Source organism: Cornus florida, unplaced genomic scaffold (genome assembly GCF_030987335.1).
Source record: "Cornus florida cultivar Cherokee Brave unplaced genomic scaffold, ASM3098733v1 CherokeeBrave_3.0.0_Hap2_Chr06, whole genome shotgun sequence".
Taxonomy (NCBI): Eukaryota; Viridiplantae; Streptophyta; class Magnoliopsida; order Cornales; family Cornaceae; genus Cornus; species Cornus florida.
The window spans coordinates 66,388,145-66,460,233 of NW_026775576.1; the positions used below are offsets into that span (position 1 = coordinate 66,388,145).

The 72,089-nt window shown below is 33.9% G+C and overlaps 2 protein-coding genes and 2 pseudogenes across 2 annotated transcripts; all 4 read right to left on the minus strand.

The window, feature by feature from the left end:
• Positions 1-16,563: 16,563 nt before the first annotated feature.
• LOC132314236 (germin-like protein 9-3) lies at positions 16,564-17,179 on the minus strand (annotated as a pseudogene).
• Positions 17,180-32,343: 15,164 nt separating this feature from the next.
• Positions 32,344-33,274, minus strand: LOC132314237 (germin-like protein 9-3). Its single transcript, XM_059813123.1, has one exon. It carries the CDS (start codon positions 33,272-33,274, stop codon positions 32,660-32,662), a length of 615 nt encoding a protein of 204 aa, XP_059669106.1. The 3' UTR covers positions 32,344-32,659.
• Positions 33,275-61,720: 28,446 nt separating this feature from the next.
• On the minus strand, positions 61,721-62,340 carry LOC132314238 (germin-like protein 9-3; annotated as a pseudogene).
• A 7,801-nt stretch (positions 62,341-70,141) lies between these two features.
• LOC132314239 (germin-like protein 9-3) lies at positions 70,142-70,862 on the minus strand. The gene has a single exon (XM_059813124.1). The coding sequence runs from the start codon at positions 70,860-70,862 to the stop codon at positions 70,251-70,253; it is 612 nt and encodes a 203-aa protein (XP_059669107.1). The 3' UTR covers positions 70,142-70,250.
• Between the last annotated feature and the right edge of the window lie 1,227 nt (positions 70,863-72,089).

Below are 72,089 nucleotides of genomic sequence, written 5' to 3' on the forward strand. Positions count from 1 at the left end.
TATATATATATATATATATATATATATTATATACTTATACAACTATCCATGGGTAATTATCCATACCTATTAAACCCCTTATCCAAGTAGTCCATGAGACCTAATTAGGTTGTCTATTACTACTATCCATATCTAATTCCTTAAATGTATATAAAAATAAAAATAAAATAAAACAATTAAATTTCTAAACAAATACATATCATCACACACAATTTTATTTAAACAAAGAAATCGAATACACATTTTAGCACACAATTTTATTTAAACAAATAATTCAATTAATACATAAATAATTAAATCAATTAAACAAGTAAACAATTAGCCAAGAAATCAAATAAATAATTAAAATGCAATTAAAATAATTAAAATAATACCGAGACTATCCTTTTAAAATTAGGGGTATTACAGACTCCCCGTCCAACTGCAACTTGACCTTAAACTTATGTTTATGCTTGATATTTATAGAAAAGTAGCAAGTAGATCAGACAACACTCCTCGAATGCTCTAACCCTTTCAAAGTGTGATCGCTTTTACTTCTGTTCTGTAATGTTACCGATTTTTCCTAATTTCTATTTTCTGAAATTTATTTGATTTTTCTGGATTATTTTAATCCTTGCTTCGTTTTGCGTGTCACGCGGGTCTCAAAGGGCTTTTTGGTCATTTTCTTGAGCCGAGAATTTTAAAAACGTAATTTTTAATTATTTTAAGTCATTTAGAGGCGACGGGACTATTTTTTAGAATTTTCGGAAGTCAAAACGATTTTTGGATTCGGGAAATTCTCCCGGTTTTCTCATTTTAAGTAAGGGGCATTATAGTCATTTCACATGCATATACATATAAGTGTATCATTGCATTAGAGGAGATATTTTAGGAACCTTACTAGTATTACAATGGATGTAGATGAACAAAAGAGTAATTAACTAAAAAGTGGCAAACAGACACATTTTGACAAGTGGCATGCTAGTGACCACAAGGTCAATTGTTGACTAACCCATTTTGTCTCCTTCTTCCTCCATTTTGGCAGAATGCTCCCTCTCTCTAGCCTTTCACGTTCTCACTCTATATCTATCTATATGCACTAAATGTCTTCAAAACTTTAAGCTTGTTTTGGAGAGATTAAAGTGGGATGTTGATGAAGCCACAGGGAAGAAGTTGATGAGCTTGAGGAGAGCTTTCATTTGAGACCAATGTTGCAAGGGGTTAAAGATTTTGAATATTGGAGGCCTTAGGGCTTGTTTGGCTTGGCTAGCTTCTTGAGGTAGGGGTTTCTAAATCGCAAGTACTCCTTGGATTTTTGTGAATTGTTCTCTTAATTGTGATTTAACATGCTTATTTTAATATTTTTGAGTATGGTCTCCATGTAATATGTAATGAAAAGTTTTGAATGTTGTGATTATGTCAGTTGTTGTGGAAATTAATATATTTTAATATATTGGTGTTCAATGTATGTGGTACCATGATCTTTTTGAGTAAAATGTTTTGAATGTTAAGTGACAATATTTTCTTACTTGTAGTGTTGAATTCTTCTCTAAGCTTGTTATGGTGTTAAGGTTCAAAAGCATGGAACTTCATAACATTGAATTGCATATACATTCATGCATTGGCATGGGTTGAGGAATGTGAAGATTGTTTTGGAAAAGAAGGAAAGTGATTTGGAAAGGAAGGATAACTTTTTTTGGGAAAAGGCTTGGAAATGGGGAGTGACATTTCATCTCTTCGATTTGCATAGCATTACATTCATTGTGTATGGATTGTATGGAAAAATGTGTGATGGCATATTTATTTTCCCCAAAATGAATATGATCCCTTTTCTATGTGCTGTTCTTTGTTTGGATTCACGGGATCGTTAAGGGGTGCATTTTAGGCACTCCTTACTGAGTTTTATGCTCACCCCATCATTTTAGCATTTTTCAGATCACGGAAAGAATGTGGCGGATGATAATCCACCACAAGCATAAAGGAATTAGAAGTATATTTTGTAATCGTTGTATTGAGAGCCATTCATTTGTAGAGTTTCATGGCAAAAATGTATTTAAGTTTGTTTAACAAGGCTTTGTAAAATAACTAAGTACTCTTGACTCTATTTTGATATAAATGGGGCATTTCTCATTTGAATGGGGAAAACAATGTTGCATTATATTTATTTTTTTATGTATATGATCATGGAATGTAGTATGTTATTTCTCAATGTGTTTATGATAGATTTGGATCAGTTTCCAGGGTTCCATTCAAAGCTCTTCTTCATTTTTACACTTGCAGTAATCCAATATCTGTTTCTGAGCTCAAAGGGCCATTTCGGCCGACCAAAATGGGCACTTCGGTCAGCCGATCATACCAGTAGCCTCAACTATTGTTTAGACCACAACCGGCCGACTGAAATGGCTATTTCGGTCCACCAGTTTATAGGGGGTCATTTTGGCTGACCGGTGCTCTATTTCGGTCGACGAAACCATGGCTGCTGGTAACCTTTTTGTTCTTTCCTTGGTTCATTTATACCTCAAGCCTTAGAAAGTTGTTCTAAAGCCTTCATGAAGCTTAATTAAAACGTAATGATGATGTGTTGACCCTAAATGTGATGGAGTTTGACTTAGGTGACCTCGGGTTTGGGTAAGGACCTAGTTAACGGTTCGGACCTACGGGTTTGGGTCCTTAGATATTCTTCAAGATCTGAACTCGATGTAGAAGAATTAAATCCTGCTTTTCATCTGGAATCTATAAATCTTCAATATAGCTCAAATTCCGATGAGATAGAGAACAACACTACTAAATCACTCATGAATATGTATGTGTGCTCTAAAAAATAAATTCAGAATAATCATATTTGATATTCTGAATTTTTTCTCTCTAAAAGGCTTTCTTAAAATATAGAATTGATTTTCCCTAAAGCTGTGAATAAACCTAAGACTAACAAGGTTTATATAGAGTTTATAATGTCCTAGTTCCTCTAAAAATATGAAAAATTACGTGCATAGGACTTGGAAAGAAATTGGGATAAAAAGGAAATAATTAGAATAGGAAACTGAAAGTTCTAATGCTGTTAGGACTATTAGTACTGGTTCCCAAACTTGGTACTGGTTCAAGAAGGTCAGAAGCCTTTTTTAATGCACTTTGGCTACTAGTTCCTAACTGTGGTACCAGTTCAAGGTTGGTAGTGACCAAACTTGTTGTGGACCAAGGTTTGCTATCGGTTCAAGGATCCTTTTACCGGTTCCCAATGGACAGAAATGAAATCTCTATTTCCTTCAACCTTCTAAACTCCCTAAGTATTCTCACTCACTCATATACCTTCCTAAAGCATTGTTTTCATCATCTTGGAGTGTAGTATACTATGAACACTTGAACTTCTTCAAATCCACATCCGATCTTCAAACTTGAAATTGTGAACCGAAAAATTATAACTCGATCGAACTTGTTTTGACAACGAAATTAGCCAATTATAAAATATATCTCACACTATCCCTACATGATGTTGGTAACACTCTTAATGATGGCCTTTTATAAACTGGCATTGCTACTATTCAGAAGATCAAGAAAAGTCTAGCAACCAAGACCTAAATTTAAGGCCACCCAATCCCTACCGACAATACCCTTCGCTTTTCATCTCATTGCTACTTGTTCGCTAGTCGGTTTTCCAATTTTATTTGGTTTTAGGCCCCCAAAGGGGCAATGATTTATTGTTACTTATGTGCATGCACTAGTGGAAGAGCAAAATAAGCATGACACCCGCAAATGCGAGAACAGAATGAACTTGAATCAAGATCAAATCATAGAAAAACCAGAAACAACTCTCATAAGTACCACAATATAGCATAGGTATGGCCATTATAGAGTGCGAAAAGGCATGTGTCAAGTTCTGAACAAGTGCCATAAAACCCTATACAATACCAACTCTTATTAGGAGTTATGCAGAGTCATATACATTTATTTCTCATAAGTACTTCTAAGAGCAAGAGTCCATTAGTAACAGCAAATGCCTAAATCTTATGAGCCTCACCTTCATACTTCTGCCAAAACGACAATGTTGAAGGCAAGGATGGATCCAGAAATGATATCACCAGGCAATCACATACCACTACTACTAAAACCCAATGTGGATTCCCATCTCTCCCTTCATCATAACATAAGACCAACTAGACCTTACGTCTGGCTCAAAACAAACATCAGCCTACTCGACACATTCACGAAAGGCTCCAAGGCTTGGGAAAAGAACAGTCATCAGACCACCGAATAAGACAACATCCAACCTCAACTCATTCTTCAAAGGATACATAAAATCCCAATTCTATACATCCCCATCAGACTAAGCACTCGGTATCTAACACGTAGCTATATCATCACATAATCGTACCAACAACTACTAATCGTACTGTACGACAACCATTACACCCACAACTTCAAGATGATTAAACAATGAATCCCCCAATAACTACGTAAACATTAGTCACCAAATCAGTAAAGCACGCTATGCTGCACCTAGGGCACAAATCCTCAAAATAAGATCTTTAATTATCAAACGGATTGGACACTTGGTCCCACCTAACACACCTCGTCACCCGAGATAAACCACCTGAATCCACTCCACCACACTGACACACGCCCAATACCATACTCTCACTATTCGTGACAATTTAAAGCAATCATTGACCTTTGACCCCACATCGTGCTAAAGAGGGATTGATTCAAGAGAAAAGGTTAGCCAGGCCATCCTTATCCTCGATCCGGTCTCAGCACAGACGTCGTTTTTATCATTAAGCCCATACCTCAAATACAATCTCACACAGTTCCCAAAACAATAATGAAATCCACTCGTTATTAATCCATTACTTTACATAACTTCAACAACTATACAGTTATATACCTATTATTATAATATCAATAATACCTCAACCATGTAACTATAACAAACAAAACGACAAGGAACCAAATGTCTCAATCATCGATCAGCATCAAAGCTTCCTAATCTTCTCATAATACCCATACCAGGTAAACAACTCCATAACATCATTCGATTCAATTCTGACCTCGTCAAAACAAACAATACAACTATCTCATGTCCAAAACCTCAAAACCAAAGTCAATCATTCCCATTATTCTTCAATAAAATCCCACATTAACTTTCAAATTGCATAACGTTCAAACAACACCAACACTTGTCCTCAAGACACTACTCAAATCAACATCAATAAAAATACCCTAGTACATGACTTATATTACATCACGTAATCATCCTCGAATGTACAGTTCGTGACATATCCTCTAGCCACCATTGTTAGTACTAAACATCGGAAACATAACTCTTATTCTGCGACCCATGCCTCACATTCTACCAGTCAAAATCACTCTCAGAACAAGCACTACAAGAACCCAAGACTCCACATCCCTCCGTGGAAGTGAGTCAACTTATTCAATCAGGACCTCCACCGATAAACTCTAACAATGCAACAAATCCCACACAGATCCGTCCAACCACGGATGTGCACAACTCTTAAATGGAGGACAAAACTCACGACAAACGACGTCCTTGTCAGAACCAGAACAAACGAAAAGGGTAACAAACCCAGCTCTCACAAGAGACTGACAACTCGCACCTAAATGCACCCGACAATCTGTTACACGCTACTCATCATTCGTCCAACCATGGACACCCAATCTAAGCGACCTCACCACCAACGGACAATCCTACTCAATCAACACAAAAACCTCGTGCACGTTTCTCCGCAACACTATGTTAACCAAAACCAATTAGATAAAACACCAACACCCTCAACATACTAACACTAGGAACCATTACTACACGTTGGACACCGCATCCTATCCTACCCAATAATCTCCCAAAAAGAAACTCTATGAAATATAAAGATACATGGTCACCCGTTCCACCTCTACCCTTTAAAAGCAACACTGCCTCGATCACCGTACACATAAGACCCGTGACCTCAATCACAATGACCCACTGACTCGCCAAAAGAAAAGGGTGCCTATTTAGCAACATCATCCTCACTGACTCTAATGATTACACCGCCCACAATCGCTTCAACTGGCACACCATCCATCACCTACTTAACTACACACAACAAACAACTTGTAATTTCCAAACCGCATTTGGATCATACCTTAAACCATTCTGCTCATCAGCACTAAGCATCACACTACAACACCATAACACCTCTACTGCCACTCATTCCAACCCCAGTTCTATCTTATCATACCACCGGACCGTCAAACCACTATTAAAGGATTTTTCCTTGAATATCCTTAAGACAATATCATTATTACAAAAGAACAAACATTACTCTCGATACTTGTGATACCCTTCGGATCCGAGACACGGGTTGATCAGGCCCAGGTCCAAACCCGAGGGAAATATCAAATAATTAATACTTTAATGAACATAGAATACAAGATGAGATAATAAGAAGTAAATAAAAGGGCTGAAAAGAACTCTAGCTGAAAATCCTTAAAATAATAATATAAAATCCAAACTCCAAAACCTCTAATTAATTAACAACTCGGGAATCCATATAGTGGACCCCTAATAAAATCCCAACTGTAAAATGAAATAACTGAAATAAGATCCAACGCTAATAAGTAAGCAGTCTTACGTAGTCGGAGGAATAGAAGTCTGTATCTGCTCTGCACAACCAAGCTCTAACCCTGGAACTGACGAGTACCTGAAAATAATAAAAGAGTGGGTCAGGCCCACATGTAAGTCCTGATCTACTACGATTCAAACAGGAATCCGATACGCAGATACATCTTAGATAGACTTAACAATATCTAGAATAATCCATATATGTATATATTACACACTATAGGACGCTCATTAGTCCAATAGGTCTGTCTCAGCTTGAGTAGAGATACCATGCAAATCGCACATAATGTGGTTATGTGTACCTAGACCTACCAGGGAACATCAACTACTGTCCAGCTATCCATCCTAGGCGATATACGCACCCTAACCATGGTCATGAGACTCAAGCTCATACCATGGCACATAACATAAATATATAAAGTCTGTATCCTCCTAATACAGAATTTCATCCAACTAATATAGTGGCTTGATATCTGTATAACAATTCATCCCAGAAATCCAATTAGGTCATTCAATTATTTACTGACCTGACACTAACAGAAGTCGGACTTAACCTTTATTGTTAATTCGAACCTCAATCCAGTTTAGGTAGGCTTAGTCTCTGAACTAATCCATACCTAGTATGCCACCGTCCTATTCCAGTGCATACTATCCTCCATTTACCACAGTTGACAAAATAGTTAAATAGTTATCAACCACATTCCAAAATAAGCACAAATACAATTTAATATGTGTAAAACTGAATCATGCATTCAATAACAGATTTATAAAACAAATCCCAGTCCTTTAACTTGACAGAATCTAACTATGAAATTACCTCCTCTAAACAGTGTCGTAACAGATGAGATTTATAACAGATTGAACTGTCAGTTAATCCTAACTAAGCATACATGTAATTAAATAATAGCATGCTTATAACAGAGCTGCAAACATGATTTAAATACCTAAGAATATGCAGAGAAATCAAATTTGCAAATCAATCTGCAATACAAGTCAGTTCCATAATCATCCACATATAGACCTTGTTCAAACTTTTGTTAATTCAGTTCTAAATTCTTAAATGTAAGCTTGTTTCCCAATTGTTTTATAAGTCTTAAAAAATGTATTAAATCACCCAGAAGGTGTTAAACAATTTTAGGAAACACAGTCCCAGCCAAACAAAACATAAAAACTCAGTTCTACGCCATTTTAAGAGAAAGAGAAGGCTCTGAGTTTCAGAGATCCTTCTCCAAACAAGGAGAGCCGGCTCCCCTTCCTTGGGAGCCGACTCTAGATGGTTGAGATCCGGCTCTCAACCTTAGAGAGCTGGCACTTGTGTTTTGGGAGCAAGCTCCCTCCATCTTTAGAGCCTGCTCTCACTTCTAAGAGCCGTGACTGTTTTTTGTTGCCGTCTCTGACTCCGATGGTTTCCAGTCTTTCAATTCAGTTCTATTACATGTTTTAAGGTCCTATCCTCCTCCCAGATTGATCACAAAGCAAAGTTATACATCTATGAATTTAATTACAGATCAATGTTTTAAGCAACGATAAACATATAAAAACTGAACTTGTAAAAACTGAGAAACAGATTATAATCCAATGATGTTAGAAACTAATTTAACATGTTTAAACAATGTAATTAACACTTAGTTTAATTCCTGGAGTCCAACTAAGCATGCACAGAACACAAATTCCTGGGAAAGAGAAGAATAGAACTTGCCTTTTCAGAGTTGAAACACAAATTCCAAGTCTCTGAGTTTTCCCTTGCTCTGCTTTGCTATGCCCCCTTGCTCACTCTCTGTTTCTTAGCAGTCCCTTGTGTTACAGACGTAAACTTATGTATTTCTAAAACCCTAAACCCCAGTAAGCGTATGTTTTTATAGGCTTAGACATTAACCCTAATCCATGCATAACTCGGCCCATAGAACAATCTAGGTTAAATTACAATGTTGGCTGAGCTTAAACCTAATATAACTCTATGTGCCACCTTCCATACAGTCACGTGGAAAACAAAATTAACTATAAATAAAACAATTCACGTTAAACCATTAAAGTAAACTCAATAAACCATTTAAGTTAAGTAAAGCAAACCAACTAAATAATTAATTTCAATTACAACAATTAAATAAATTAAACAAATTAAATAAATGAAATTAAAACAAGTAAGTAATCAAATTAAATAAATGCAACTAAAACAATTAAATTAAACCAAAGAAATAATCAAAAGCAATTTTAAACAATACATTAAATACTAGGACTATCCTTTTGAAATTAGGCGTATTACAATACTCCCTATAATGACCACTGCATACTACTAGAAAAGAGCCTCAATACGACAATACCATGCCGATAAATCCTCAAAACAAAAATGAGCATAATGCCCAGAATGCTCAACACCCAACTGTCACCTTAATACCATTAATGATGCCATCAATCATTAATGTTTAACCGACAACTTAATCAACTCCTTCTAAGACGATCTACGTGCCTAAATGAGAAAAGCTCATACTCCAGGTTCAACGTCACTACTTCCCTTCTTCATTGTTCCTTAGAACACTATTGGCCCCGACAAAAAAAAAAAAAAATCAAATGGGCTATCAACTAACCTACAAAATCAACCTCATCCCAATCACTCCAATCATTAGTCTATCTTTTCGAATCCTCAAACAACTGTATAATACAATACTCACTAGCTATCACTTCATCCATAAACAACCAAGCACTCCAATGACCCCATACTACCTGCTTTATCGTACAACCCTACATTACACAGTTAAAACTGACCACTATACCTCACCTCACCTTATAAACAGTCGTGCCAACCCAAAACCCCACTCATCGACTAAGCCATGCAACCGACTCACCGAGAGTCAATTACCCGTAACACACTCCTGTAACTATCCTAAATGAGAATCACTCCTCGACAAACCAGCCCCTAAAACAGATTCCTTCAAGACCATGAAATGATCTACATCCGACAACCAATCCTAAATCACCATAGACCTACAGGATCCAACAAGTTCCTATGATAATCAAAACCAACACACTTCCTTAAGCCGTTCCAAAATGCTCGAAATACACATTTACAATCCATAGACTACATTTGTGACTCACACACCCTCGTCACACCTACCAGGACCGGTACGAAAAGAACCTCCACACCAAACAATGACTTGAGCCGCAAACAACGACCTCTTAAAGTTATACCGAAACCCTCACTCGTACACTTGACCTCTACAGTCACCAGAACCATACACCAATACATGAAACTCACACACAACAAGGGTACCTTGCCATGAAATATGAACCCGTTCTAAAGTCGTGCTCTAAGCACCGCACAAAATGCAACTAAAAAAATCAGGATAATTATATGCCAAATAGCTCAATCCACGAGCTAGGAACCCACGCCATTAGTTCGACAAGAACAGGCACCCAAATAACCCTGGAGTAACCGAGCTCCTCACCTACTCAAGTCAAAACTTACATAACCCCCAATGCCGTGATAAGTACCCCACCGTACTAGCAACCATCCCAATGCTTAACCATATAACCACATAAGAATAAAGCCATATACGTATACAAAATAAATTAAACCTATAATACTATACGAAACATGTTGGCATATACCATGCTCATTACTTACCACATTAGCATTTAAATTAGAACTGCACACACCGTGCCTACCACTTATCGTCACCATACTCCTCATACACAATTAACATGCTTTTCTTTTCTTTTACATTTCATTTACATGGTTAGATCATCTAACTATTCCTCGTACATGGCTATGCAACACAAATTTTAGCATTTAAACACATAAGCATTTAGCAATTAGGCATGCCCTCAAAACTATAAACATATAAGCATGTGATCACGTAAGCAAATAAATAGGTAAGCAAGTAAACAAGTAGGCATGCTTCTCAAACATTTAAACACTTTAACACGTAGCACATAATCATGCAATTCAACTTCCCATGCAATCCCAAGTAGGACTTTACCCGTCGTCCTAATGGTATTCGAACCATTGCTCTAATACTAAATTTGTCATGACCCTAAAAGAATACCAATTCTAAAAATAAAAAAAAAATCGGCATGACCTCTACTAAAAAGGGTCCTACCACAACATGTTGCAATGCATAAATAAATAAATAATGTAATAGCCTCACTTAACCATAAACTAATCTATCTTGTCCCAACGCACAGTGCAAACAATATACCAATTCCCAAAATAACTATATACATATAATCAAAATCCCTTCCCTCCAATTCCTTCAATAAAAAAAAAAATATGAAAGTGCTAGCCCACTGCTTAGTCCCATACTTCTTTACAAAAAACATAATCTAATTACATTAATTTACAATCCATGAAATACAGCTAAAATCAAAATTCTGTGATACCCCCGGATTTCCGAACGCGGGTTGGCCAGGCGCACGCCCGAATACCCGAGGATATCAAAACAAATTGATAATAAACGAACACAGAGTACAAAAGAATAAAGAAGAATAAATAAAATGCAGACAAGAAACTAAAATGATAATCTAATAATAAACCTCAGAATATATTTCCATTAATTAATAAACTCTTCTGATACAACTGATCCTCCAAAATACAACTCGGGAATCCATACTGTGTGGACCCCTAGAAAATCAAACTAAACAAATGACAACAATAACTGTCTAAATCAGGAAACTGAATCATAAAGGAACTCCTATGTAGCATCGGAATAATGAAGTAGACTGATCCCTGCTCAGCACGAACAACTTCTACTCCTGACGAACACCTGAAAAATAATGGTGGGTCAGGCCCACAAACAAGTTCTACTCTACTACAGTCCAAGCAGAGATCCGATACACGTATACATCCTAGTCAATCCAACAGTAACTAGTAGTCCGTATATATATATATATACACACTAAAGGAACCTCACTAGACTATAGGGTTGTCTCAACCTAAATAGTAGGCAACATGCAAAACACACATATAGTTGGCATGAGTACCTAGACCTACCAGGGTACACAACTACACTATATCTAGCTACACATCCCTGGCGATATACGCACCCTAACCACTGATCCTGAGACTCAAGCTCATATCATGGCACCATACTTATATATATATAATCTAGTAACCATCCTGTTCAGTATAAATTAATCCTCCATAAGTCATTCAACTTGTTCAGCTGACCTGACTTGAATATAAGTAGGACTTAACATTTTAGTTAATCCATTCCCTTATATAATAAATTAATCCTCCATAAGTTATTCAACTTGTTCAGCTGACCTGACTTGAATATAAGTAGGACTTAACATTGTAGTTAATCCATTCCCTTATATAAAATAGGTAGGACTTAACTGATAAGTTAATCCGTCCCTAGAATGCCACCGTCCCATACCGATGCATTAAACCACACAATCCAACAATTAATGTAACAATTAAGGAAATACATCAAACAATCCAGAAATAACTATGATAATATGATATCAAGTTATCACAAAATAGGAATGACTTATTATTTATTTAAGCTTCCTATATCATATGTCCTACATAAACTGAATCTTATACATATGATGATATTTTATTATACCGTCAAATAAGCATTCTCCATATCCAATTCATTCTACACATTTAATGTCAATTGTTAAAACATATTAAAAGATTAAATTCATTCGTTTGTTTAAAACATTCAAATAGCAAGCATCATTATGATTGAGTCTATTTAAATTTATTTAAACCCAAACCTAGTTCCTATTTAATGTTCAGGAATCCTAGGCATGTTTCTACGTTCCATCATTTCACAGATATAAAAAAAATACATAATATAAACATATAAAAATTCACACCGGAAATCAAATCAAAATCATGCATTTATCAATTCATAACACAAGAACAAATATGAACCAATTTCATAAAACATATGTTCTAAACCAATTAAACATGCATAATTATTTAATTTTATGTGTTTAATAAAACCTGGAATTTCCTAGGCATGTACAGAAACACGAATCAAAGGGAAAGAGATAGAAGAAGAACTTGCCTTAAACTTTCGAATTGAAAGTTAAACTTCTTCTTCCTTGATCTTCTCTCTAAAGGGTTTTCTCCTCCTTCCTTCCTATTTCTCTTTCTCTCTCTAACTCTCTCTCTAGAATATATTACGTGATATATTTTCACTTATTTTTCAACCTATAGTTGTGTATTTATAGGCTAAATAATAACCATATTCCTTTTCCCAATCCAAGTCAACTTAATAAAGAAAAATAAAAAAATAAAAATATTAAAAAGGTAACTTAAAATATATTACGTATATAATCTATGTATATCCTTATTAATTAAATAAAATATATACATTAGATTATTTAGTAATACTAAAGTTACCATAATATTAAAAGGTAACTTAAAACATGTTACGTATATAATCTATCTGTATCCTCATTAAATAAATAAAATATAAATATCAGATTATATGTTACGTATAAAATATATGTATATCCTTATTATATAAATATATAAAATATATACATCAGATTATTTATTAATACTAAAGTTACTATAATATTAATAAATTACTTTCCTTTTTATATATATGTATATACATATATATCTATATATATAAATATACAACTATCCATGGGTAATTATCCATACCCATCCAACCTCCTATCCAAGTAGTCCATGGGACCCAATTAGTTAGCCCATTACCACTAACCATAACCATAAAATAAAATAAAATAAAACATTTAATCATTTAATTTACAATTAATTACAATTAATCAAATACATCATTTAAGCACACAATCTAATTAAACAAATAATACAAATAACACCTAGACAAAATACAAATAACACATAGATAAGTAGCCAATTAATCAAGTAACACTTAATTCAATTAAACACAAACAATTAGTCAAATAATCAATTAAACAATTAAAAAAAATACAATAAAAATAAATAAATAAATACCGAGACTATCCTTTTAAAATTAGGGGTATTACAAATTTCATAATTTACAACATTATACAAATTATACTAAAATTTTACAGAATAGTTAAAATTTACATTTACAAAATATTAAAGTTGTAAAACAAAAATAGCAAAATATAAAATTTCCAATCCTGTTTAAACTTCCGGTGGATAGTCATTTGCCACCTCTTTTCCATGTCCTGAAAAATATTAATAATAAGGGGTGAGCAAAATTGCTCAGTAAGTGGTGCCTAAGACATACCTCTTGTGACCCCGTGAATTCAAACAATGAATAGGAATAAAGAAATTGGAATAATAAATATAACCACAATACCACATCATTAATTCGATACCACAATTGAATATGTCATACAATGATATGTCATGCCATGCAATGTCATTCCCCAGTTCCTAAAACCATTTCCATCATCATTTTCAAACTGTTGTGAACCCATTCCATGGCAACTCCATGGCGGCACGAGAGGAGGATTGGCCACTGTTCCTAAGCCATGGCAACTCCATGGCGTCATTTGGGGCCCAGGTAACTCAACCATATTAGGGCGATCTCCCTAATCCCCTCTAAGCCTTACTAATACCGCGGTCCCTAGGCAACTCCTAGGCGGCCAGGTTTTTCACAAAATCTTTTTCAAAATTCTTTCCCAAAAATCCATTTCATTTCTTTCAAATCAATTTTTTCCATTTCTTTCCCAATGAGTGCATAAATATTTCATACATTTCAATGCCATGCCAATGGAGAAATTTATTCCTTACAAGTCAAACACTTACACTATACACGCCTCATAGAAAATTCATAAAAATATATATATATCATGCTTCTAAATCACCAAATTTAACACTTAACACACAATAGGCATGGAATTTATCATTTAGGCATGCTTTCTCATACAACATCAACTAACACATATAAACATATACTTCATTTTATACAATTAAATCATGCTAAGAAAAAAAAACAACACAAATTAGCATACTATGCAACAAATCAAGTAGAAATTCACCAAAGTGCAAGAAATTTTGCATTAAGAACCCCTACCTTAAAGGATGAGAAAACTCCTAATTCCCAAGCCCTAGATTTGAAAATTCAAGGAGGCACCAAAGCTAAAATTGTTTACATCTATGTGAAGATCTCACCGCGCTCTTCGTTTTGCTGCAAACGGCTTCCAAAAATTCCAAGTAATGAAGGAGGAATCAATGTTTAAAGTTTGAAGTAAAAAGAAAAAGAAAAAGGAAAGTGAGAGAGGGGAACCAGCGGGAGAGGAAGAGAGAATTGAGACCAAGAATGTGGTCTCATGACCACTTAACGTGGTGGTGGGTCCCACCTCCAAGATAATTTCTTTTTCCTTTAATTTTATTTTCTTTTTATACCACACACATACATATATACACATTTAATTCACAATCACTTCAAACACAATAAATAAAATAAATATGATGCAAATGGACCCAACCAAAATCCCCATATGCAACAATTCCAGTAACGGGTCCCACACGGGACCATCCGGCCCGAAAAGCGAAAAAAATGCAAAAATGACAACCTTGCATTTCAAATAGTCCTGAACTCAATGAAATGACACAATCAATTCTCAGACACAACCGGCACACTCTACATTGTCCGATAAGCAAAACGGCAAAAGACGAAAATGCCCTCGCAACGTTAAAAATTCCGAAAAATCGAAAAATGGTGAAAAATGAAAATATCACAAGAAATCCAAGATTGAAACTTTGAAGCAAAAGGAAAAAGAAAATGAAAATGAGAATGAGGGAGAGGGAGAGATTCGTAGAGAGAGAAAGAGAATGAAAGCCCAAAATGGCTTTGGCGGCCATAAAAGAAAAGAAAAGAGTGGTTGGTCCCACTCACCAAAAATATCCTACCATTTTCCATTTATATATATATAATTATTCCAATTAATTCCTAACCACATAAAATAACACACCACTATATAAATATGCACAAAATAATTATGCATGAAATGCGATGGATCCAAATATAGTCCCCGTACATAATAGTCCAGGCAGTGGGTCCCACCCGAGACCGTCCGACCTGAAAAATGAAAAAATACAAAAATGACCACATTGCATTTCTAGGAGTCCTGAACTCAAAGAAATGCACCAATCAACTCTTTGACACACCCAGCACACCTCACGATGTTTCAGCACGCAAAACGAGAAAAGACGAAAATACACTCAAAAAATCGAAAAATTCCAGAAATTGAAAAATTGTAAAATTTGGAAACATTACAAGAGTACATTGTCAAAACTGGTGCAAAGTACATATTACTAGTTGTAGAGACCATATCAATAAATATCAAAACCATGCTTCAGTCAACCAATACAATTAGTTGTCATCTTAAAGCAATCAATGTGACCCTTTTGCTATCAGATACTCTCTCCCCCGTATGAATATCATCACTTCTTATTGCAAGTGCCATGAAAGTTGCATCATCATTTATTTGTGAAGATAACCTGATCTATAATATATTTATGTTTGGGAGTACCAAATTAGTGCCTTGGATTTGAGATTTGGAGAAAGTTTGGTTCAAATTTTGTACTAAATTTTCTTCAATCTCAAATTCAAGGCGCCGATTCAGTGTCGCCAAACATAGCATTAGGTATGTTGAGTCATAAATTCAGCTTCCACCTGGCTTCAAGCAATGGCTAATATAGTTTTATCTGCAACTGAGAGATGAAAAATATGTAGACCCAAGGCTATTATACACTAGGGATCTTATATGAAGCCCAAAATCAATAAGTAGGGATGGCAACAAAGTGAGTTTGGAACAGGTTTGCCTAAATCCTATCCTATGCGGTTTATAGTTTCTGGCATGTAACAGATTTAATTTCTTCCCAAAAATAACACCTGAAGAAAATTCATGAAAAAACAGCCATTGATTGATATCCTTTAATCGATAAAGGAAATTATTCGTGAACAAATAATACAAATTAAAATAAAAAAAAAACAACAACAACAGAATGCTGACATTTTTTGAACTAGTAATGCCCTTCTGTCTCAGGCCTAGGCTACAAAGCCAGATTTGATTTTCTGAATAGTTTGAACATCAGTTTTGAAAGACTTTGCAAGTATCCCACTATCAATGCTGGTATTGAAGACGGAACTAGGAATTGACGCGGTGCCAGCACTTGCACTGCCAAATGCAGATACTGCAATGGCGGAGTTTTTTTCATCATAGTTGTATTGGTAGTGAATAAGTCCCTTGGGAAACACAAAGATGTCACCAGCCTGGAGTGTCTGAGTAAAGAGGTTGTTAGTGGTGTCGACAAACCCCACTTGAAGGTTGCCATTGAGGAGAAACAAGAGCTCAGATGCACGAGGATGGGTGTGAGGTGGATTGACAGAGCCAGCAGGGTACTGAAGAACTGCATAAGAAACACTTTGACCGTTTAAGAGCCGGGAATTCAGCCATGCTTGCTTTCAAAACCTTGAAAGTTGTCGGAAAATCTCCCCCTAGAAGAACTCTCATGCCAGTGAAGGTGAAAAAGTTGCCATCAATAATGGTGGTGTTCATTGGGACAATGAAATCAGAAAGAATGTCTGCATCCCCAGCATGTGAAATACAGAGAGTACCAAGTGCGAGTGCTAGTGTGAGTAACAATTCAAGCTTGCAACCCATGTTGACCATAAACTGATGATAATAGTTTGATGGAAATTGTATGCAAGACTTTTTAACTTGAGCCTTCAACCAAAGGATGTCAATTTATAAGCACAGCCTAAGACAAATCAAGTGAATTGGAAACTACAATGCCGTTGATTTGATGTTTCTTGTTATTGTCAATTAGAGCTGTAATCTCAACATGTTTTTGTGTTCATTATCGCTTACTAAAGAAAACACCGGTATATACTACTATGGATATTTGGATGTTGTTTAAAAGGCTACTTCTCGATATTTAAATGTTTTTTAAAAGGCTCTTTTGGCTGATTATCAGCAAGTCATTAAGAAGATTGGCTAAAAGAAGCTTTGTGAACTCAACCTTAGCCGGCATCAAACCGGCAAATGTTGTTAATTAGAAATAAAGCTCAAAAAGTCAACCCTACAAGATATGTGATCAAGTGGCAGTGTAACACCAACTGGTATTCTCTCCTTCCCGTGGTGGGCAAGTTGGGAAATGTGTGTTTGAGTACTTGCTTACCGAGCCAGTTAAGGACCAGAAGGGGCACGTCTCCCTTGGATTTTCTCTCTCTTATATTATATATATATATATATATATATATATATATATATATATATTATAATAATAATAGGGAAAATTACATATAAATGTAGTCAAAGTTTCATATTTACTTATAGGCTGAGTCAAAATTCCATATTTCTCTAAAATGGATTGCTGAGGTGGTACATGGTTTTTTACTATTTAGAAATTGTGGTGCCTAAAATACCCTTCCGCGAAGGTACTACTTTTTCTTCGAAGGTACTACTTTTTTGAACTGAAAGTATTACTTTTTGGTGTTTAGGTACCATGTTTTTTAAACACCCGCGAAGGTACTACTTTTTCTCCGAAGGTACTACTTTTTAAAACTGAAGGTATTATTTTTTTGAACTGAAGGTACTACTTTTTTGTTAGGGAAGGGCATTTTAGGTACCACAATTTTCTAAACAGTAAAAAACCATGTGTCACCTCAGCAATCCATTTTAGAGAAATGTGAAACTTTGACTCAGTCTCTAAGTAAATATGGAACTTTAACTCCATTTATACGTAATTTTCCCATAATAATATATATGTCTTTTTAATGAAAATATGGAACGTGCCCCCTTGAATTTTCGCATTCTTAGTAGAATTATATATATGTTTCATATTTAGTTCTCCTAAATTGTTTCCTTAATCCTTATATTCTATATTTGTAAATTAATTTCATTCCAAAAATATCATTATCTCAATCTTTCTCTTATCAATATATATATATATATATATATATATATACTAAAAAATATTGATTTATATGCATGATGATGAACCTTGTGGGTTGCTGGGTTGGCTTGTTAATAAAATCTTGCTCACTGAAATTAATAAAAAATTAGGGGCCGTTATATGTCTTTCTTCTTTACCACCAACACCATATTCACTAGCAGAGAGACCCTTACAGCAGCAGGTTTTCATTTCATCTGTTCAAAACTCCAGCAGTTCAGTTGCAAAATCGTGTTTTAGTGACCACCAATCAACACAATTAGTTGTCATCCTAAAGCAATCAGTGAGCCCCTCCCTTTCTCCATTCCTGAATAATTCTTTTTATTGCCAGTATCATGAATCTTGCGGTATCATCTATTCGTGAACATGTCCAAATTTAGAATAAACCTAGGCTGCATATGTACTAAAACTCGGTTCCACCTGGCTTGAGCAAAGGCTGATATAGTTTTTAAAAAATATAACTTGGACACAAAAATAATATAAATTAATGTTAGAAGAAAATTATGGAGAAGAAATGTAAAGAAATAACCATTATTAGAAAATCAAATTTCGTTTATCAATTGTTATAATTTTCAAAAAATCTAATTTTTGAAGAAGAAAATTAAGTAGATTCCACAATTCAACAACATAATGAATTTAACTCAATTTTTAACCAAAAAAAAAATCAATAAGATTATTATTGAGTTATTAAACAAGATACAAATAATTATAAAATTTGTTATTTAGAAAGTAATAAGTAAAAGTATAAAGATAATATTATTATTGTTATTAAGAGTCTCACAATACTTTACTTTATCTTCTTTCCAAATTAATATTCCAAGGACTTACCAATAAAGTTTGTTATATAATTTTAGATATTTTTCTTGTAAATAACAATTTACAAAAATGTTTGACAAAGAATGTTTCATGCATTTTTACCAAACATGAGGGAACATTAATTATTTTATTCTTTTTCTTTTTCTCTCTTGAATTAATATTATAGATAGGGTATGTGTATATATAAATAAAATAACAATGTGTTGGGATAACAACTATAATAATTATTTACCAAAAAAAAAAATGACTATAATAATAATGCGTTTAAAATTTTGTTTCATAATATTTGAGCTTTTAAAAATATAGTTAAAAGAGTGCGAGTTGAAAAATATTTAAATTTCAAGGAGACACAAATTAAATTTATTTTCAAACTTTTTATTTTGGGTCAATATATGTGTTTTGAAAAAGATTGGGGGGCCAATTGAAAATTTTAATCAATTTTAGGGACAAAATCTACAAATTAATTAATATTTAGGAGCTATTAATAGAATTTTCAAAAAATTGATTGGTCAATATATCAGTTAAAAATATTGGGGGGTGCCAATTGAAATTTCTAATAGATTTAGACATAAAACTTATAAATTAATTAACAATTAAGAGGTAATAAAAAAATTTCTATTTATGAAAATAAATAAATAAATTTTCAAAAATTTTCGGGGGGTCCATGGCCCGTCCTGGATCCCTCTAGCTTTGCCCTTGCCATGGTGGTCACTGTTATCGACGTTCCGGCATCAAGAGAGAAGAGGCGACCAAAGTGCAGGGCCGGCTCCAACCTTAGGCGAGTTAGGCGGTTGCCTAAGGCCCCAGCCAATAAGAAAACTCCATAATTTTTTATTTCTGTATATATTATAACTTTCCTAAAACAATTATAGTATTTTTTTGTTCAATTATCAAACTTCAACGTATAGAGAAATTTGACAATTGACCTAAAAGATTTCTATTTTTTATTTTTTTTGAGGGCCCCCAATTTTTTTTTCTTTATACATTAGAACTTACCTAAATATTTTATTTTCTTATATCATTAAACCTTTACAAATACAAAATTTAATAGTGTGCGCAAAATATTTCTATCTTTGTATTATTATTATTATTATTTTCTCTCTCTCATCCTCATTACATCAGCATATATACACACATATTAAAATTAAATATTAAATATATATTTAAGTGAAAATTTGTGAAACTTTCTATATTTTTCTAAGACTCCTATTAATTTTTATTTTCTCTTTTTTTTTTTTATTCCTCACATATTTTTTCTCCTCTCATTCTAATATTTTTTTTTCTTCTTCTCCATAGTTACAATTTATAATCTCACAATCTCACCCCAGAAGAAGATTTTGAATATACTTATATTCTATTAAAGAATTTATTAGAGCATTAGACTAAATTATTTGAAATCAGTTTTTATTATTCTATAACTTAAATTAGTTTATAGTTTTATTAATTTTTGTTATCATAAAATTATATATTTTGTTTATAATTTTTATTTATATTGTTAAATACGACTATTAGAAAATACATTGCTAATTAATTAACGATGATGGATTTAAAAAACACTAAACAAATAATTAGTTGACATAAATATATGAATAGATTTAATTAAAAGGCCACATTATTTTTTTTCGCCTAAGGCCTCATATTGTATTGAGCCGCCCTTGCCAAAGTGATTACCGGTGATGAGGAACCATTAATGGCCTCTCTGTCTCTCCTCTTTTCCGAAATTAATGAATAAGAAGAAAATAAATGAAATAAAAAAGGAAAAGAAAAGGCCGGTAGAGAAAACTAGTGGTATACATGATGAGAAATATATATATATATATATATATATATATATATATATATATATAAATTTTAGGTAATATGAATTTTATTAGGTAATTTGTAATTTGAATTTTATTAGATAATTTGAAATTTATTATAATTTTTAATTTACAATAGAAATTCAATTATATTAATTTTTAAATAAATTTTAAAATAGAAATTCAATTATACTAATTATACATTAGATTGAAATTGATATAAAAATTTATTATATGGAGTTTGTTGTTTTTGGAAGACCCTAGGTTATATTTTATTTTTTTTTAAATATGTAATTTGTGTTAGAATTTTATAGAAATTATTTTATTTTATTTAGATATATCTTTGTAAAATTAGATTTTCTTTTATTAAAAACTCATAAAAAATAGATAAATACAAGGGTTATATACTTATATATGATAGAGTTCTCTTTTTGTATTAATTAATAAATATTTTTTATATTAAAAAATAAATATTGAAATGTTCAAATTCTTTAACATTTATATTTTATTTATATCTATTATTATATTATTATATATTTTCTTTAAATATATCCTTGTCTAATGTGATAGAGTTATAGAAATTGTTTTATTTTCTTTAAATATATCCTTATTTAGTTAGATTTTATTTTATTAGAAAACTCATAATAAATAGATAAATACAAGTTATACGTGATAGTGTTTTAAAGAAAATAAAATACTTAATTTGTGGTAAAGTTTTGGTAATTTGTATTAGAGTTTTATAAAAACTATTTAAATATATCCTTATCTAATGTGATAGAATTTCATGAAAAATAAAAATAGGTAATTTGTGGTAGAATTTTATATAAATTATTAATTTTCTTTAAATATATATATCCTTGTCTAATTAGATTTTTTTTTGATAAAAAACTCATAATAAAAGATAATTTGTGGTAGAGTTTTAGAAAAATTATTTTATTTTTTATACCAATTATTAAATATTTTTTATATTAATAATTCTTTTCTAGTTATATTATATTTTATTAAAAAATTCATAATAAATACATAAATAGGTAATTTTTATTAGAATTTTATATAAACTCTTTTAAAAATATATTTTATTTTCTTTAAATATATTGTTGTCTAATTAGATTTCCTTCATAAAAACACTCACAATAAATAGATAGAAACAAGTTATATGTGATAAAGTTTTAAAGAAAATAAAATAGATAATTTGTTGTAGAGTTTTATAGAAATTATTATATTCTCTGAAAATCTATTTATAATAAATAAATAGGTAATTTGTGTTACAGATTAATAGAAATTTTGTAAAAAACACTTTTTACATCAATTAATAAATATTTTTTTATATTAATAATTCTTGTCTTATTAAATTTCCTTTTTTTTTAAAAAAAAACTCATAATAAATAGGTAATTTGTGTTAGAGTTTTATAGAAACTCTTTTCCAACCTCTTTTTATATTAATTAATAAATATTTTTTTATCTTAATAATGCTTGTCTAATTAGATTTTCTTTTATTAAAAAAACTCATAATAAATAGTTAAATAGGTAATTTGTGATATAGTTTTATAGAAACTCTTTTAAAAACTCTTTTTAGATCAATTAATAAATAATTGTTTATATTAATAATACTTGTCTAATTAGATCTCCTTTTATTACAAAAAAACACTTAATAAATATATAAATAGAAAATTTAAATTAAAATTTTATAGAAACTCTTTAAATATTATATCTTTGTCTACAGTGATAGAGTTTTATTGAAAATAAAATTTGTGATTTGTGATAAAGTTTTAAAAAAATTGTTTTATTTTCTTTAAATATATCCTTGTCTAATTAGATTTAATTTTATTAAGAAACTAATAATAAAAGTTAACTTGTGGTAGAGTTTTAGAAAAATTCTTTCATTTTATATATCAATTAATAAATATTTTTTATATTAATAATTCTACTCTAATTAGATTTTCTTTTATTAAAAAATTCATAATAATAAATAGATAAATAGATTAACTTAAATTTTATTAGATAGATTTTAGAGTTTGATTGACATTTTTTTTTTTTTTCTATAAAAACTCTTTGCTAGCTTATCAATTAATAAATATTTTTTTTTATAAAAATAGGTAGTTAAATACTGAAACTCTTTGCACATGTAATAATACTATAGATAAAATTTTTTTATATTAATTAATAAATATTTTTTTATATAAATAAATAAATACTTAAACACCTTGACACAACTTCTGTATTTTACTCAAAAAATTAGGTTTTCTTTTATTAAAAAATTCATAATAACAAATAGGTTAATTTGAATTTTATTAGGTAGATTTTAGAGGTTTATAAAAGTTTTTTTTCTATAAAAACTCTTTTCATATCAACTAATAAATATTTTTTAATATAAATAAATAAGTACTGAAATACTGAAACTCTTTCCACATTTAATAAATATTTTTTAAATAAATAAATAAATACTGAAACTTTAGATTTACTTTTAATAAAAAATTCATAAAAATAAATAGATAAATAGGTTAATTTGAATTTTATTAGGTAGATTTTAGAGTTTTATAGAGTTTTTTTTTTCTTTTATTTATTTATTTTTATAATAACTTTTTTAATATAAATTAATAAATATTTTTTATATAAATAAATAAATACTAAAATACTGAAACTCTTTGCACATTTAATATTTTATTTTCTTTAAATATATCCTTGTCTAATTAAATTTAATTTTATTAAGAAACTCATAATAAAAGTTAATTTGTGGTAAAGTTTTAGAAAAATTATTTTATTTTATATATCAATTAATAAGTTTTTTTTATATTAATAATTCTTGTCTAATTCAATTTTCTTTTATTAAAAAATTCATAATAATAAATAGATAAATATGTTAATTTAAATTTTATTAGATAGATTTTGGAGTTTGATAGAGTTTTTTTTTTTTTTTTTTAAATATATATATATATATATATATACTTTTCATATCAATTAATAAATATATTTTTTTATAAATAGATACTTAAATACGAAAACTCTTTGTATATTTAATAGTAGTATAGATAAAATCTTTTTTTATATTAATTAATAAATATTTTTTTATATAATTAAATAAATAAACAGTTTGGTAGAACTTCTGTATCTTACTCTGAAAATTAGATTTTCTTTTATTAAAAATTTGTAATTTGTAATACGTGTTAGAGTATGATAGAAAATATTTTAAAACTCTTTTTACATGAATTAATAAATATTTTTATATTTTAATAATTCCTATCTAATTAGATTAGCTTTTATTAAAAAAAAAAAAAAAAACTCATAACAAAAGGTAATTTGTGGACGAATTTTAGAAAAATTATTTTATTTTTTATATCAATTAAAAATATTTTTTATATTAATAATTCTTGTCTACTTAGATTTTCTTTTATTAAAAAATTTATAATAAATAAATAGGTAATTGGTGTTAGAGTTTAATATAAACTCCTTTAAAAACTCTTTTTTATATCAATTAATAAATATTTTTTATTTTAATAATTATTATCTAATTACATTTAGTTTCATTAAAAAACTAATAATAAATAGATAAATATGTAATTTGTGTAGAGTTTTTTAAAAACTCTTTTAAAACCTCTTTTTGTATTAGTTGATAAATAATTTTTTATATTAATAATACTTATTTAATTAGGTTTCTTTTTATTAAAAAAACTCATAATAAATAGATAAGCAGGTAATTTGTGTTAGAGTTTTATAGAAACTTTTTTGATAGAGTTTTATGGAAAATAAAATAGGGAATTTGTACTAAAGTTTTATAGAAATTATTTTATTTTCTTTAAATATATACTGTCTAATTAGATTTAATTTTATTAAGAAACTCATAGTAGAGTTATAAAAAAACTTATTTTCTTTTATATATCAATTAATAAATATTTTTTATATTAATAATTCTTGTCTAATTAGATTTATTTTATTAAAAAATTGATAATAATAAATAGATAAATAGGTTAATTTAAATTTTATTATGTAGATTTTAGTGTTTTATCATATTATTTAAGAAATATTTTTTTACATAAATAAATAAATACTGAAACTCTTTGACAGAGCTTCTGTATTTTACTTTGGAATTCAACTCTTTTTATATCAATTAATAAATATTTTTTATCTAAATAAATAAATACTGAAACTCTTTGGCAGAACTTTTGTATTTTACTCTGAAAATCTAGATTTCTAGAATTCTAAATTTCTGTACCCCTTCCTCCTTTCTCCATGCCTCTATTTATAGGTTTCTTGGATGAATAGGATAATGACATGTGTCCTTTTCTGATAATGACATAATCATAACTGGGCCGGGTCGGTTATATTGTAATAATTATCCATAAAAAATAACTAAAAATAAGAGTTTTATATAGAAAATGATTGATTTTATTAGGTAATGTTTAGATTTTTATAAAAATTATAATTCTCCATAAAAAAAAAACTAAAAATAAGAGTTTTATATAAAATGTGATTGGTTTTATTTGGTAAATTAGATTTTCTTTTATTAAAAAACTTTTAATAAATAAATAAATAGGTAATTTGTGTTAGAGTTTAATATAAACTCTTTTTATATCAATTAATAAATATTTTTTATTTTAATAATTCTTGTCTAATTAGATTTAATTTTAGTACAAAAACTCAAAATAAATAAATAAATAGGTAATTTGTGTTTTAAAAACTCTTTAAAAACCTCATTTTGTATCAGTTAATAAATAATTTTTTATATTAATAATACTTGTCTAATTAGGTTTCCTTTTATTAAAAAAAACTCATGATAAATTGATAAATTGGTAATTTGTATTAGAATTTTATACAAACTCTTTAAACACATTAACAGAGCTTTTGTATTTTACTCTGAAATTCAACTCAATTAATAATTTTTTTTTAATAAATAAATAAATACTGAAACTCTTTGGCAGAACTTCTGTATTTTACTCTAGAATTCTAGATTTCTAGAATTCACAATTTCTGTACCCCTTCCTCCATGCCTCTATTTATAGGCTTCTTGGATGAATAGGATGATAACATGTGTCCTTTTCTAATAATGACATAATCATAATTGGGCCGGGCCGGGCCGGTTATATTGTGATAATTATTTATAAAAAAAATAACTAAAAATAAGAGTTTTATATAGAATGTGATTGATTTTATTAGGTAATTTTTAAAGTTTTATAGAAACTATTTCTACAAAAACTATTTTTATATCAATTAATAAATATTTTTTATATAAATAAATAAATACTGAGATACTGAAATACTGAAACACTAAAATACTTTACACATCTAATAATAGTATAGATATAGATATATAGAAAATAAAATAAAATAAAATAAAGGAAAAAAAAATTCTTTGCCGGCGGTAATAAAGAAGAAAAGGAAATTAGAAAATAAAATAAAAAAGAAAAGAAAAAGAAAAAGATATAGAAAAGGTGGAGAAAACTGGTGGTGTACTGATGAGAAATATATAATTATAAAGAATAATTTTAAAAAATAATTATAATTTAGTTGGTGCACATAATGAGAAATATATATATATATATATATATATATATATAAAGAATAATTTTAAATTGGAGGTGGTTCTACATGATGATGATGATATATATATACATATATATATATATATAAAGAATAATTATAAATTTATATAATAAAAGTCAAAGGTTATTCAAGTCATTTCAACACTTTTTTAAGTTAACATATAGTTAGAAGGGTAGTAATGTCATTTTACATACAAAAAATGTATCTGACACATGAAAAATAACTTTTGGGGTGTAAGTGAAAAACGAAACAAATATTTTTGTAACATGAGTAATAGTTATTTCGAAAGATATTTTAATGTGATATTTGGCCAAACCAGAGGAAGTGCTAGTGAAATAACCCTTAAAATAATTAGAATGAAACACACATTTATTGGTTGAAATATGTAAGTAAATCACATACATACATACATACATATATATATATATATATATATATATATATATATATATATATAGTATATAATTATATGTGTATGCATAGCGGAGAATTCTTAATCTGTTTAATGGAGTCACTTGTTAATTTCTTTCTTTCTTTGATTGTTTTTGTTGGGACGCTTATTGGGTACTTTGTAATATCAGAGCTACTTAGAATTGTAGTTTGAGTTGTGATACTCACACCGAACACTTGTAGTAAATTGTCTAATTGAATAAATTTTTAATTGACTATTTTTACCAAATACAACTAAGTAGAGGGTTCTATTTCCTTATTTATAATATAATTGGCCAATTAAAAGAGTATGTTTAGCAATTGACTATAATTATTCGGTGCAAAAATCATTTCCCTTGTAGATTTGTATTGCTTTTACGCATTGAGTTTTCATTATTTGACATATCTTCTAATAATTGTTATTTGAAAAGAACTTTTAACCACCCTAAAGGTCAACATAAATTTTATTAAGGGTTTAAATAAAAAAAACTCTACTACTTTCATTTTTGATCATAATACTCTATCACTTTATAAAAACCCCAATAATATTACACCGTTGCCACTTTTTCCCAATTCTGTCAACAAACCGTTATGAGTTTATGAAATGACTAGATTACCCTTATGTTATTCCACTTTATTTAAAAACAAAAAAAAAAATTTCATATTTTACAAATTACAATATTATCCTCCTTGTAAATGGGTCCACTGCATTGTAACTAAGCAACCAAAAAACTCTCTTTCTCTCTCTTATTTGTAGAATTGATTATATATATATATATATATTTATTTATTTATTTATTGTATATATAACTCCCCTAAAAGTAACAGTTCAAGTTCTTCCTATCATCCTTCCCTTAGTGCTCTTCGGGTACAAAGGACTAGACAGGAATTTGCATATAGAGGAAAGAATTCTAATAACCGAGTCCTACCAAAGATTCATGTTACGTAAGTGGGCCAACAGTGATCTTTGCCTATTTTGAGCTTTGCCCTTTGTTTGTTCTATCGTGTTTCCAATTAATTGCCAATCAACAACAGGATCTATATGATAAGATCTAAGCGAACACATTCTTCAGGAGAAATTAATTTCCCAAATGAAAAAACTTTTTTTTTCCGGTAGAAATTTTCCTAAAGGTCCGTTTGGATGGAAAGTGAAAGTAAAAGTGAAAGAAAGTAAAGGAAAGAAAAAGAAAATCAAGTTTTTATTATGTATTTGGTTAGCAAGAAAATTTTTCAAGAAAGTTGTGAGAAAATATTGTTTTGTGAGTTTGGAAAAAATAAAAGTGAAAAGAAAGTGATTATAGTTCCCAAAACTACCCTTTTAATTATAAGATTACTTTGTACTCTTTTGAGAAACTATCATATCTCCAGAATTAGGAACAAAATTAAAATTTTAAGTTCAAAGATAAATTAATGGTCATTGTTTAATAATTAGATATATGTGATTATAGGTACAAGTTTAATTAATAAAAAATTTTGATCCGAAAATTCTTGAGGATAAAAGGTTGAAATTAATATATATATAGTTTTAGTCAAAAATAAAAAATAAATAAATAATAAAAACACTTCAGCCTAATAGAAATAAAATATTTGTAACTAAATTAGTTTGGTACATATAATATACGTAGAGTTAAAACAAAATTAATTTGGTATATCTAATATACGTAGAGTTAAAACTAAGAAGTTTGATACATTTCAGTAGTTGAGTCCTAAAGTCATGAGAAGTCTATGTATAAAAATATATATATATATATATATATATATATATATATATATATATATATATATGAATTAAATTATAATTTAAAAACTTGTATACAAAAGACACTAATCTAGTTTTTTATCCAACACTTTGGTACTAAATACTCATATATATATATATATATATATCACTCTCAATCATTATTAATTGTGGAACAAAAAAATAAAATAAAATAAAATTTTAATTTTGATATAAAACTATATACAATTAAATTAGTATTTACATGATCCTATAAGCAATTTACAAAAGAATGAAGCTAACTTGTTATAGAAGTTTGTGGAGAAAGTGAGGAGGGTGATATGGGCATAATAGGAAGCTAAAATGTGAATGCACCACTTTCATAGGAAAGTAAAATTTCCCTATGTTTTATGTCAGAAAATTTTTGAGAAAAATTAAGCAGTTACATGAAAATTACTTTCTTGAAAATTTTCTCTTTCACGCTAACTAAACTTCTAAAAAAGTTAAATATTTTCCTTTTATTTTCCTTTCTAGCTATTTCATGCTAACCAAAGAAACCCTAACGAAAAGGCTTGGTCTCTTTCTTTCTAGCTTTATTTTCTCTCTTTAGAATCAGAGGAAACAAACACATGCCCACTACTCAAGCTATTTCTCTCTCCTCTCTCTTGGGTTTCTTCCTCACTGTAGACACTAAAATTTTAATGGATTTTTGTTGTGACAAATTGACCCATCAAATATGGGTTTAATGTTTAATTAAATTATTTAATTGGCCTAAACTTGGTCCACTTAAATTATTTAATTAGCTCAGCCCAGATGATTAAATCAAAAGATAATTATTCTTAATAAAATATATTTGGAATAATTATTTTTATGGATAATTATCACAATATACGTATAGTTATCACAATATAACCGGCTCGGCCCAGTTATAATTTTGTCCTTATCAAGAGAGAACATGTGTCATCATCCTATGAATCCAAGAAGCCTATAAGTAAAGGCATGGAGGAAAGAGGGAGGGGTCCAGAAATTGAGAAACTCATAAATCCAAAGGGTCAGAAATCCAGAATTCTAGAGAGAAATACAGAAGCTTTGCCAACATTCATCCCTAACACCCAAACTTGCTTGAAGGCGAAGAGTAACAAGCACATCAAATCGTGTCGTTCTTTCTCAAATTTAACAAAGAACAACAAGCACCTCCAAAGTCGTGTCGTTCTTTCTCAAATTCAACAAAGAACAACAAACACATCCAAAGTTGTATCGTTCTTCCTCAAATTTAATAAAGAACAACAAGCACATCAAAATCGTGTCGTTCTTTTCCTGCGATTCAATAAGTTCAAAGAATCATCAAATAACACTATTCGAGATCAAGCTTCGTCAGCCCTCGATCAAAAATCATCGGCGATCTTCTTCAACTACAAATACTTAAAGAAGATTGTCAACAACTTGATTTAAGATCAAACTCCAACAACCCTTAAATCCAACAAACAAAAGAGATCAAATCAGATGATATTTTCTTTCTTTTATAAAGAATATTTCAGAGGATTGTACTTCAATTTCATAAATTAATAAATTACTATTTGCTCCCTATTTTTCTCTTTATTTGCAGACTACAAAATATGTGTGAGTAAATTTTTGGCACGCCCGATGGGACCTCCTCTGCCTCTCATCTCTTTCTTTTACATCAAATCCTCAACAAATTCATCGTCAGATTCTATGACTTCCAACAAGATTAAGACGAAGAGCAAGAATCCCCCAAGGACATCGTAGTCGTGATGGACAACTTCATTACCACCACAAAAGGTGACAAGAAGGTTGCAACTTCGTCAAGTAGTACAAACGTCTCTACAAGTTCAATGATGTACAGTATGGTCAAAGCATCCGTTCTTGCCAAAAGACAGCACGATGCAATAAGAGTCGATTCCGCCAATTCCCAAGCCTTAGATTTGAAAATTCAAGGAGGCACCAAAGCTGAAATTGTTTACATTTATCTGAAGATCTCGCCGCGCTCTTCGTTTTGCCGCAAACGGCTTCCAAAAATTCCAAGTAATGAAGGAATAATCAATGTTTAAAGTTTGAAGTAAAAAGAAAAAGAAAAAGGAAAATGAGAGAGTGAGAGAGGGGAACCAGTGGGAGAGGAAGAGAGAATTGAGACCAAGAATTTGGTCTCATGACCACTTAAAGTGGTGGCGGGTCCCACCTCCAAGATAATTTTTTTTTCCTTTAATTTTATTTTCTTTTTATACCACACACATACATATATACACATTTAAATCACAATCACTTTAAACACAATAAATAAAATAAATATGATGCAAATGGACCCAACTAAAATCCCTCTATGTAACAATTCAGGTAGCGGGTCCCACACGGGACCATCCGGCCTGAAAAGCGAAAAAAGGCAAAAATGACAACATTGCATTTCAAAGAGTCCTGAACTCAATGAAATGCCCCAATCAATTCTCAGACACAACCGGCACACTCCACAGTGTCCGGTACACAAAACGGCAAATGATGAAAATACCCTCACAACGTTAAAAATTCCGAAAAATAGAAAAATGGTGAAAAATGGAAACATCACAAGAAAATCAAAGATTGAAACTTTGAAGCAAAAGGAAAAAGAAACTGAAAATGAGAACTAAGGAGACGGAGAGATTCGTAGAGAGATAGAATGAAAGCCAAAAATGGCTTTGGCGGCCATAAAAGAAAAGAAAAGAGTGGTGGGTCCCACTCACCAAAAATATCCTACCATTTTCCATTTATATATATATAATTATTCCAATTAATTCCTAACCACATAAAATAACACACCACTATATAAATATGCACAAAATAATTATGCATGAAATGCGATGGATCCAAAATATAGTCCCCGTGCATAATAGCCCTGGCAACGGGTCCTACCCGTGACCGTCCGGTCTAAAAAATGAAAAAATGTAAAAATAACCACCATTGCATTTTTAGGAGTCCTGGATTCAAAGAAATGCACCAATAAACTCTCGGACACACCCAGCACACTCCACGGTGTCCGACACGCAAAACGAGGAAACACAAAAATACCCTCGAAAAATCAAAAACTTCCGAAAATTGAAAAATTGTAAAATGTAGAAACATTACAAGAGTACATTGTAAAAACTAGTGCAAAGTACATATTACTGGTTGTAGAGACCATATCAATAAATATCAAAACCATGCTTCAGTCAACCAACACAATTAGTTGTCATCTTAAAGCAATCAGTGTGAACCTTTTGCTATCAGATACTCTCTCCCGCATATGAATATAATCACTTCTTATTGCAAATGCCATGAAACTTTCATCATCATTTATTTGTGAATACGAACTGATTTATAATATATTTATGTTTAGGAGTACCAAATTGGTGCCTTGGATTTGAGATTTGGAGAAAGTTTGGTTCAAATTTTGTACTAAATTTTCTTCAATCTCAAATTCAAGGCACCGATTCAGTGCCGCCAAACATAGCATTAGGTATGTTGAGTCATAAATTCAGCTTCCACCTAGTTCAAGCAATGGCTAATATAGTTTTGATTGCAACTGAGAGAAGAAAAATATGTAGACCCAAGGCTATTATACACTAGGGATCTTATATGAAGCCCAAAATCAATACGTATGGATGGCAACAAAGTGAGTTTGGAACAGGTTTGCCTAAATCCTATCGTGCGCGATTTATAGTTTCTGGCATGTAACAGATTTAATTTCTTCCCAAAAATAACACCTGAAGAAAATTCTTGCAAAAACAGCCATTGATTGATATCCTTCAATTGATAAAGGAAATTATTCACGAAACAAATAATACATAAAATTTATTAAAAAAAAAAAAAAAAACCCAGAATGCTGACATTTTTTGAACTAGTAATGCCCTTCTGGCTCAGGCCTAGGCTACAAAGCCAGATTTGATTTTCTGAATAGTTTCAACATCAGTTTTGAAAGACTTTGCAAGTATCCCACTATCAATGCTGGTATTGAAGACGGAACTAGGAATTGATGCGGTTCCAGCACTTGCACTGCCAAATGCAGATACTGCAATGGCGGAGTTTTTTTCATCATAGTTGTATTGGTAGTGAATAAGTCCCTTGGGAAACACAAAGATGTCACCAGCCTGGAGTGTCTGAGTAAAGAGCTTGTTAGTGGTGTCGACAAACCCCACTTGAAGGTTGCCATTGAGGAGAAACAAGAGCTCAGATGCACGAGGATGGGTGTGAGGTGGATTGACAGAGCCAGCAGGGTACTGAAGAACTGCATAAGAAACACTTTGACCGTTAAGAGCCGGGAATTCAGCCATGCTTGCTTTCAAAACCTTGAAAGTTGTCGGAAAATCTCCCCCTAGAAGAACTCTCATGCCAGTGAAGGTGAAAAAGTTGCCATCAATAATGGTGGTGTTCATTGGGACAATGAAATCAGAAAGAATGTCTGCATCCCCAGCATGTGAAATACAGAGAGTACCAAGTGAGAGTGCTAGTGTGAGTAACAATTCAAGCTTGCAACCCATGTTGACCATAAACTGATGATAATAGTTTGATGGAAATTGTATGCAAGACTTTTTAACTTGAGCCTTCAACCAAAGGATGTCAATTTATAAGCACAGCCTAAGACAAATCAAGTGAATTGGAAACTACAATGCCGTTGATTTGATGTTTCTTGTTATTGTCAATTAGAGCTGTAATCTCAACATGTTTTTGTGTTCATTATCGTTTACTAAAGAAAACACCAGTATATACTACTATGGATATTTGGATGTTGTTTAAAAGGCTACTTCTCGATATTTAAATGTTTTTAAAAAGGCTCTTTTGGCTGATTATCAGCAAGTCATTAAGAAGATTGGCTAAAACAAGCTTTGTGAACTAAACCTTAGCCGGCATCAAACCGGCAAATGTTGTTAATTAGAAATAAAGCTCAAAAAGTCAACCCTACAAGATATGTGATCAAGTGGCAGTGTAACACCAAATGGTATTATCTCTCCTCCCGGTAGTGGGCAAGTTGTGAAATGTGTGTTTGAGTACTTGCTTACGGAGCCGGTAAAGGACCAAAAGGGGCACGTGTACCCCCAGATTTTCTCCCTCTTATATTCTATATATATATATATATATATATATATATATATATATATATATTATAATAATATATATGTTTTTTTAATGAAAATATGGAACGTGCCCCCTTAAATTTTCTCATTCTTCGTAGAATTATATATATGTTTCATATTTTGTTCTCCTAAATTGTTTTCTTAATCCTTATATTCTATATTTGTAAATTAATTTCATTCCAAAAATATAATTATCTCAATCTTTCTATTATATACTCAAAAATATTGACTTATTATATGCATGATGATGAACCTTGTTGGTTGCTGGGTTGGCTTGTTCATAAAATCTTGCTCACTGAAATTAATAAATAATTAGGGGCCGTTATATGTCTTTCTTCTTTACCACCAACACCATATTCAGTAGCAGAGAGACCCTTACAGCAGCAGGTTTTTCATTTCATCTGTTCAAAACTCCAGCAGTTCAGTTGCAAAATCGTGTTTTAGTAACCACCAACCAACACAATTAGTTGTCATCCTAAAGCAATCAGTGAGCCCCTCCCTTTCTCCATTCCTGAATAATTCTTTTTATTGCAAGTGTCATGAATCTTGCGGTATCATCTACTCGTGAACATGTCCAAATTTAGAATACACCTAGGCTGCATATGTGCAAAAACTCGGTTCCACCTGGCTTGAGCAAAGGCTGATGTAGTTTTTAAAAAATATAACTTGGACACAAAAATAATATAAATTAATGTTAGAAGAAAATTATGGAGAAGAAATGTAATGAAATAACCATTGTTAGGTCCCCGGGGCTTGGCTGTGATGGTAGGAGCTTGACACTTGCACACACTAGGCCAGTGTTCGACTCCTCCCAAGCCATCCATGTCTTCCAACTTACCCGGTGTATCCTTGGGGTGAGGCTCTACACACCTAGGTTTGTAGTCTATGGTGGGTCCCGAAGGAGCCCTGCCTAGGGGAGTTCCTGGTGCGAACTAAAAAAAATAAATAAATAACCATTGTTAGAAAATCAAATTTTGTTTATCAATTGTTATGATTTTCCAAAAATCTAATTTTTGGAAGAAGAAAATTAGGTAGATTCCACAATTCAACAACATAATGAATTTAACTCAATTTTTAACCAAAAAAAAATCAATAAGATTATTATTGAGTTAATAAACGAGATACAAATAGTTATAAAATTTGTTATTTAGAAAGTAATAAGTAAAAGTATACAGATGACATTATTATTGTTATTGAGAGTCTCACAATATTTTACTTTATCTTCTTTCCAAATTAATATTCCTAGGACTTACCAATAAAGTTTGTTATATAATTTTAGATATTTTTCTTGTAAATACCATTTTACAAAAATGTTTAACAAAGAATGCTTCATGCATTTTTACCAAACATGAGGACATTAATTATTTTATTCTTTTTTTTTTTCTCTTGAATTAATATTATAGATAGTGTACGTGTATATATAAATAAAATAACAATGTGTTGGGCTAACAACTATAATAATTATTTACCAAAAAAAAAAAATGACTAATAATAATGAGCTTAAATTTTTTTTTCATAATATTTGAGTTTTTAAAAGTATAGTTAAAAGAATGCAAGTTGAAAAATATTTAAATTTCAAGGAGACACAAATTAAATTTATTTTCAAACTTTTTATTTTGGGTCAATATATGTGTTTTGAAAAAGATTGGGGGGCCAATTGAAAATTTTAATCAATTTTAGGGACAAAATCCACAAATTAATTAATATTTAGGGGCTATTAAAAGAATTTTCAAAAAAATTAATTGGTCAATATATCTGTTAAAATATTGGGGGGGGGGGGGGCAATTAAAATTTTTAATAGATTAAGACATAAAATTTATAAATTAATTAACAATTAAGAGGTAATAAAAAAATTTCCATTTATGAAAAATAAATAAATAAATTTTCAAAAATTTTAGGGGGGTCCATGGCCCGTGCTGGCTCCCCTCTAGCTCGGCCCTTGCCGTGGTGGTCACTGTTATCGACGTTCTGGCATCGAGAGAGAAGAGGCAACCAAAGTGATTGCCGGTGATGAGGAACCATTAATGGCCTCTCTGTCTCTCTTCTTTGCCAAAAGTAATGACTAAGAAGAAAATAAATGAAATAAAAAAGGAAAAAGAAAAGGTAGCTAAAACTGGTGGTGTACATGATGAAATATATATATATATATAGAAAATAAAATTAAAAAAGGAAAAAAAAAATTCTTTGCTAGCAGTAATAAAGAAGAAAAGGAAATTAGAAAATAAAATAAAAAAAGAAAAGAAAAAGAAAAAGATATAGAAAAGGTGGAGAAAATTGGTGGTGTACTGATGAGAAATATATAATTATAAAAAATAATTATAATTTAGTTGGTGTACATAATGAGAAATATATATATATATATATATAAAGAATAATTTTAAATTGGAGGTGGTTCTACATGATGATATGTATATATAGATATAAAGAATAATTATAAATTTATATAATAAAAGTCAAAGGTTATTCAAGTCATTTCAATACTTTTTTAAGTTAACATATAGTTAGAATGGTAGTAATGTCATTTTACATACAAAAAATGTATCTGACACACATGAAAAATAACTTTTGGGGTGTAAGTGGAAAACGGAACAAACATTTTTGTAACTTGAATGATAGTTATTTCGAAAGATATTTCAATATGATATTTGGCCAAACCTGAAGGGGTGTTAGTTAAATTAACCCTTAAAACAATTAGAATGAAACACACATTTATTGGTTGAAATATGTAAGTAAATCACATACATACATACATATATATATATATATAGAATATAATTATATATGTATGCATAGCGGAGAATTCTTAATCTGTTTAATGGAGTCACTTGTTCCTTTAATTTCTTTCTTTCTTTGATTGTTTTTGTTGGGACGCTTATTGGGTACTTTGTAATATCAGAGCTACTTAGAATTGTAGATTGAGTAGTGATACTCACGCCGAACACTTGCAGTAAATTGTCTAACTGAATAATTTTTAATTGGCTATTTATACCAAATACAACTAAATGGAGGGCTCTATTTCCTTTAAAAGAGTAGGTTTAGCAATTCACTGTAACTATTCGGTACAAAAATCATTTTCCTTGTAGATTTGTATTGCTTTTACGCATTGAGTTTTAATTACTTGACATATCTTCTGTTATTTGAAAGGAACTTTTAACCACCCTAGAGGTCAACATAAATTTTATTAAGGGTTTAAATAAATAAATAAATAAACTCTGCTACTTTCTTTTTTTGATCTACTTCATCAGTTTGTAAAAACCCCAATAATATTACAACATTGTCACTTTGCCCCAATTCTGTCAATGAACCGTTATGAGTTTATGAAATGACTAGATTACTCTTGTGATATTTCACTTTATTTTAAAAAAAAACAAAAATTCATATTTTACAAATTACAATATTATCCTCCTTGTAAATGGGTCCACTGCACTGTAACTAAGCAACCAAAAAACTCTCTCTCTCTCTTATTTGTAGAATTGATTTTATATTTATTTATTTATTTATTTATTGTATATTGAAGATGCAAGAATTCGTTTCTTCTTTCTCTCTCTTTCTCTAGAATTCTTCCAAAAAATTCCCCCCTTTTTATCCACCTGTAATGGTCTATTTATAAACTATTACAATTATTATTGTTAACTGATTACATTGGGCCTATGTTCAAAAGTTTTCTTCCTTCTGGGCCTGATCTTCCAATGGGCTTGATCTTCCTCGGTGGATCCTCCAGGTTCGGCCCATTCCGGGGTGCTTTGGCATGGGCCATACTTCAATTGTTCGACCCGATCCCATTCCAGCGAACTATATCCGGCCCATGCCACTTGCTGCATCCTCAACTGCCCCCATAATTACCCCTTATTGATTAGGGGGTATTATTAGAGGCTGCTAATGATAACCTGATGGCTCGAGAAGATCACGTGGGAGAATGGACGGTTAGATTTAGGGGTCCGCGTTTCGAGATTCAAAAAACTCATCGCTTTCCTGACTCCTCGGCCCTTGGGCTCACCTTGTCTTTATAAGCTTCATAGATGTTCCATCGATCCTCTTTACCGTCTCCATCTCACTTTCTGTTGTTTGAATCCTCTCCGGCGATCTCTTGCAAAAGATCCTCTTTCCAGTAGCCTTGCAGTACTTTTTGCTGTTCTCACTCTCTGAGGTTAGTTTCATTTGCATTTTTCTTTTAGAAGACTTCTTTTTCCTCCTCGAAATCTTCATTCATTCTCACCATGACAGTAGATCTAGACGTTCTTCGCATGAAACTTCACCTCCCTGACGATGTAGAAAATAGAAATTGCCCCCGAGAGGTGAATATTAGAACTGGTGCTGGCCTTCTTCCCAGCGAGGTCCTGTTTTCACTCCTCTATCTTAATCTCCTTAGGTTTCCTTTGCATCCCTTCTTTTGCTATGTTTTCAACAAGCTAAATCTTTCCCCTTTGCAAGTTAACCCAAATTTCCTTAGGATTTTGTCTGTTATGCTACTCTTGATTCGTGACAGAGGTCTGGATTTGGACCTCGTAGATCTTCTCCTCTGTTACAAGGTTAGCAAGATCAGAACTGATGAACCGTTTTACCACTTTTTCCCCATTGAGAAGAGGTCCATCTGCACGGATAAAATCAAATCCGAGAAAGGTTGGAGGAAAAATATAATTGGGGTTAGGGGAGCCTGGTTCTCTCCAGCTGCGGAGGATTTCCCTATCCCGAGCACTTTTGGAGAGTGTTCTGTCTCTTTTTACAAGAAATATAAAAACCATAAGAGTGACTGTCCTTGCGAGATTTGCATTCCTCGTTTTTGTACTTTCTTGTGCCATTCCTTAGGCATTCCTTGTGATGATTTGAGCTACGGTGTGTGCAGGGATAGGGATAACTACCTGAAGCAGTACGTTCTGACTAACGTTCCCTCCTGCTCGGACCTCCTTACCTCAGACAATCTCCTCGATATCTCAGTCCTCGGCAAGACAATGAGCCAACTCCAGATCCCTTCCTTCGGGAGGAAGAAAACTGCCCCCAGGCCTGTTATCACCCCTGCATTAAATTCTTCACCAGCTTCAGCATCTTCCTCTGCTACTCTTTCTGATACCACTCCTTCCACCGATCCATCCGTGACGGCTGCTGGCCCGGTCGCTAACACAGCGACCACCAGTCCGAACGTTACCCCTTCTGTCAGCAATCCTCCTGGTTCTACTACTGCTTCCGCACGGGAAAAAATAAGAGGAAAAAGGCACCAACCTGATAGTGCCCTCAGCGTCGATGATGTTCCTTTGTCTCAGAGGGTTAGGCCCTCTGGGCTGAATGTGATATCCCTAGCGAGACCTCCTCAGACTAGGCCCCCTACCCCTTCTGGGCAGGCCTCCACTTCAGGAATGGCGCCATGGAACCCTCGCTTCATTCGAACAGACGGATCGTCTGTTAAACCGACCGAGACCATGTTCAAAGATGGTCAGACCGCAATGGCTTACTACAGGAGCATGTGGACTCCCAAGGACATTGAGGTAGCCAAAGGTCTGTCTCAGAGGGAAGTGTTCAGCCGATTTCCCTTATCCGCCATGGAGGTAACTTTTGCCCCTTAGTCAATAAGTCTTTACACAGTCTTTACACTTATTTTCTTCTAACCATCTGCTCGGCTTAACCAGTTATCCTGTATATCTCTACAGACCCTGTACGGGATGATGGCTATGCAGAAACAAGTTGAGCTTGTGAATGCCAAGGTCCGTGCGCTTTCTGACAGCCTTAATGCAGCGAACAAGGAGAACGATGATTTGGCTTCTCAGAAGACCGGGTTGATGGTTCAGCTTGGTAAGATTGAAAAGGAGAGGGATTCACTGAGGAAGGAGACTGACTCTCTTCAGGATGAGAGGAATGCATTGCAGCTCGAAAAGAGTGTCTGGCATACCGAGCAGGAATCCCTTAAGGCTGAAAAGGAAGAACTGCTACACCTTCTGAGTGATAAGCAATCCGCTCGGATGGCCTTTGAGAAAAGGGCCTTGGACGAGCGCAACGCTTTACTCGATACCATCAATAGGGTAAACGGTGGTATGCTAGCTCTACATACTCAGTTTTCTAGAGTTGGAGCCCTCAGATATGCTCAGGGGTTCCGAGAGGGTTATGCCGATCGTGTTCCGGATGAGGGTCAGACCGGTTCTACCCCTGATAATGTTAACAAGGAACTGGATATTGAACCTCCTGGTGTTTATGCCGATCTAGACTCCACCGCTGCTGAGGGCATATTTGATGAATGCCAAGAGATTGCCTCTTCTCGGATCACTCCTACTCCTTCTGCTGCTCTGACTTTGGACATTCTTCCTCTGTCCACCTTGACTCCATCTGTTATTACTGCTGAAGATAACCCTCAGTAGAATAATTCTTCCAACGTTATTGAGGGTAGGACTCAACAGAACGATTCTGTCATTCACCTCGACTCTCCACCTCGTGAGGATGGTGATACCAACAATAATGAGGAGACAGCCCAGCACCATCAAGAGGCTGACGAGGCAAACGCCTCTTAGTTAGAACTCTTTTTTTTTTTTTAATGTACTGACTTTTGTATATTCGCCATCTTTACACCTCATCTTTTTTGTAACTCTTTGAACTTTATTAATGAGATGGCCGACTTCTGATCAAGCTCTTTATGTAAACTCTTTTTTTTTAGCCTCATCTTTAACCCTCTTAGCAAGTGTTTGGCGTTCGGCTCATAGTGTCAGCTGCCACTTACTTTGCTCAAGCGCCTGGCGCTCGGCTAGAATGCCACTTGCCACTTGGCCCTCTTTTTTTTTCTTAGCAAATGTTTGGCGTTCAGCTCATAGTGCCAGCTACCACTTACTTTGCTCAAACGCCTGGCGCTCGGCTAGAATGCCACTTGCCACTTGGCCCTCTCTTCTTTCTTTTTTTTTTTTTTTTTTTTTTTTTCTTAGCAAGTGTTTGGCGTTCGGCTCATAGTGCCAGCTGCCACTTACTTTGCTTAACCTTTTAAAGAGGAGTATAATCTTTATAAATCTTAGAAACTTGTACATTCGACTGTATTCAATTGAAAATGAACAAAATTCAGTATTGAATCTCAACTTTTTATTGATAATACCTCTTCATAGAAGTAGCATTCCAAGGCTTGTTAACCAGCCTTCCGGCCATGGTTTCTAAGGTATATGCCCCCTTTCCTATGGCTTCTGCAATTCTGTATGGGCCTTCCCATGGTGGCATCATCTTTTTGACTATCTCCACCTTCTTTTTCAGAACCAGATCACGTGGTCTAAAGTCTTTGTGCTTTACTTTCTTGTTATGGCTGTTCGCAAGTATCTGCTGGTAGGATGTGAGCCTTACCACTGCTGCATCTCTTTTTTCTTCTAGCAAATCGAGGTTAAACCTTAACATACTGTCATTATGCTCACGGTTCCATGCCAAGCTTCAAACAGTCGGAACTAAGTGCTCGACTGGTATAACTGCCTCGGTACCATACGCTATGGTGAATGGGCTTTCTCCGGTCGGCCGTCTTGGGGTCATTCTGTAGGCCCATAGGACGTTCGGCAGTTCATCTAACCACCTTCCTTTCTTTTCTTCTAGCTTCTTCTTGATACAAATAAAGATTGTTCTATTTGTAATTTTCGTCTGTCCATTGGCCTGTGGGTGATTTACTGCCGCCAGCTTTTGATTAATTCTATATTCCTCCAACAGCTCTCTAACTTGCTTACTGTCAAGGTTGGTCCCATTATCTATGACGATTGACCTCGGAACACCAAACCGGCAAATAATATTACTCCAAATGAATCGTCTCACATGAGTTTGAGAAACGCTCGGATATGGCTCTGCTTCCACCCACTTAGTAAAGTAATCTGTATCCAGCAGCACATACTTGTTCTAAGCTCTGGCAGTTGGTAGAGGACCAACTACATCTATCCCCCACTGTGCGAAAGGCCATGGTGTGGCCATTACGTGCAAGTCTTCAGGTGGTTGGTGAATCAATGGTCCGAACCTTTGGCACTTATCGCACCTTCTGGACAATTCTTCCGAGTCTCGCGACATATTTGGCCAGAAGTACCCTTGCGCCGTTGCTTTGTGCGCTAAAGATCTCCCCCCTGAGTGGTTTCCACATACACCTTCATAAATAGCTCATAGTATTTGCCGAGCCTCTGTGGGGGTAACACACTTTGAGTACGGTCCGGAAAAAGATCTTCTGTACAACTGGTTATGCACTACGGCGTACTTCGCAACATTCGTTTTGATTTTCCTAGCCTCATCTCTTTGCTCAGACAGAGTACCATCTCGGATGTAAGTTATGATCGGATCAATCCAACTTGGCTCATATGGAATAACATTCACTTGCCAAGGATCCGAGCCTGAAGGTTCTTCGAAAATGGATGGCTGGTTTAATATTCCCACTGGAATCACCCTTGCCAATGTTTCTCTAGAACCCGAGGCACTACATACTAGCCGGTCGGCATCTTCGTTATACTCCCTTGGAATTTGAATGAATTCAATTTTTTCAAAGTTTTTGGCCTCCTACATAACAGCAGAATGATATGTTTCCATCGTTTCATCCTTGGTTTCATACTCACCCCTCACCTGCCGAACAATTAATTGTGAGTCACTAAAAACATTCAAATTCCTGACCTTAAGCTCCTTGCAAGCTTAATTCCTGCCAGCAACGCTTCATACTCTGCCTCATTGTTCGTGGCTCCGAATTCAAGCCGAAGCGCTTAGCTTAAGGCTGTACCTTCTGGCGTCTGCAGTTTGATCCCAATGCATGCACCCATCTGATTTGAGGATCCATCAACGAAGAGTTTCCATAAGCAACCACGAAGATCCTCCTCCACGTCCTCTGAATCACATTCTAGTAAAAAATCTGCCACCGCTTGCCCTTTGACTACTGTTCTAGGTTCGTATGTGATATCAAATGAGCTTAACTCTATGGCCCACTTCGTCATTCTTCCTGAGAGATCCAGTTTGTGCAGGATTATTCTAATAGAAAAAGTGGTTAGAACGATGATAGGATGGGATTCAAAATAATGCCTGAGCTTTTTTTTCGCATGCACTAGCGAGAGTATCACCCGCTCTACCTTTGAATAACGTCTTTTGGCCTCAGTCATTGTCTTGCTAATATAAAACACTGGATATTGCTTCCCTTCTGCGTAGCGGATCAGAATGCCACTTGTCGCGATGCTGGATACTCCGAGATATAAAAACAGCTTTTCGCCCGATTCTGGAGCTAACAGTACCGGAATGTTCTGCATATACTTTTTCAGAGCAGTTAACGCTAGGCGCTGTTCATCCCCCCAAACCTACCTGTCATGGCTTCGTATTGTGTCAAAAAATGGTTTGCATCGATCTGACAATTTGGAAATGAACCGGCTCAGTGCAGCAATCCGTCCCGTAAGTGTTTGCACTTCTTTGACTGTCGTCGGCTCGGCATTCTTAGTCAGAGCATCTGCTTGGGCAGGGCTTGCCTCGATGCCTCTGAGATTAACCACGTGCCCTAGGAATTAGCCTGAACTTACACCGAATGAGCACTTGGTCGGATTAAGCTTCATTCCATATCGCCTCAACACATCAAACACGTCTCGCAGATGCTTCACATGATCAGCTTTCTTCTTACTTTTTACCACCATGTTATCAATGTAAACTTCCACTGTCTTCCCTATTTATTCTTTAAAAATTTTGCTAATAAGTGTTTGGTAAGTTGCTCCGGCGTTCTTTAGTCCGAATGGCATAACTTTGTAACAATACATCCCGCGTTCAGTAACGAAAGAAGTTTTTTCTTCATCAGCGGGGTCCATGGGGATCTGATTATAACCTGAATAAGCATCTAAAAAGGTCAAGCATTCATATCCAGTAGTTGCATCCACCATCTGATCAATCTTTGGCAGCGGGAAGCTATCCTTCAGACAGGCTTTGTTTAAATTGGTAAAATCAATACATACGTGCCATTTCCCATTTTTCTTCTGCACAACGACCACATTCAATAACCAGTCAGGGTAGTACACTTCTCTTACAAACCCTGCATCAAGCAACTTGTCAACCTCCTCAGCAATAATTCAGTTGCGCTCGGGGGCAAACCGTCACTGCTTCTACTTTACAGGTTTTGCATTAGGGTTAATGTTTAAGGAGTGACAAGATACAGAAGGATTGATCCCTGGTATGTCTAGGTGACTCCATGCAAACACATCTGCGTTTTGAGACAAAAAATCAATTAATTCCTGCTTTTCCTCCTCAACGAGTCGTTCCCCCACTCTGGTTGTCCGTTCCAGTCGGAACTGATCGATCTGCACATCAAACAGGTGTTCTTCAGTCAAGCCTACTGGCTCCTCCTCCCCACTCTGCTTGGAGGGAGGCTCCTGTAATTGCTATCTCGGATTTGCTGAACGAATGTGAGCTTTCCCCTTTTCGACATGTTTCAGTGTTACAGAATAACATTCTTTAGCTGTAACCTGGTCTCCATGAATGTCAATCACTTTGGTTCTGTCTGGCACCAGGCATCTCATTACCTGATGCAGAGTGGAAGGAACACCTTGAACTCTGTGGATCCACCCTCTGCCCATCAGAAGATTGTAAGAGGGATGAATTTCAACAACCACAAAGGTTTCCATCAAAACCTTCTCGGCAGCATGTACCGCTACCTCCACCGTACCGACGGGATCCACTCGCTTTCCATCAAACCCTAGTAGTGGATTCCCGATGGATTTCAGCCGATCCTGTTTGATCTCGAGCCGATCGAATGTATCTCTTGGCATGATGTTGGCACTACTTCCAGGGTCAATTAGAACTCTACGCACCAAGCATTTGGCCACTGTCAAACTTACGACTAGCGGGTCCTCATGAAGGATCTGAATACGCAACAAGTCTGTTACGTCAAACTTTATCTGCGTTGATGGGCTCTGTTGGTGTAGAGTGTTTACACTGCCTATCCTTCTCTTCATCCGTGCCTGGCGAAGGCGTGTTTGAAGCAGTTCATCTGACTCCTCGGTAGGTTCTAGCCGACCGTGAATTGCATTGATTACTCGAACTGGTTGTGTGTTGTGAGAATTCGACTTCTGATTCTTCTTCATGTGCTCCATTGGTCAGTTCTGTTCCACCACTGGTCCTTGAATATAATTTGCGAACTCCCCTCTGGCTATCAGCATCTCTACCTATCTCCTTAGGTTCCTGCATTCGTTAGTCTGGTGGCCAAAATCAGAATGAAATGTACAGTGCTTAGACTAATTCCTCTGTTCCAGAGGTTATCTGATTGGTAAAGGAAGTTGTAACTTATCTTTATTTTCTTGGTACAGTCTTGTTAGGGTAACTTTCAATGGAGTAACCAGCTCTTCCTCTCTGGGCCTCTTCTTAGATTTCCACGAGGAGCGTTGCGGCTGAACCTGTTTTTGCCTGATCTTTACTTTGGTCTTTTCTTCCGTGGATATGACGGATGTCTTCCGAGCGTTTGCCGCCTCTTCTTCTTCCAAGCGCACAAATCCATCGGCTCTTTTGTTAAGTTCATCCATAGTCTTCGGCGTGTTCACCACCAAGCTTGTGTGGAAAGAAGTGCCATGGTTCATAGCCAGTATGAATGCTTGAACTGCCGTTGAAGGGTGACATTCAATAACCATGCTCTTGGTAAGGTTAAACCTGGTTAGGAAAGCCTGGAGACGCTTATTTCCATAGTATTGGCTTATGAACCGATCACACAAGCTTCGGAAACTACCCACTGAACCCCTCAGCAAGTTCTTGAACCAATTTAGAGCTGGTCCGGCCAGACTCGTAGGAAAGCACTTGCACATCAAAGAGTCATTCTCAGTGTTTAGAGCCATTTTCAACTGGCTATGATACACGTGATCGATCGGATCGGTCGTTCCGTCGAACAAAATGAAAACGGGCATGGAAAATTTCCTCAGACTCGGAGTACTCAGAATCTCATCGGTGAACAGTGAATCAACCGTTTGAGCTGCTAAATGGAGTGCTTCATTTTCCCTCTGGAACCCCGCGGTTGCTCTCTAGTCTACTGATCTCCTCTCTGAGCTGTGATAGTCGAACGTCGTCATGGAAGGCCGATAGGTTGGATCGAATGACCTGTCCTCAACAAAGTTTTTGCGCCATGGAGGCATAGCTTTGTGACGATTCAACTCTGTTGCTTCACCTCAGCTGAGCATTTCTTGATGTGGATCAAAAGTCATTGCTTCGTTTTGCCTGATCTGCTCACGCCGTGGATCCATGTGAGTTGATCCTTCACGATCATCAATACGACGAAGATTTGGCGGCAAACCGTCTCACCGGATTTCCTCTCGGTGAGGGTCTACTAGATTGTTTCCAACCTCCTCACCGTGATGTGCTGCATCGGTACGTGCACCTTCTTTTCCTACCGGGAGTGGTCGTGGAATTACTGAAGCTTCTTAACGCTGCATTTCAGTCTTTAGATCCGCATTTTCTCTCCGGAGAGCTTCGATCATGTTCATCAACTCATCAAGTTTCACTTGCTGGACATTCTCAACCGTATTGGAGTTGTCACCCCCTATCATGATTCCGGATCGAAGCAAAGGCATGAATTACGAACTCCGAAACAGATCTAAGCGTCACCAATGCAAACTCCGTTAGATCTGGGCTTAACTTCACCGAATCGTGATCACTGTTTGCTAGATCTGAACTTTTCTAGCTTTGAACTCACCGGATCTGACTGCAATTGAGCAAATCACAACTCCGTCATTCCGAAGCAAATGCCTCAGAATCCACAATAAGCAAGAATTCTCTCTGAACAAACTACAATCTCACTGATCTAGATTCAACTTCCAGAAATCACACTGTGTACTCATAAACTTGATTGAACTAATATGGTACTGATCGGGCTCGAATTGATCTTCTTCTCCGTTCCCACAGACGGCGCCAATTGAAGATGCAAGAATTCGTTTCTTCTTTCTCTCTCTCTCTCTAGAATTCTTCTAAAAAATTCCCCCCTTCTTATCCACCTGTAATGGTCTATTTATAGACCATTACAATTATTATTGTTAACTGATTACATTGGGCCTATGTTCAAAAGTTTTCTTCCTTCTGGGCCTGATCTTCCAATGGGCTTGATCTTCCTCGGTGGATCCTCCAGGTTCGGCCCATTCCGGGGAGCTTTGGCATGGGCCATACTTCAATTGTTCGACCCGATCCCGTTCCAGCGAACTATATCCGGCCCATGCCACTTGTTGCATCCTTATATATATAACTCCCCTAAAAGTAACAATTCAAGTTCTTCATATCATCCTTCCCTTAGTGCTCTTCGGGTACAAAGGACCAGACAGGGAATTGCATATAGAAGAAAGAATTCTAATAACTGAGTCCTACCAAAGATTCATGTTAGGTAAGTGGGCCAATAGTGATCTTTGCCTATTTTGAGCTTTACCCTTTGTTTGTTCTATCGTGTTTCCAATTAATTGCCAATCAACAACAGGATCTATATGATAAGATCTAAGCGAACACATTCAGGAGAAATTAATTTCCCAAATGAAAAAACTTTTTTCTCCGGTAGAAATTTCCCTAATGAAAAGGCTTGGTCTCTTTCTTTCTAGCTTTATTTCCTCTCTTTAGAATTAGAGGAAACAAACACATGCCCACTGCTCAAGCTATTTCTCTCTCCTCTCTCTTGGGTTTCTGTAGACACTAAAATTTTAATAGATTTTCGTTGTGACAAATTGACTATTTAATTGGGCTAAACTTAGTCCGCTTAAATTATTTAATTAGCCCAGCCCAAATGATTAAATGAAAAGATAATTATTCTTAATAAAATATATTTAGAATAATTATTTTTATGGATAATTATCACAATATACGTATAGTTATCACAATATAACCAGCCCAATTATAATTTTGTCCTTATCAAGAGAGGACACGTGTCATCATCCTATGGATCCAAGAAGCCTATAAGTAGAGGCATGGAGGAAGGAGGGAGGGGGTCCAGAAATTGAGAAACTCATAAATCCAAAGGGTCAGAAATCCAGAGGGAGAGAAATTGAGCATTCTAGAAATCTAAAATTTTAGAGAGAAATACAGAAGCTTTGCCAACATTCATCCCCAACACCCAAAACCAAAAGGTGAAGAGTAACAAACACATCAAATCATGTCGTTCTTCCTCAGATTCAACAACGAACAACAAGCACATCCAAAGTTGTTTTGTTCTTTCTCAAATTCAACAAAGAACAACAAGCACATCTAAAGTTGTGCCGTTCTTCCTCAAATTCAATAAAGAACAACAAGCACATCAAAATTGTGCCATTCTTTCCCTGTGATTCAATAAGTTCAAAGAATCATCAAACAACACTATTCGAGATCAAGCTTCGTCAACCCTTGATCAAAAATCATCGGTGATCTTCTTCAACTACAAATACTTAAAAAAGATTGCCAACAACCTGATTCAAGATCAAACTCCAATAGCCCTTAAATCCAACAAACAAAAGAGATCGAATTAGAGGATATTTTCATTCTTTTATAAAGAATATTTCAGAGGATTGTACTCAAATTTCATAAATTAATAAATTACTATTTGCTCCTTATTTTGTTCTTTATTTGCAGACTATGAAATTTGTGTGTATAAATTTTTGGGACGCTCGGTGGGACCTCCTCTGCCTCCATCTCTTTCATCAAATTCTCAACAAATTCATCGTCAGATTCTATGACTTCCAACAAGATTCTGACGAAGAACAAGAATCCCCCAAGGACATCACAGTTGTGATGGACAACTCCATTACCACCACAAAAGGTGACAAGAAGGTTACAACTTCGTCAAGTGGTACAAACATCTCTGCAAGTTCAATGATGTGCAGCATGGTCAAAGCATCCGTTCCTACCAAAAGACAGCACGATACAATGAGAGTCAATTCCGCCAAATATGTCAAAGTAACAACTCAAACTCATACCGCCTTCACCTCTAGTTAGAGGCAAGGAGGAAGGTTCCAACAACCTCAAAGGTTGCTCTAGTCACAAGTTCAAGTTCAAGGTTGGTCCATGTTGTGTGTTTTTGCATACTACTTATAAATTTACCACTCATAACAGCACGAATACTTACAGAATAGCACTATAGAGAGGGTGTCGAATCCATAAGGAGATAAGTTATTAAATTTTGCTTTTAACTAATTTTTATTGGTCTACAGGTAACTGGTTGAATTGATTGATTGATTGTCACGATTATAAACTACTGAAAATAAAATTAATACTGAAATTAACTAGAGTGATCAGAGAGAGAAAAGTCTTAGGGCTTTAACTTCACTACAACCGTGTAACTATGGTTAACTGTTTCAACTCTGGGGATTTAATCATATTATATTTCAAATGAATTGAACTCAATAACATTCGTTCAATTCGAGTTTTAAAGAAAGATGTTTTATAAAATTCAGTTAACTATAACCTATCTGCGGTTAGCATGAACTATCCACCTACCTACTCTAACTACTTTAACTACTTTGTAAACAATCCATATTTCCTAAGCATAGACTATGAAAACATTCTTTTATAAAAAACATAAAAACACCATTACATGACCTCCATTCTTATGTCTAGCAAGGCTCCGCCAGATACCGTCCAATAAGAATGGGTTGAGAATAGAAGACGAACAGTTATATCTAAGACAAGGTAATAACAATTTGAAAACTATTTAAAACATTAAATCCAATTGAGTTGTCTTAATTACTCATAGTCATGTAATCTATAATACCCCTAATTTTAAAAGGATAGTCTCGGTATTTATTTATTTGTTTTAATTGTATTTTTAATTATTTAATTGATTATTTGACTAATTGCTTATGTGTTTAATTGAACTATGTATTACTTAATTATTTGATTATGTGTCTATGTATTATTTGTATTTGTCTATGCATTAATTGTTTAATTAGGTTATGTGCTTAAATGATATTTTGATTAATTGTAAATTAAATGTTTTCTTTTCTTTTATTATTTTATTTTTCTTTTATGGTTATAGTTAGTAGTAATGGGCCAACCGATTGGGTCCCATGAACTACTTGGATAGGAGGTTGGATGTGTATGGATTATTACCCATGGATAGTTGTGTATGTATATATATAGATATATATTATATACATATATAAAAAGGAAAGTAATTTATTAAGTACTTTTATGGTAACTTGAGTAGTAATATTTAATCTTATGTATATGTTTTATATTTAAATAATAAAAATATACATAGATTTGAGATTTGAGACGTGTTATGTTTTAACTTACTTTATAATATTATGGTAACTTAAGTATTATTGGATAATCCATTAATAAATAATGGAATGTGTATAATTTATTTATTTAATAAACATATACATAAATTATATACGTAACATATTTTACTTACCTTTTTAATATATATATATATATAAGGGAAAGTAATTTATTAATTACTTATATGGTAACTTGAGTAGTAATATTTAATCTGATGTATATGTTTTATCTGTAAATAATAAAAATATACATAGATTTGATACGTGTTATGTTTTGAGTTACTTTATAATATTATGGTAACTTAAGTATTATTGGATAATCCATTAATAAATAATGGAATGTGTATAATTTATTTATTTAATAAACATATACATAAATTATACACGTAACATATTTTACTTACCTTTTTAATATTTTAATATATATTTTTTTAAGTTAACTTGGATTGGAAAAAGGGTTAGGGTTATTTTATTTAGCCTATAAATATATAGCTATAGATTGTAAAAGGGGGTTAGAAATATTCACATGATATATTCTAGAGAGAGAGAGAGTTAGGGATGGAATGAGGAAAAAACCCTGTAAAGAGAAGATCAAGGAAGAAGAAGTTTAACTTTTGATCTGAAAGTTTAAGGCAACTTCTTCTTCTATCTCTTTCCCTTTGATTCGTGTTTCTATACATGCCTAAGAAATTTTAGGATTTATTAAACACATAAAATTAAATAATTATGCATGTTTAATTGAATTAGAACATAGGTTTTATGAATTTGGTTCATATCTGTTCTTGTGTTATGAATTGATAAATGCATGATTTTGATTTGATTTCCGGTGTGAATTTTTACATGTTTAAATTATGTATATTTCATATCTGTGGAATGATGGAACGTAGAAACATGCCTAGGATTCCTGAACATTAAATAGGAACTAGGTTTGGATTTAAATAAATTTAAATAGACTCAATCATAATGATGCTTGCTATTTGAATGTTTTAAACAAACGAATGAATTTAATCTTTTAATATGTTTTAACAATTGAGATTAAATATGTAGGATGAATTGGATATGGAGAATGCTTATTTGACGATATAATAAAATATCATCATATGTATAAGATTCAATTTATGTAGGACATATGATATGGGAAACTTAAATAAATAATAAGTCATTCCTATTTTGTGATAACTTGATATCATATTATCGTAGTTATTTCTGGATTGTTTGATGTATTTCCTTAATCGTTACATCAATTGTTGAATTTTGTGATTTAATGCACCGGTATGGGACGGTGGCATTCTAGAGACGGATTAACTTATCAGTTAAGTCCTACCTATTTTATATAAGGGAATGGATTAACTAAAATGTTAAATCCTACTTATATTCAAGTCAGGTCAGCTGAACAAGTTGAATGACTTATGGAGGATTAATTTATTATATAAGGGAATGGATTAACTAAAATGTTAAGTCCTACTTATATTCAAGTCAGGTCAGCTGAACAAGTTGAATGACTTATGGAAAATTAATTTATACTGGATAGGATGGTTACTAGATTTTATATATATAAGTATGGTGCCATGATATGAACTTAAGTCTCAGGATCAGTGGTTAGGATGCGTATATCGCCAGGGATGTGTAGCTAGATATAGTGTAGTTGTGTACCCTGGTAGGTCTAGGTATTCATGCCCACTATATGTGCGTTTTGCATGTTGCCTACTATTCAGGTTGAGATAACCCTGTAGTCTAGTGAGGTTTCTCTAGTGTGTGTATATATATATATATATACAGATTACTAGTTACTGTTGGATTGACTAGGATGTATACGTGTATTGAATCTCTACTTGGACTGTAGTAGAGTAGAACTTGTTTGTGGGCCTGACCCACCATTATTTTTTAGGTGTTCGTCAGGAGTAGAGGTTGTTCGTACTGAGCAGGGATCAGTCTACTTCATTCTTCCGATGCTACAGAAAAGTTCCTTTATGATTCAGTTTCCTGATTTAGACAGTTATTGCTGTCATTTGTTTAGTTTGGATTTTCTAGGGGTCCATACAGTATGAATTCTCGAGTTGTATTTTGGAGGATCAGTTGTATCAGAAAAGTTTATTAATTAATGGAAATATATTCTGAGGATTATTATTAGATTATCATTTTAGTTTCTTGTCAGCATTTTATTTATTCTTCTTTATTCTTTTGTACTCTGTGTTCGTTTATTATCAATTTGTTTTAATATCCTCGGGTATTCGGACATGGGCCTGGCCAACCCGCATTCGGGAATCTGGGAGTATTACATAATCGAAAACATAATATATATTAAAAATATCCCAGAGTTAAAACAATCAAACCATAGTACTAGATTGGGTTACATCAGTGCCCTAAGAGATGAATTAGCTACTCATGACAATGCCGAATATCATCTGTACTGTAGTCGTCTCCATCGTCATGGACGGTACTTCTCTTCTCAGGATCTTCACCTTCTAAGGTCATGACGATGCCGAATTTTGGACCTCTTCTATCAAGGTTTATGCCTTCTTTTATAGAAGAAAAAAAGGATCTAGTGGGCTTTTAGGTCTTCTGGCCCATCTGGGGTGAAATATAGCTCAAAAAGGAATAATCCCGTAACTTGAAATCTAATCTGCCAAGGAAAGCTCGAGCTTTAGGAAGTCGAGCTTGAGCTTTGAGGTTCAGGCTCGAGCTTTGGGAACAAGGTTCGAGTTTCTCTGCATTCATGCTTAAGCTTTAAGGAATGGTGTTCGATCTACACTTTGACACTTAGCTAAATTTCTTCAACTATTTTCCAAAGCGTCTTTTCCTTCAACACTTAGAATATTTTTGGAATTGAAATCTTCTAACATTGCTCGACCCAAGCTTCATAGGCTCGAGCTTTAGGTACTCAAGGCTCGAGCTTTGAGTGATGGTGCTCGATCCTTGAGGTTTGGCACGAGGCCCTAGGAGCTTAGTTCTTCAACAAAATCAACTCTTCAACTTCTGACGCCTTGTGCTCGAGCTTGAGGGACAAGGCTCGAGCACCCTTAGGTAAGGCTCGAACACCATTTGTTAGGGCTCGAGCTCTAAGTACAAGGCTCGAGCTTCAATGCCTTGTTGACTTTTCTTCTTCTTTTCTTGCAAGGCTCGAGCCTCAGGACTTGGGCTCGACCTCTTATTCTTAAATTCTTCCAAACTTCACCATTTAAGCTCTCGGCTTGCTCTGAATGACCGGCAACGACTCTGTAAGCTTCAATATCATCATAAAGTCCTGGTTTTAACCATTTATCTGGAAAAGTACCTATAAACACACATTAAACATAAATCAATCTAACTATGGATAGAAGTATCACTTTAGACCTTAACAGATGTATACTTAGGGGCTCGAATGCAAATATTCAGCTCTCATCAGTCCACTCAAGGCCAAAGATTTTTTCTAACTTCGTCACTATGCCAGTGATGATGACGAGTACTACCTCTTACGAAGAGCAATTGACGAGTATGGCTAATGCAATTGAAAGATTACAACATACTCTCAAGGAGCAAGATCTGAAAATTGTCTCACTGACAGAAAAGTTAAAATTGTGTTACGACAATGTTGAGTCAAGCAAAAGCCGAATTCCTCATTATAATTTCATGACAGAGACCACTCCAATTAACGATCAAAATGACATGTCCACTAATCCAATAACTGAAGTTGCCTCCGTCGCCTCACTTTTGTCCAACAACTTTAAGACATGATAGTGAATTGCATAAGAGAACAATACATTGGCGTTCCTCAAAGTGTTCGCATGTACTCAAAGCCTTACACAGAAAGAATTGATATCTTAAAAATGTCAGTTGGGTATCAACCTCCAAAGGTTTAACAGTTTGACGAAAAAGGCAATCCCAAGCAACATGTCGCACACTTTGTAGAAACTTGCAGCAATGCTGGTACAAGCGAAGATCTCCTTGTCAACCAATTCATTCGTTCCCTCAAAGTGAATGCATTTGATTGGTACACAGACGTCAAAGCTGGAGGTATTGACAGTTGGGAGCAAATGGAACGAGAATTTCTCAATGTGCCACAGCGTGACGTACGTGTTGCAGGTCAGCTTCTCCTCATCGTTCGTTGGCTTGTTTTTGCAGAGCGTGAGGTTTGCTATCATGCGCCATTGGTAATGTTGCGCACTGTCAATAGATTGATTGATGGTATTTTCGGAATAACACATATAAATATATATAACTTGGGGTACGTTTAGTAATGTTTTCGTTTTCTGTTTTTGCAATCTTAAGAAAATAGAAACATGATTTTGCTTTCTTGCATTAAAATAGAAAACAAAATTGATATTTATTAACACTTGTTGTTGTCACGAATTTGAAAACATAAAACAATAACTGTGTTTAGTAATACAACATATTTGTTACAAAATGTACATAATATTCTTTAAATTTTTTATTTTTTTAATGGCAAGAATTTTAGAAGTTATTGATTAAAGGGGAGGGTAGATAACTTGAACACGAACTTTTGGACATATGGAGCAACCCAACCACTCAGGCACGACAATTACTTTCATTAATATCAAATAGCCATAAATCTAGAAAATCTAATTTAAAATTATAAATCTTAAAAATATCCAATACATCATAAGTACAAATTTAGATATACTAAGACAAACATTCCCACCAATTATGTATATAAATACATATATATGCATGCATAATGTATACATTTATTATGTTATATATAATATATTTAGCATATGATAATTTATTATGAATAAAAAATATTAAATAATATATCTTATATGTAATAAAATATATATTTTGTTATAATATTGTAAATTAATTATAATTTAATATTTACATATAATATAATATAGATATAATATATAATAATATAAAATATCTACTACTTAGTAATTTAATAACATTCTATTCTATATCAAAAATTATTTTGTCACAAAAAATAATTAAATTATTATTTAATATATTATGTATTAAAATATATTTTTATCAAATAGAAAATAATATACAATATTTAATTTATTCTATATTAAAAAAATATATATTTTTATTAATATTTAATATGCAACTTAGTATAACACAAATAATATGAATTTTATTTGAAATGAATAGCGCATGTGCAGTAAAATTAGTGAAAATATTTCTACGCTACAGTACCGAAAACATAAGAAACATCATTTTGATGTTTTCTCTTTTCTTCACAAAAATTAAAAACGTTTTATGTTATAGAAAAACAAAAACATTTTATTGAACACGATTTTTGTTTTCGTTTTGCCTTTTTAGAGGTTGACAACAGAAAACAAGAAACGTTTCTCGTTACTAAACGCAGCCTTGTTTGGCACATGTTACTCCAGGAGTATTTTCGTCACAAAATTCACATTGCCAAAGCAATTGTTAACCACGGGCTGGGTTAATGACCCAATTTGATATAATTAGGGTAAAATGACAACGGTTGTAATATTGTTGGGATTTTTACAAACTGATTGGGGTTTTATGATCAAAAAAATGAAAGTAGTGGGAATTTTATAATTTAAGCCCTTTTATTAATTGTTAACAGATCATTTCAAAAACCAGATTTCTATGGGGGGAAATATATATATATATATATATATATATATATATATATATTCCTGGCAACTGCAACAAGCCAAACGGCACTTTCAACATACCATAAACAACCAAAACACTAAACAACATCAGAGCTATAAAACATTGAACCACATCGAAGCTACACCAAAAGAGTAACCAAACCTACAACCCCTAGATAGACCACCTGAAACCACACCAAAAAACTCAAGGTTATGCCTTGAGGAGCCCCAAGAACTTCAACTGGTTTTAGGGAATCTAGGTGGGTTTGCCCCTACTCCCTAATCACAAGAAGATGGCCGTCAAAAATCCATGAACAACCATTTAAGATACGCTGGCGAACAACAGTGTCAGTTATAATAAGTTGGAAAAGATTCGCCGCTACCTTAAAGACCTGCAGACGCTTCGAAAGGACCTCTTGTTGGGTCTCCTTCGGCCATAACTTATGAAACAATTTTCTAAAAATATATTTAGCCCCAACCAAAGTGATGGTTTTAGACGCCCAAATCTTGCCAAAGGGACTATGGCTACACACATGAACACTTTGAGCAATGTCTTCAGTAGATAAGAGGATCGGCTCCTTCTCTGCCTGAGTCAAAGTTAGCCCACGGAGTTGATCTACAATACTCGGCTCCATATAGTGCCTAACAGGAAAAGAAATTAATATAAAAACAAACACACCCTTCCACCAAATCAGTTTCATACACACTCTATAGGTCCACCAAAACTGGCTTACTTGATACGCCATTAGATTAAAATATGCCACAAAAATAAACAGAAGTTTTGAAAACATAGATTTCCAAACAAGATGACGCTAGACAATAAATGTGTCAACTAACTGAGATAGGATACAACTCCACACATGCTATAGAGTATAGGGCTAAATATCTAAAAAGTTTACCTGATCCAAAGATATGATTAAAATGCTGGCCCATAATACCTTACTAGATCGCACGTGCCTCTGGCCCACCATGCACCACCGCGAATCGTCCCGAACTCACTTCAGCAACAGTGCTCTCTCTAGTCGGAAAAGGACACCGCTGGCCATGAGAGACAAACTAAGAACATCTCCAATACTAAATGCTATTTTCGTATACCAAATTTATATTTTGACAGGTGCTACAGTGTCAAAATACTATATTTTAGTAATTCTACTTCAATGGTGCATTTCAGGCAAAATGCTATTTTTTAACACAACCATCGTCCTTTTTCAACTACCATTCCCACCATTCATATTTACATCAGTAATATTAATATTAGGCACATTTCAAATCAAGTTGTAGACATTAGAAGAAAACTAAAATTAAACATAATTAAAAAGAAGTACAAATCTAAAATATCTGGTCAAAAAAGGACCCAAAAAAAAAAAAATTATAATTTTTTTACCACTATTTGTGAATTAATTTTTTTTTTCTTTTTTAAAAATTTATATATGTATACTATATATATATTTGATTATATTATTATTTAAAATATATATTTTTAGGGCAAATCATTTCAGCCTCCCCAATCGCCTCCATCTTTTTTCTCGTTCTCAACTCTGAAATTGCCCCCTCTCTCTACAACTGCAAACTACAAAATCAACAAGAATCAAAAGTTCAAAACCCATATTGCAAATATTTTTAGGGCAAATCATTTCAGCCTCCCCAATCGCCTCCATCTCTATTCTCGTTCTCAACTCTGAAATTGCCCACCCCCCCCCCCCCGGGCCCTCTCTCTCTCTCTCTCTGTCTGCAACTGCAAACAACAAAATCAACAAGAATCTTCTTGTTCAAAAACCATATTGCAATAAACAAGGAAAGAGAGAGAGAAGAATCCGTTCCCAACCAAGAAAAACCAAAGTCAGGCCAACTTCGCAAGAGAGGGTTACTGAGGACGTGAGAAGGAACGGCAACGTAGGATTGGTGGAGACGAAGATCTAATCTAATGGACAGGAACCATCAAGATCGAGATCAAGGTCTATCAGTAACCCTCTTTTCGTCATCGATTTTCTTCCTCTGGTGCAGATCGGATGATTTTCCCTTCTCTGTCTATATTGCAATAGACAAGGAGAGAGAGATAGAGAGATGCGAATGAGTGATGACTAATGAGAAACGGCATCGTATTGGGAAATGAGAGACTTGCCAAAAAAAATTAGCAGCTGCTATATATGAGAGAAAATTTGAGAATCTCAAATTTTGAGAGCCAAAATAAGAGCCCATTGGAGAGGTCTTTTTTTACCTAACTCTCATATTTTGAGTTTGAGAGGCCTAAATGAGAGAGCATTGGAGTTGCTCTAACCAACCCATAGTTGGTTTTTGGAGAAACCCACCACAATGAACTCACAGTAACAACAATCCATTACGCCGATCTAACAAATCAAAAATCTGGCCCTCCCATAATCGAACACATCTCAATAGATAAAGAAGCTTATCATAGACCAGATCGCTACCTATACCCCCTACCCCTGAAATCAGATCCCTAACTAATTGAATCAGCCAAGAAAAATAATAACCTTCGAAACAACCAGTCGATACCTAGAGTATTCACAACCAGGCGACATAATGGATCAAAAGCTAGAGACACAAACACCACCCAACCAAAGAAAGAACCTACAGCTAGAACACACACCAAAACCCTCCAAAAAAGCAACCCAAAATTGACAAAAAAAAACCCTAAAAAATGATCCACACATCCACCCAATACTTAACCGATCAGATCATCAATAACAAAGAACCTACCACCATAGCAAAGATCAAAGCAAGAACAAAAACTAAACAAACACACAATTCTCGATAGAAGCGAAACCCCTCTGCAACCCAGAGAACCTCGACAAAGGCGAGGAAAAAACCTTTTTTTACAGTTATACTCAACAAGCACCAAACTTGTGCTTAATTTAGTAAATATACTAAGGTGGATTTAAGAACCCCTAAGAAAGAGAGGCAAAAGGAGAAAACTAGGGCAAGAGAGAGTAGAGGGAGCAATCTAGAGGCTCTCTTCTATGGGGGGAAATATATTTTGATTTGTGAATTTCACACACAAATGATGTCAAGAAGCAATTGAACATGACATTACGTGTATTGCGTGTTAGACTGGATATTAAGAATTATTGAGTATATATAATCTTGACTAAAATGATGCAAGATTGAATATTAAATACTATACTAAATTCTCTATTTACGTTGCTATAACAGTTACAAACTATAACCTATAAAATGACAGCTTTATCAATTTTACGTCCCTATGTGAAGTTGAGATTTTTTAGAAGCTTCCATCCCTCTCTATTCTACTCTTTCTTACATATGTGTATATGTGTACATTCATAAGGAACAAGGTTGCCATGAATCCAGGGTAGTTTGAATCCACAAATTAGAAAAAAATTCATAAAGAATTTTGAAATATTATTGATAAAAGATTAAATTCTGCTCTAGCAATACATGAATATTTATAATAGAGAAAACCTAACACTAAAATGAACTAAAAACACAAGGAAACTAATCCTAAAAATAGGTCTAAAAATAAATTATCTCTAAAACCTCTAGAAAAATAAAGAAATAAACCTAATCAAATAAAACTACATAATTTAAAATCTCAGAGCATCTCGACTTCGTTAAGCCTCGAACAAAAATCCTGAAATAATTCGCAAGCCTCCTATAACTTAATAAACGCGATTTTGAAGCCTAAACGAAGGTTTTCAGCGTAAAACCAACATTCCGGTCAAAAAATGGACTTGTTAAACTACTTGTCCTCTAAGATCTTCACAGATTCACCCTACGTCACCTAACATGTTAGCATTGGTGCAACGTCAGACACATTCTACAACGGTGCCAGTAGTTGTGCCACATCACCTACTACGTCAGTTGCAACGTAGCTGAGGTACCAGCTATAGTACCACGCTATAGTACCAAGTCACCTACCACTTCAGTTGTCATGTCATCAACCACGTTAGTATTGGTGCCATGAGTTTATACAGCGAAAGATTTAGAAAATTTTGTATTTTTAGAAACAGATCTATGCTTTCTAACCTTACTTGTTTTAGCAATTAATCAATTAATCTCATGCAAGATAAAATAAAGCAAAGTAATAAAGTTAGAGATGACACCAAGATTTTTAGGGAGGAAACCCCAATTGGTAAAATAACCCAACTGTTTACGCGGGAAAAACCTCGTGGACTGTACAGTCCAAAGTAAACCGATCCATTATGTTTGAAACAAAGTACAATGGACTTTAACTCAGGCTCACACCTTATCATTCTACCAAACACCAATAGTTGACAATCCTCTGGCTTTGCGACGTCCCGTTTAACAACACTTGAACTCAGGCTTACTCTTCATCTCTGTAGAAGGATTGCTGCTAGATCAAACAACACTCCTCGAATGCTTTGACCCTTTCAAAATGTGATCATTTCACCTCTGTTCTTCAATATCTGAATTTATAGAAGAAGTAGATTTGTTTTTCAGATCGTTGTAGATGCAAGACTTTGATCACAATCAAGATTTGAACAATACTTTAAAATCACTCTTGTGTTTATGTGTGTGTTCTAGAAAGAATGACAGAAAAATCACCTTTGATTTTCTGCAAAAATATCTCTCTAAGGCTTTTAATAAATATGAAGTTGTAATGCAAAAGTCGTACAAACTTAGATGAAAATCAAGGATTATATAGAATATTCAAAGACCTAAACATGCATAGGACTTTTGGTAGTATTCTAAACCAACTAGGAAATTTGAAATAGAACAGGAAACTTGAAATCCTAAATTATAGCAAGTGGCACCGGTAGCCACAGTTGGAACTGGTTCCCAAAGGACAAAACTTAATCTTTGAAGCTAAGGTTCTTGAACCAGTTTCCAAACTTGGTACCGGTTCCCACTTGACAGAATCCTAAAGAATGTTTGAAAAACTTGGAAAGAATTCTATTTCGGTAACTTGAAGAATATATCATGTAGGTATAATGTCCTAAGTGGGAAACAACTTCTTAAAGTGTTGTTTTTTCCTTTCTCGACGATTTCAGTATATCATCTTTGAACAACTTTCCAATTCCATAGCCAATCTAGATCTCGATATGGTAACTTGAGAATAACAACTCAATCAAACTTGTTTTGACATCAAATTTTGCCAATTACAAAGATTATATCTCACAACGTCATCTACATCAGGGTGAAAGGATTATCTTAAAACTCAAGATGGCTTTATATAACCCACCTTAACTTTGAGGGGGCTGCTAGAATATATTCTATAATATATTGTTCCCATGTATATGTTTACCATATAAGGTTTAGGATTACTTTTACCATATAAGGTTTAGGATTACTTACTCTCCACACATATCATCTCCTATATAAATTGTATTCTATAACTCACACATCAACAATTGCTCTCTCTCTTATTTCTAACAAAAAGAAAGAAAGAAAAGAAAAACAAGACAGTTCTTGAAAAACATCAAGTTTCTTAGTTCTTACCAGTGAAAAACCACAGATAAAGAAATTAAGATCAAAGATAGAGACATAAGTTTAGAAGGCCAAATAATTTTTAAATTCACTTTTACTTCATTTTGGAGGGTCAAAAATTTTGTTTTCAACAAAGGCTGTTTGATATTGGCTACATGTCCTAAATCTTTCCAACCACTTTACGGATGCTTTCAACCTCAAAAACAATTCTGCAAATTATTTGTGTGAAAGAACCAAGATTCAAAACCAAAAAACTTGCCATGTCAGCATTTTTGCAGGCAAGAAATTTATATACTACTCAACTAAAGAAACCAGGAGGTGACCAAAAAAAAAAAAAAAAAAAACAACAATAACTAAAGAAACCAGATGGCTTGTTTACATCATCCCATGGTAAGCAATAACTCCAACACCATAAATAAATCATCTGACAGGCTCTGAATTACCCCACGTCTCAAGATTTCAATTGGAACAATAAGAGTGTTAATTTAGAAGTAAGCTGAGTAGTTCCTGGAATTGTACCAAATTTAATTTCCTCATAAAAATAGCACTTCAAATAAAATTCTGGAAAAAGAGGTCATTCATTGATTCTATTTTAAATCTTTAAATGACAAATTCATTCTTATGAAGAAAAAAAATTATTCACGAGACGAAGACTAAATTAAAAACAAAGAACGGAATGCAGACATATTCTTAACCAGTAAGACCTTTCTACCTCAGGCCTTGGCTCCGAAGCCAGCTTTAATTTTCTGAATGGTGGGAACATCAGTTTTGAAGGACTTAGCCAGTATCCCACTATCAATGCTGGTGTTGAAGACAGAACCAGGAATTGACGCGGTTACAGCATTTGCACTGCCAAATGCAGATACTGCTATGTCACCATTTTTTGTATTATTGTTGTATTAGTAGTGAATAAGTCCCTTAGGAAACACAAACATGTCACCCTCTTGGAGCGTCTAAGTATAGAACTTGTTGGTGGTGTCAACAAACCCCACTTCAAGGTTTCCATTGAGGAGAAATAAGAGCTCTGCTGCACGAGGATGTGTGTGAGGTGGGTTGACAGAGCCAGCAGGGTACTCAAGAACTGCATAAGAAACACTTTGCCGTTGAGAGCAGGGAATTCAGCCATGCTTGCTTTCAAAACCTTGAAAGTCGTCGGAAAATCTCCATTAAGAAGAACTTTCATGCCAGTAAAGGTGAGAAAGTTGCCATCAATGCCGTTGAGGTTAGGCGGGACTATGAAATCAGAAAGAATGTCTGCATCACCAGCAACTGAAATATAGAGGGTAGCAAATGCAAGTCCTAGGGTGAGTAACAATTCAAGCTTGAATGCCATGACTGAGAAGAGAATATTCTGATGGAAATTCCTTTGTAAGATTTTTTTTTACTCATCTTCAACAATAAGAAGTCAATTTATAAGCACAGCCTCAGTAATAAGAAAAAAGAGCTGTACCCTTGAGCAGGACTAAAGAGGCACATCAAGTGAGATGGAAACTACAATGCCCTTGTTTTATGTCTTTTGTTATTGTCAATTAGAGCTGTAATCTCAACATGATTTTCGTGTTCATTGTCACTTATATAAGTACACATGCGTATATTAGTCCGGATATACCTTACTTGATTTTTTTTGGAGGTTGTTTATAGGCTCTTTTAGTTGCTGATTATCATTAAGTCAATATGATGATTTAGAGTATTCCCTTGTCTTTCGATTCAGCTTTGTGAACTCAACCTTAGCTCGCATCAAACTTGCAAACATTTTTAATAAGAAACAAAGCTCAAAAACCCCCAACCCTACCAGGCTACCACATATGTGTTCAAGTGGCAGTATGGCTTAGTTCTTTTAAAACCAAATGTGGTCATCATAACAAGTGGCAGTATGGCTTAGTTCTTTTAAAACCAAATGTGGTCATTATAACACTGGCAATTATTAGAGGAACTGATCCAGACGTTGCGACCAACAAATTCTACTGTCGTCGATGGGAATCCCTGTCAAATATATATTTTGGGAAGATTGTGAAAAATATATATTCTGCAGTTGGCAACTTTCGGTGTCAAAACAAGTCCTAGTCGAGCTGTAATTCAAGTTACTATATCGGAATCGACAGCGACTGCGGAATTAGAAGGTTGTTCAAAGTTACCATGACTGAAATCATTCGAGAAAGGTAAGAACAATACTTAAGGAAGTAATCTAAAAAGGTTAGGACACATTCTACACTTGGTATTTATTTCAAACTTACCATACAGTGTTTTCAGCTTGAATGAACCATAGTTTCAAGTTCTGGCCAACTTGAACCGGTTTAGCACCATTGAACCGGTTCAAGGCTTCAAGTTTGGTTCGAAAATCCAAACTGCCAAACTTGAACCGGTTCAGCACCCTTGAACTGGTTCAAGGTGTCTTGACAGCAATCTAACTTCTAGTTTCCTGTTTCAGAATTCTTTCCTAGTTAGTCTAGAATTGTACCAAATCCTATGCACGAATTTTGCCATATTTTCAGAGGGATTAGGTCATTTTAAACTCTCTATAAACCTTATCATTCACATAGGTTGATTCATGGCTTTAAGGAACATCAATTCTATATTTTGAGAAGGCCTTTTGAGAGATATTTTTATACACGGCTTTTGCATACAAAATTCAGAGAGCCATCTTTGAGAGATATTTTTATTCAAAAAATCAATCTAATTTTTCTGATTTTATTTTTGAGAGCACATATATAAACACAAGAGTGAATTAGAAGTGTTATTTTCTATCTCATCGAAATTGGAGAATAATTGAAGATTCATAAATTCCAAAAAACAGAATTCATTCATTCTTCATCAAATTCAGATCTTGAAGAAAAGGGGTGAAACGATCACACTTTGAAGGGGTCAAAGCATTCGTGAAGTGTTGTCTAATCTACTTGCAACTCTTCTATAGAGATCGAGAGTAAGCCTGAGGTCGAGAGCTGTTGGACGGGGGAGTCGCAAAGCCAGAAATTGTTAGCAATTGATTTTTGGTAGATCGATAGGGTATGAGACTAAGTCAAAGTTCGGTATACTTTGCTTCAAACATAGTGGATCGTTTATCTCAGGACTGCACAACCCAAGGAGGTTTTTCCTGTTACAATTGGTCTATTATACCAATTGGGGTTTCCTCGATAAAATCCTGGTGTCATCTCTCAAACTCTATTTACTTTACTTGCACTTTATTTTTGCATTGTGGTTTGATTTTAGTTTTATTTCGGTAAAATTAAAATAAGTAAAAATTGGATAAAAGAACAAGTTAAATATATTTACCATCCTCTAGGTTATATATTCATATTATATTCCACAACCATTTCGCTGCGCACAAACTCTCAACAATCCCTTCACCTGAAATGGACTTCGTGGAACTTTTGACAATGATGTCCACCAAACTTGATGGCAAATGTGTATCCATTGCCATACCTGAGCACTCAGTAAGTGCGGTCAAACCATGTACTACATTCCCAGCTCTGTCTATAGTTGACATGAGACTTTTTAAGGTTCATTGTGACCATGAACAAATTTTACAATGACATGTTTGCATTCCCAAAGGAACTAGTGCATCATCAGTAAAATGCCAATGCTAATTACAAAGCCTTGGTGGTGTTAATACAGCACTGTGTCCATTCCTACATGGTGTTTGGTAACACTCTGACGATGGTCTTTTAAAAAATTGGCATTGCTAGTATTCAGAATATCAAGACAAGTCTAGCAACCAAGGCCTAAATTGAAGGCCACCCAAGCCCTACCAACAATACCCTTCATTTTCTATCTTATTGTTACTTGTTTGCTAGTCGGTTTCCAATTTTATTTGGTTTTACGCCCCAAAAGGGGCAATGATTTATTGTTACTTATGTGCATGCACAAGTGGAAGAGCAAAATAAGCATGACACCCACAAATACAAGAACAGAATGAATTTGAATCAAGATCAAATCATAGAAAAAACAGAAACAACTCTCATAAGTACCGCAATATAGCACAGGTATGGCCATTACAAAGTGAGAAAATGTAATTTTTTTTTTTTTTTTGCCATTTTGCATTTTCTAGAATTTTCTGATTTTTTTTCGGGTTTATTTTCGTCTTGTCTCGTTTTGTGTGCCGGACACCGTAGGGTGTACCGAGTGTGTCAAAATGTTGATTGGGGCATTTCCTTGAGTTCAGGACTCTTGGAAATGTATTGGTTGCTATTTCGACATTTTTTATTTTTCGGGCCGGGAGGTTCCCGGTGGGACCCGTTACCGGGGTCGTTGTGCACGGGGGTTGTGTCACGGGTCCATTGCATTTCATGCATTGTTATTTTGTGCATAAGTTAATTATTTAAATGCTTATTATGGTTGTAAAATGAATTTTATATATATATATAAATGTTAAATGTATTATTTATTGCCGTGGCCCCATAGGGGCTTTAGTCATTGTAATGACCAAGGAGTCATTACCAGACCTGACTTTCTTTCTCTCACCATGCAGCTGCCTTCTTTCTTCCTCTACTTTTTATTTTTCTTTTTCCATTTCACAATTTCAAGCTTCAATTTTTCTCTCATCTTTTGGAGTTTTTAGGTGGCGTTTGCGGCAAAATGAAGAGCACAACAAGATCTACTCGTTGATGTAAGCAATTCATTATTTGGTGCATCATAGGAATTTCGAATTTAGGACCTATTTTGGAAGTTTTTGCATCTTAAGAGGTAAGGATCTCTAATCCATAATCTTCTTGTGCTTCTGTGAATTATCTTGTATAAATTGTTACCTAGCATGTTCAATTTGTATAAATTCTTGCAAAAAATTGCTTAAATGTTGTATATGGAATGTTTAATTATGTGTTGATGTGTTGTGATTGAGCATGCTTGTATGGACTAAAATTCATGTTTTATAAAATTGTTGAATGAAAGCATGTATATTTTTTTATTATTATTTACTTATAAAGAATGCTATGTGGTTTAAGTTGAATTAATTGTATGAAAATAAGTATTAACATGGTATGAACAGGAATGATGCATTTCATGCATAACCATTGGGCAAGGAAAATGGGAAAGTTATTTTGAAATAGAATGAAAAAGGTTTTGGGAAATAGTTTTGAAAGGGTTTGCGAAAACTCGACCACCTAGGAGTTGCCTAGGGACCGCAGTGTTACTGTGGCTTAGAGGAAACTGGGGAGATTTCCCTAGCGTGGTTGAATTACCTGGCCCTAATGACGCCATAGAGTTGCCATGGGTTAGGGACAGTTAGTCAATCCTTCTCTCGTGCTACCATGGAATTGCCATGGGACGGGTTATGCTAACGGTTTGGAAATGATGACGGAAAAGGTTTTGGAAATGGGGAGCGATATTGCATTCCATAGCACGGCATAATTCGTTTATGATTTAGATTATTGTTATTGATATTGTGGTTATATTTTTTCTCGGAATTGCATGATCCCGGTTTTTTTTTCTTATTCTTTGTTTGGATCCACGGGATTACAAGAAGTGTGTCTTAGGCACCTCCTACTGAGCCATTGTGCTCACCTCTTTATTATTAATATTTTTCAGGACACGGAAAAGAGGTGGTGGATGACCATCCACCACAAGATTAGACGGGATTAGAGATTTATATTTTACTAATTTTGTTTTAGAACTTTAATATTTTGTAAATGTAAATCTTGACTATTCTGTAAAACTTTCATATAATTTGTATAATATTGTAAATTATGGACTTTTGATTTCAGCTGTATTTCATGGACTATAAATTGACGTAATTAGAGTATATTCCTTATAAAGAAGTATGGGACTAGGTAGTGGACTAGCGCTTCCATGTTTTTTTTTTTAAGGAATTAGAGGAAGAGACTCTTTTTATATGTATATTGTTGTTTTGGGAATGTTTTATATTATTTGCATCGTGCGTTGGGACAGGATAGATTAGTTTATGGCCAAGTGAGGTCATTACATTTTTTTTTATACATTTCAACATGTGGTAGGACCCTTTTAACAGAGGTCATGCCGAATTGTTTTTTATGACTAATATCATTTTAGAGTCGTTACAGAAAAGGCATGTGTCAAATTCTGAACAAGTGCCATAAAACCCTATAGAATACCAACTCTCATTAGGAGTTATGTAGAGTCATATACATTTATTTCTCACAAGTACTTCCAAGAGCAAGAGTCCATTAGTCACAGCAAATGCCCAGATCTTTTGAGCCTCACCTTCATATTTCTGTCAAAAGGACAATGTTGAAGGCAAGGATGAATCCAGAAATGCATAATGGGGTAGGTTAATTTATTCTGAAGTAGGCTAGAACTACTAAATTTTTCTTTTTTTTGCTGGGCTAAAATTACAGCTACTAATTTTTTATTTTTTATTTTTTGGGATGGGCAGCCCACTAGAGCCCACCCTTGGATCCGCTAGTGGTTAAAGGTAAGAAAACCTTAAATTAAAGGAGTTATGTAGTGTGTTGTAGCATTTTTCAACGCATTTAAATCCAATTTCAACACATTTGTTCTAGATTTCAGCATAATTTTAACACATAAAACAAATGTGTTGAAACGCGATATAAGTACGCTAAATCTAGAAATAATGATGTTGAAAAGAGATTTCAACACAATTGCAACACATTTGTTCTAGATCTCAACACATAGAACATGCATTGAAATCTAGAACAAGTGTGTAGAAAATGGATTTAATAGGAGGGAAATAGATGCATATGCCGCAAGACTGTGTCAGACTAACTGTACATCTCCAGAGTACATTGTAAAAACTAGTGCAAAGTACATAACTACTGTTACTGGTTGTAGAGACCATATCAATAAATATCAAAACCATGCTTTAGTAGCCACCAACCAACACAATTAGTTGTCATCTTAAAGCAAGCAGTGTGACCCTTATGCTATCAGATACTCTCTCCCTCCATATGAATATCATCACTTCTTATTGCAAATGCCATGAAACTTGCATCATCATCTATTTGTGAATATGAACTAATCTAGAATATACTTATGCTTGGGAGTACCGAATTCGAGCCTTGGATTTGGGATTTGGAGGAAGTTTAGTCCAAATTTTGTACTAAATTTTCTTCAATCCCAAATCTAATGCACTGATTCGGTGCCGCCAAACATAGCATTAGGTATGTTGAGTCATAAATTCAGCTTCCACCTGGCTTCAAGCAAAGGCTAATATAGTTTTGTCTACAACTGAGAGATGATGAAAAAGATATAGACCCAAGGCTATTATACTATAATATTTTCATTTTTCATCATTTTCTATTTTTTCGGAATTTTTGTTGTTGCAAGGGCATTTTCGTCTTTTACCGTTTTGTGTATCGGGCACTGCGGAATGTGCCAGTTGTGTCCGAGAGTTGTTTGGAGCATTTCATTGAGTCCAGGACTCTTTGAAATGCAAGGGTAACAATTTTGGCATTTTGATTCCTCCTTCAATACTTGATATTTTTTAATACCGTTTGCGGCAAATTGAAGCTCATGGTAAGGTCTACATGTTGATAGGAGCAATTCCTTGGTTGGTGCACTATAGGAAATTCGAAATCTAGGGCATAAATTTGGGGGTTTTGCACAATCTTGAGGTAGGGGTCTCTATTTTGCATTTTCTTGTTCCTTTGTGAGTCAATTCTTGTTATTTGATGCCAACATGCTTAATTGAAATTAATTACCTCTAGAATGATTTTCTTGTAGGTGTAAAATTCATGACTATATGTGTAATTGTTGATTTGTATAAAAAGCATGCTTCATTATTGGAATTTCTTTATGTTATTGTGTTGACAAAATTGCTAAAAATGATACATGGAAGCTTGTGAAAACTTTCTTAGAATTATTGTAATTTCTTTATGTTATTATGTTGACAAAATTCTAAAAATGGTACATGGAAGTTTATGGAAATTTTCTAAGAATTAAGTATGCTTAATATGTTAATTTTTCTATGCCTATGATGCTTAATAATTTATTGGAAATTTTATGTGGAAGTATGCTAATTGTATGATAATAATTCTCTCCATTTCCATAGTATTAAAAAGACATGTGATATGCATTCATAGCATGGGCATGAAAAAGGGTACAATGATTTGATAAGAATGAAAAAGGGAATTTTTAGGGAGAGTTTGATGAAATGGTTTTGAGAAAAACCCGGTCGCCGCTGAGTCACCAAAGGGCCGGTGTGTTAATATAGCCTAGAGGGAACTGGGGAGATTGCCCTAGCGTGGTTGAGCTATCTGGGCCCTAAATGACATTGCGGAAGTACCAAAGGTCAAGGACAGTAGCCAATCCTCCTCTTGTGTCGCTGCGGAGTCACCAAAGGACAGGTTATATTAACAGTTTGTGAAGTGATGAAAGTTTTCTGAAAATAGGGAGTGACAAGCATGACATTGCATTCATGGCACGACATTCATTTATTTTGAACTTGCAGATTTACATTGTATTTTCCCCAATTTAGCATGACCCCTCTCCCTATTGTCCTATTCATTATTTGGGTTCACGGGGTCACAAGAGGTGCGTCTTAGGCACCACCTACTAAGATTTTTGCTCACCCCATCATTTAACATTTTTCATGCTAGGGAAAAGGTGTAGTGGATGCCGATTCCTCTCAAGCATGAAGAGGACTAGAGATCTATTTTGATACCTTTTGTGTATTAGTTAATCTTCTGTGAAGTCTCAAACTATGAAAAAGAGTATTCATTTTTGCAAATCATGACCATGTAACACAACTAAGATACTTGATTATTTTTTATGTAAATTGAGAAAATGTAAATGCTTAAGTTGAATGGGATGACATGATGGGCTAATCGAGGAGGTTGTTGATGTTGTTGTATTGGGGAATGTATTATATTTTTTTTCTATGGTGTGTTGGGACAGGTTGGATATGTCTTGGAAGGCCAAGAAAGCCATTGAATTTTTTTAAGCAAGTTGTTGTAGGCCCCTTTTTAGCAGAGGTCATGCCGAAATTTTTTTTTTTAATGGTATCAGTTTAGGGTCGTTACATATACATTGGGATCTTATATGAAGCCCAAAATAAATATGTAGAAATGGCAACAATGTGGGTTTGAAACAGGTTTGCCTAAATCCTACCTCACGCGGTTTATAATTTCTGGCATGTAACAGATTTAATTTTTTCCCAAAAATAACACCTGAGGAAAATTCTTGCAAAAACAACCATTGATTGATATCCTTCAATTGATAAACGAAATTATTCGTGAAACAAATAATACATAAAATTATTATATAAAAAAAAAATGCTGACATTTTTTGAACTAGTAATGCCCTTCTGGCTCAGGCCTAGGCTACAAAGCCAGATTTGATTTTCTGAATAGTTTCAACATCAGTTTTGAAAGACTTTGCAAGTATCCCACTATCAATGCTGGTATTGAAGACGGAACTAGGAATCGACGCGGTTCCAGCACTTGCACTGCCAAATGCAGATACTGCAATGGCGGAGTTTTTTTCGTCATAGTTGTATTGGTAGTGAATAAGTCCCTTGGGAAACACAAAGATGTCACCAGCCTGGAGTGTCTGAGTAAAGAGCTTGTTAGTGGTGTCGACAAACCCCACTTGAAGGTTGCCATTGAGGAGAAACAAGAGCTCAGATGCACGAGGATGGGTGTGAGGTGGGTTGACAGAGCCAGCAGGGTACTGAAGAACTGCATAAGAAACACTTTGACCGTTAAGAGCCGGGAATTCAGCCATGCTTGCTTTCAAAACCTTGAAAGTTGTCGGAAAATCTCCCCCTAGAAGAACTCTCATGCCAGTAAAGGTGAAAAAGTTGCCATCAATGGTGGTGTTCATTGGGACAATGAAATCAGAAAGAATGTCTGCATCCCCAGCATGTGAAATACAGAGAGTACCAAGCGCAAGTGCTAGTGTGAATAACAATTCAAGCTTGCAAGCCATGTTGACCATAAACTGATGATAATAGTTTGAGTGGAAATTGTATGCCAGACTTTTTAACTTGAGCCTTCAACCAAAGGATGTCAATTTATAAGCACAACCTAAGACAAATCAAGTGAATTGGAAACTACGATGCCCTTGATTTGATGTTTCTTGTTATTGTCAATTAGAGCTGTAATCTCAACATGTTTTTGTGTTCATTATCGCTTACTAAAGAAAACACCAGTATATGCCACTACTGGATATTTGGATGTTGTTTAAAAGGCTACTTCTCGATATTTAAATGTTTTTTAAAAGGCTCTTTTGGCTGATTATCAGCAAGTCATTAAGAAGATTGGCTAAAAGAAGCTTTGTGAACTCAACCTTAGCCGGCATCAAACAGGCAAATGTTGTTAATTAAATAATAAAGCTCAAAAAGTCAACCCTACAAGATATGTGATCAAGTTAAGGACCTCCTGACTTGTGGCCCCCCTGGATTTTCTCCCTCTCTTATATTCTATTTATATTTCATAATAATATATATGTTTTTTAATGAAAATATAGAAAGTGCCGCGCCTCCTGAATTTTCTCATTCTTTGTAGAATTCTATATATGTTTCATATTTTGTTCTCCTAAATTGTTTCATTAATCTTTATATTCTATATTTGTAAATTAATTTCATCCAAAAATATCATTATCTCGATCTTTCTATATATAAAGATATATATATATATATACACACACTCATAAATATTGACTTATATGCATGATGAACCTTGTTGGTTGCTGGGTTGGCTTGTTAATAAAATCTTGCTCAATGAAATTAATAAATAATGCAGATGTCTCGATAGTCCAATGGTTAGTGCCTCCGGTGGATGTTGAGAGTGCCAGGTTTTGACTCTTTGCACCTACTAATCTAACCTGTAATCCTTCTTCCCTTGGTAAAAAAAATAAAAATTAATAAATAATGAATGGCCGTTATATGTCTTTCTTCTTTACCAACAACACCATATTCAGTAGCAGAGAGACCCTTACAGCAGCAGGCTTTTCATTTCTGTTCAAAACTCCAGCAGTTCAGTTGCAAAATCATGTTTTAGTAACCACCAATCAACACAATTAGTTGTCATCCTAAAGCAATCAGTAAGCCCCTCCTCCCTTTCTCCATTCCTGAATAATTCTTTTTATTGCTAGTATCATGAATCGTGCGGTATCATCTATTCGTGAACATGTCCAAATTTAGAATATACCTAC

Bases quoted from the DNA above. Each gene is read 5' to 3' on its own strand.
- LOC132314237 (XM_059813123.1), bottom strand. From the start codon at position 33,274: ATGGGTTGCAAGCTTGAATTGTTACTCACACTAGCACTCTCACTTGGT.
- LOC132314239 (XM_059813124.1), bottom strand. From the start codon at position 70,862: ATGGCTTGCAAGCTTGAATTGTTATTCACACTAGCACTTGCGCTTGGT.